The sequence below is a fragment of the Lepisma saccharinum genome, chromosome 8, assembly GCF_977018435.1.
Source record: "Lepisma saccharinum chromosome 8, izLepSacc3.1, whole genome shotgun sequence".
NCBI lineage: Eukaryota > Metazoa > Arthropoda > Insecta > Zygentoma > Lepismatidae > Lepisma > Lepisma saccharinum.
The window spans coordinates 91,941,929-92,014,017 of NC_139236.1; the positions used below are offsets into that span (position 1 = coordinate 91,941,929).

The 72,089-nt window shown below is 39.0% G+C and overlaps 2 protein-coding genes across 3 annotated transcripts; both read left to right on the forward strand.

The window, feature by feature from the left end:
* Positions 1 to 5,732: 5,732 nt before the first annotated feature.
* Positions 5,733 to 13,554, forward strand: LOC145991300 (uncharacterized). Its single transcript, XM_083127290.1, has 4 exons — positions 5,733 to 5,905; positions 6,999 to 10,144; positions 11,252 to 11,344; positions 12,915 to 13,554. The coding sequence occupies exons 1-4, from the start codon at positions 5,869 to 5,871 to the stop codon at positions 13,320 to 13,322; spliced, it is 3,684 nt and encodes a 1,227-aa protein (XP_082983416.1). The 5' UTR covers positions 5,733 to 5,868; the 3' UTR covers positions 13,323 to 13,554.
* A 2,189-nt stretch (positions 13,555 to 15,743) lies between these two features.
* Positions 15,744 to 56,562, forward strand: LOC145991650 (uncharacterized). 2 transcript variants are annotated; one of them, XM_083127710.1, is made up of 9 exons: positions 15,744 to 15,859; positions 19,265 to 20,223; positions 28,076 to 28,168; positions 32,481 to 33,519; positions 37,985 to 38,120; positions 49,867 to 50,009; positions 53,444 to 53,555; positions 54,768 to 54,959; positions 56,073 to 56,562. In XM_083127710.1, the coding sequence occupies exons 1-9, from the start codon at positions 15,754 to 15,756 to the stop codon at positions 56,266 to 56,268; spliced, it is 2,976 nt and encodes a 991-aa protein (XP_082983836.1). In that variant the 5' UTR covers positions 15,744 to 15,753; the 3' UTR covers positions 56,269 to 56,562. The 2 variants fall into 2 exon arrangements, with proteins under 2 accessions (XP_082983836.1, XP_082983837.1); XM_083127711.1 differs by lacking the exon at positions 15,744 to 15,859 and adding an exon at positions 17,448 to 17,576.
* The last annotated feature ends 15,527 nt before the right edge of the window (positions 56,563 to 72,089 follow it).

Genomic DNA, 72,089 nt, shown 5'->3' on the forward strand with positions numbered 1-72,089 from the left:
ATTTTTAGAGCCTATTTTTGGAACCTAAAAATCCGAGGTGTACTGATAACAAATATCAATTTATACTACCTGATGACTTGTCATTTCTTAATATTTGTTTGCACCACATGAGCCTACTTATGAAAAAACACGTACTCTATGTGATCAAAAGTATCTGGACACACCGCGAAACGTGTGTTTATCATAGAGGGCAACACAGTACTGCCATCTACCACGTGGAACACATAGTCATGGAACTCAGTAGCTGCAGACAGTGTGAGACAACAGTATGGGAAGGTCTGAGGAACTCACAGACTTACAATGTGGTCAGTTAGTTGGATGCCACATGTGTAGGAAGTCTGTGTGTGAGATTTCCACCCTCCTAAACATCCCTCTGTCCACTGTTTCTGATGTTATAGTGAAGGGATGTGTACAACCCAAAAGCGTGCAGGCCAATCTCCAATTTGATCTCCAGAGACCATCGAGTTTTGAAGAGGGTCGTACAGCATTATCGTCAATCATCCATCGCCACCATCACACAGGAATTCCAAACTGCATCAGGATCTACTCCAAGCACCATTACTGTTTGGTGCAAGGTGCGGCAACTTGGTTTCCATGGCCGAGCAGCTGGCCATAAGTCAAACATCACACAGACAAATGCCAAACGCTGCCTTGTGTGGTGCAAGGAGCGCCGAAACTGGACCATAGAACAGTGGAAATCTGTTGTCTTCAGTGATGAATCACAGTACACAATGTGGCGATCCGATGGTAGGGTGTGGCGAATGCATGGTGAACAACATCTACCAGCCTGTATAGTGCCGACAGTAAAATTCGGAGGTGGCGGGGTTACAGTGTGGTCATGTTTCTCCTGGAGGGGGCTTGGCTCCCTTTTAACAGCTTTCATGCTGCCTACCATCGAAGACCAGTTCGGGGATGACCATTGTGTCTTTCAACACAACCGAGCACCCATCCATACTGCAAGGCTTGTGGGGGAGTGGTTTGACGACAACAACGTCCACCAATGGACTGGCCTGCGTGCAGTCCTGATTTGAATCCCATAGAACATCTCTGGGATGTTTTGGAATGCCGACTTCGTGCTAGACCAACCGATCCACATCAATACCTCTTCTCATTTTAGTGCTCTGTGAGGAATAGGCTGCCATTCCTCAGGAAACCTTCCAGCACCTGATTGAAAGTATGCCTGTGAGAGTCAACGCTGTCATCAAGGCTAAGGGTGGGCCAACACTGTATTGACTGCCAGTGTTCCCGACGGAGGGTTGCCCAAACTTGTACTTTATTTTCAGGTGGGTGTCAACACTGTAAAATGGATTACATTTTTATGGCATTATCAAATCTATTTGTTTCATTGTTCCATTATACATTCAGTAATGAAAGTATACATTAAAAATAAGCCCTTTATTTAGCAGATAATATTCAGTTATGGGCAGCTCCACTGCCTAACACTTGCCATGAGCTAGCTACATATAAGCAGAGGTAATATGAGAACATATGAATCCAGATCAAAATAAACCACTACACAAAAATTAAAGAATTTTACATGCAATACATTCATACCACAATGGAAGTGTGGTTTGATCACATTTCTCATTTTAAATTGTGAGTTACTCCTGCATCCCCTCTAGTGGAAACAAATGGACTTTGAGAGATAGCGAATGAAAAATGGGTATGCTAGGTGGTAGCTATACAATCATTATCTCATGCATGCAGTATCTATAATTTCACCCCATGCAAATTTCTTAAATGCCACACTGATAAATAAGAAACATAAATATAACACAGTAAGTCTTCACATATTATTTTATAACAACTAATGACCATTGATTGTGTAAATTTGTTTGCAAGAAAATTTCAGTTACTTTTTAAAAGTAACTCCCCGAAGAAGTAAAGTAATATACAGTGACTCAAAAAAGTATTCAACTCACCATAGGCTTCACATGGAAACATGTACAACAAGCAGAAAAGGAACGAAGATGGAAGTACATAAACACAGAAGTTTAGTGCATATTATTGAGGTACAAACTACACAGAAATGAAGCACATTTAATAGATGACAGAATCAGTACAGAAAAACAAAAGACAAGATGCGTAATTGGAGCTCAGAAAGTATTCAACTGAAATACTTGTGACATCCTTAATACCTGCTTGGACCCCCCCCGATGATTTCCTGCAACCGTTATGGGACTGATTTCAACAAGGTATCTGTTGTTTGTAATCTGTCCCCATTCGTCCAACAAGACGCGCTTGGGGTAGTTTTTGTTGAAAATGTGGTGTTCTTGGATTCTTTCTTGGAAAATATGCCATACATTCTCGATAGGATTAATGTCTTGTGATTGGGGAGCTGTTTGCATCCAGTGTGGAGAGTTGTACAATAACCAGAGCTTGGTGTTGAGGGCTGAAAATTTCGGGTTATTGTCCAGGGTGAACATGTAGACACCAGTAAGCCCGATAATCTTCACTGAGTTGGATAGGTACACCTTCAAAATGTTGATGTAACGTGTGTGGTACATTGTACAACAACTGTCAAATTAATTAGAAAAATTGAGGTATTAAATAAAATATATTTATTAAAATTCCCTGCTTTAAGAATCCCATCAATGAATTACAAATTACCAACATGATTGGCACTCTTACAGTCCCACTCTTACCATCCCCACCGTATTTTGTTGTAGCTGTGAGATTTTTCTCATCTAGTTCACAGATCTTATATAGCCAAGCAATCATGCGCCCATCTGACGCCCCTAGGTTTAAATTTAATTACATTACATAACATTACAAGAAATAATTACAAATGGGCGTCTGATGGGCGCATGATTGGTGGCTACATGTTGACCCTGGACAATGACCCGAAACTTTCAGCCCTCAACACCAAGCTCTGGTTATTGTACAACTCCCCACGCTGGATGCAAACTGCTCCCCAATCGCAAGACATTAATCCTATCGAGAATGTATGGCACATTTTCCAAGAAAGAATCCAAGAATACCACATTTTCAACAAAAACTACCTCAATTCTAGCCTGATTTGATTTTAGCCAGATTGCCACGCGGGAGACACAGGGTGGGTGATCTAAGGTCGGAATTTTTCCGGCTTTGTCCCCGCATAAAGCGGCTACAGGGCCCACCCAGCCTCAAATCACATAGTACCCGGTGGGGGTAAAGGCGGCCGGAGCGAGGTGCTGATCACATCACCTCCAAGATGTCCTACATCGAAAATATGTGGGACCCTCTCCCCACATACCTTAAATGTGCATTCATGGCACGGTGCTAAATGCACAGTTAACTTTAAGTTATTTTTTACCATATACGAACCCTCTACCATGTCAATAGCTGAGCCCCCCCCCCCCCCGCACTGCGGGGTTTTGCGATTTGTAGATCCGGCACTGCACCAATGACACATCGAACGACAGAACTTTTCTACTAGAATCTCGTGACAGAACATGAAGAGTAAAGAGGAAACTGTGTAAATAAAAACAGCATTTATACACTTACACTTACCTGGCTTACATATGAGACGTATTCTCAACATTTCTGTCTTCAGTTCAATGAAAATTGATAGTTGTTTCTGTTACTGTACGTCGAAACCTGGACCCATTTTCCCACTGCATTCATAGTTCCGCGGTATTCCTTGCTCCCAAGCAGCAGCTTGCAGCTGAGAACAGATTAGGCAGCTGGGGTTCTCGTTCCTGCCAGCATGATGCACACATCACAACTACGAGTGCTGCCACCTATCCCACCTACGATCTCCGCTTGCTTACAGCTGAGCCCCTCGTCACCAACGCCTGTCTCATCAAGTCCCTTTTTATTCTATTTACATGTCTTCCTTTTCTCCAGCTTCTCCTTTTTAATTTTTATTCTTTCTCTTTTCGTTCTTCGTTCTGACTTAATCCTGTTCATGGTCTTTATTTCCTTCTAAATTTGTTTTCACTTTCATATTCCGTTTTTATCATTTTCTCTTTTCCACTTGTTCTCTTCTGTCTCTCTCACTTGTTGGACTAGGTTTGATTGATTTAGATTGATTTAGTTTATTTTAATTCGCTTTTGTGCTTCTTTTGGCTAATTGCGAAGATGTGGATGAGTGATGATATGATGATTGATTGATTTATTTGTTGCTTTAAGTCCACTTTATGCACAGTAAGGCTAATCAGGACTGGACCTACAGTTTAAAGTGGGGTCCGAAGCACTATGTGCCTCCGTCGGGTATCGAACTCGGGATCCCTTGATTACAATTGCGAAGATGAAAAATGGTTGGTTGGTTGATTTGGTGTTTTAAGTCCACTTTATGCACAGTAAGGCTAATTGGGACTGGACCTACAGTTTAAAGTGGGATCCGAACCACTTGTGCCTCCACCGGGTATCGAACCCGGGACCCCTTGATTACAAGGCAACCGCGAAGATGAAAAATATATGATGAAATTGATATGGGGACATTCATTAAGAACACCCATGCCTAAGCCGGGATTGGAACCCTGAATGTCAACATGTCCATGTACCACCCTGAACTGCATTTTGCAGACTAACGAAGCTCTGACGTCTGAACTCACAGCCAGTATCAACCTCTGTGGGGCTTGGGGTGGGTGTGTCCTGTATATTTGTGTTTGTGATTGTCCTTTCATCAGTTTCTTGTTATCGCCATTCATCCTCATCTTCGGATTAGCCAAAAGTGGATGAATAGCGAAGTAAAATAAAGCAAATCAGTCAATCAATCAGAAAGTTGATAATACTTGTGTTAAATGGTTTAATCATTTATTGTCGAGAATAATGCTTTTAAAAAGCCACACTAAGCCCCGCGACAGGTCAAGTTTGCAGCAACTTTTCGCATGTATAGACACAAACGTGCGCGCAGAAAATAGTTCCGCTGCAATACTGTCGATTTTCTCACTGTCTACGATATGAACTTCTCTGCGGTTGAGGCAAGACTGGTACGGAAGATTCTTAGCACCGTTCTCGTGTGGTTTAATACATTAAACCTGCTGCAAACTTAACTTGTCGCGGGGCTTAGTCGCCAGTAACATGGGACAAAGTATATCTCACAGACCCTGATTTGTGCAAGGGGAGATTGCCCCCATCGCCCTCCTCGTGGATGCGCCTGAGTTTATGCAGAATAAAGGAAAAATCTAATTATTGGTATTTTAATCCACTGGATTATCGTGAAGGTATAATGAGGAAGGAATTAACTTTCCAAAAAGCCTAATGCTTGTAAAAAATTAGTCCTGGATTCGATTCTAATGAAAGAATGGGAGATAGAGGGGGCGGGGGGTCCTTAGTTCGTGGCTTTTCATTCCCGATTAGCTTTCATGCGTAAATTAGCCAATGATACAAACCAGGAATAACTTACTTTGTTTGCTTGTACATTTTTATGGGCAAATAAATGACATTTATAGAGCATGACAAAATGAAAAAGTTTATCTTGAAACTACTGTAGAACTGTAATCCAGATTTAAATAGGGCCTGAACTCATGGAATGTTCTACTATTGAAAAAGGGACTTGAAACCGTTAAACATAAGTTAAGAAGTGTAAACTTTAAGAAAGTATAAAGGAAGAGCAATTCAAATATATTAATAACAACAAGAACATTATTACCAAGATTAATTTATAATTTGTTCCTCCCTATGGATTTATTTTCCATTAGTTTGTTCTCGAACATTCATTACATAGACGATGACAATGCCACCTGGTAGCAAGAGTGAAATACAAAATACTTTTAGAACTAGTCCAGGTGAAGTAACACGCCAATATTGCACCAAGTGACGTTTTTTTCTGGCAACCAATGAAGATATTTCTACGATATATGTAAAATGATCCTGTAATTAACTTAAATGAAGAACTTGTTCAATTAAAGACACACATATTGTTTATTGTTTTATGGAAAGATGGAAGCTGATGAAGTTTACAGTTCTTCGGGCCTTGGTAAGCAATTTCACAACTCAGTTATTTGACGGATAATGATATGTGTCGATGTTACATAATACTCAAATTTTTCCTCGAGTATATATATTTATTTTCTTATGTCTTATTTCCAATTCATACAGTATAGGAGACATTCACGTTATTGTATATATATCGAGCAGAATATGTCCTTGTTATGTTTTATTTGGATGAATTGTTACAGGTTCTGTTAGATTCAAATATAGTTAGGTTAGGCCTAGATAGTTGTTTGATTAATTTTTGTTAGGCTATAGGATATTATGTTTGTTCAGGATATGCTTTAGGAGAAGATTCGTTGCTTGAGGAAGCGTTATTTTTGGTGGAATTCATTGAGATTGCGATAAATGTCCATAGAAAATAGCAGAGGTGAAGTTACAACCTCCATTTGGAAGAACGTCCCTAAGAAATAGACTGATTGATTTAGTTTACTTTACTTCGCGTTGTGTGCCTCTTGGCTAATTTGCGAGGATGGGTATGGGTGATGAAATTGATGAATGGACATTCACAAACAACCAAACCCGAGCGGGATTCGAGCCACAGGGTCCGGCTTAAGAAATAGACGCCAGATACATGAAAATAATGTAAGATACTTCATTCCCTACTAAAAAAGATAAGCCATAAATAGCCGCCTTGTAAACACGCTCCTGGTAAATGTCACTTTATATATGCTGTGAATGAGTATTGCACTCTTCTTGTTATCTATTCATGTCCCCGATTCTAAGTTTTTTGCAACTGTTTACCATCTGTAGTACAATATCATGTACAAAATTATATCATGATTTACTTGCTTAAAGCTCTCGCTCAGAGAGTTCTTTTATAATGCCTTAAGCTGTTTTGTTACAAACTAGATAAAAAAAATAGAATTTTAATATTTTTAAAAGATAGGAGATCGTACTTCAACTTATCGTACACTATTATCATATAACATTTAATTATACTCATGTTTTAATTCAAATATTGGCTTGCTAAGTTGCTGTACTTGAAACATCTTAAACACACACACACACACACACCCACAATTACACACACACAAACACACACATATTAATAATTTGTTCAAATTATTTCATTTCAGAAGTTAAAAGTTCCGATGCTAGAGAAGAGATTAGTATAAAACCAAAAGTTCATCAAAACAAAAGAAAAACATCCATCACTTTGCCTACTGTGATAGAGGAATACGAAAATGAAGGAGATGACATAAAATCTATGGGAGAAGGACCAAAGGAGCACGAAAATAAAGAAGATGAATACGATATGAAGCAATTCTCGAATACAGAAAAGGTGGAGAGTGGTGATGCACGAAATGAACAGGAAAAGAGAAGTGGTGCAAAGAAAAAGTCGGATACAGAAGTAGTAGGAAATAGTGAAGTGCCAAAGAAACACAAAAAAAGACGGAGTGCCGAGAAGTTGACAAGGAAGGAGATTTCAAGTGATGATACGCCAAAGAAAGAGAAGAAAAGAAAGGATGAGAAGAAGAAGAAAAAGTTGGCAACGAAGGACATTTCAGATGATGATGATGCACCAAAGAAAGAGAAGAAAAGTAAGGATGAGAAGAAGAAAAAGTTGACAACGGATGAGGCACCAAAAAAAGAGAAGATAAGAAAGGATGAGAAGAAGAAGTTGGCAATGGAAAAAAATTCAAGTGATGATGCACCAAAGAAAAAGGAGAAAAGAAAGGATGAGAAGAAGTTGACACACGAGAAGGTTTCGAGTGATGATGTACCAAAGAAAAAGAAGAAAGGAAAGGATGAAAAGAAGTTGAAAACGGAAAAGATTTCAAGTGATGATGTACCAAAGAAAAATAAGAAAGAAAAGAGTGAGAAGAAGTTAATGGATGAGGATTCAAGTGATGATGTACGAAAGAAAAAGAAGAAAAGAACGGGTGAGAAGAAGAAAAAGTTGTCAACGGAGGAGGTTTCACGTGATGATGTAACAAAGAAAAAGAAGAAAGAAAAGGTGGAGAAGAAGTTAACTGAGAAGGATTCAAAGGATGCTGTACTAAAGAAAGAAAAGATACAAAAAGATGAGAAGAAGAAGGTTTCAAGTGATGATGCACCAAAGAAAAAGAAGAAGAAGAAGTTGACAACGCAGAAGGTTTCAAGTGATGATGTACCAAAGAAAAAGGAGAAAGGCACGGGCGAGAAGAAGACGTTGACAACGGACGAGGCGGTAACAAAGAAACAGAAAAGAGAGAGTGTTCCCAAGAAGGAATTGAGTGCAGGAACAGAGAAATATGATGTAGCAAAGAAACCGAAAAAAAGAAACGGGGATGCGAAGAAGAATTTGTCTGGAAAACAAGATAAACTTGATGTGACAGAAGATCTGAAAGCTAGACGAGTCAATGTAAAGAAGTTGATCAAAAGAAAAGTGGAAAAAGTTGTAAATTATCTCAGAGAAACGAATAGCTCATTTTTGAGACAGGCGTGGGAGGAAATTAGACATATTGGTGAGAAAACGGACACGCTGAAGATAAAGGAGAAGGGGGAAACTCCCTTACGCGTACCCTGGAGGAAAGGTAGACCAATTCGCCCGCTAACTAGAAAAGAGAAAATGGGATGGACAGCTGAGACAGTGCCTCAGAGGAAGATCAGTCTCGAGAATGAGCGGAAACTGATAAAGCAAACATTGGAGGACATAATGATAACTTTGCATGAAAGAAGAGCATGGATGACGGTCAGTGTGGAGGATCTGCTCTTGATTGAGGAGGAAAAGCCGTTTCAAGACACAGAGGATGATGAAGTCCAGGCGCACGGATTCGAGCTGGACCAAAGCTTCTTTCGGAGATTGGAAATCATTGTGTCAGACTTCGTGTCAAAGGTTCGGGGCTCGCAGGAGTGCACAGAGGAAATTCCTTTTGAGGTGGACGTTGAGGAAGAGATTAGTAAGGAGCTGAAGCAGTTCGGTATGCCTGATGTGGTCCTTGGGCACAGGGGCGTTCGTTATCTACGTCAACATGACTCTTCCTTTGATCTAAAGGAGATCAATGTTGCTAAAACTTTGAACGAAGAAGGAGAAGACTCTTCCCCTGAACCTGAAGAGAAACCCGTCGACCTTGAACCTATTTCTATCCCTCAAGAGAGTTCTATTTCCGACATACCGGAAGAAGACTCTTCCCTCGAGCCTGAGGAGAAATCTTTCGACCTTGGATCCGTCGACATTGAACCCGTTTCTGTCCCTCCGGTTAGTCGCACTCCCTATATACCGAAATTCCTAGAGGAAATTCCGTCATCCAGTACTTCAGATCCAGTAGAAGAGTTGAAAAGTCTGTATAAGCTTTCCGAAGACCTAGCTTTCGAATATGCTCTCGAAGCACCATCAAATGCACCAAAGACTCTCGATAAGAAATGGTGCCACGAAAGTGACTGGCAAGAGGCTTCGGTAATATTTGAACCTCTGAAAGATTTCGAACACCAGGATGAATCATCGGAAGAGTATGAACCGTTCGAAGAGTGTGATTCAGACGAGGTGATCAATTGCAGCATAATTCCTGATGAAGATGCCAAAAAAGAAGTTCTCAAAAAACTCACTAAGAGATATGCCAAGGACGTCCGCCAACGGTGGGCATTCGAACTGTTGAGGAAAGAGAGACGGCTGGCTGAAGATGCAAAGACACAAGAAGAAGCTGAAGCCGAGGAGTCAATCTTCACCAATACTTCCCGCGACTTGCTCATCAGAATCCTAGCATTGTTCCTCTACACAAGTGGATTCCGTAGAGAAGAGCACCACATGTACGTCAGGAGATTCCAGCAAAATTACATTTTGGTTGAAGGCGATGATAATTTATTCGAAGAACCAGTGTCTCCTCTCTTAGAGGAACCCATGCGAAGAACCAGAGCACTTTGCGAGAGGGGCTTCATCAGTATCTCAGAAGCTTTGGAGATGGGAGATTTCGTCTCTGAGGAGAATCTACCGCTGCTCGGTCACCCGTACGTTCCACTAAACGAGACAGCCTACTTAACATGTGGGAGTGTTGATGAAGACGGTGAAGATCCAAGATGTATTTGTGCTGCAGCTGATGAGGAGGAGGAACGCAAGTTAAACTCCATAAGACAAGAACTCCTGACCGACGCCATGTGGGGAAAGATAGTCAACATCGTGAAACTCGTGGCTCATTTGATTCGCCAGTATGGCTTCAAAGATAATCCTGAATCCCGGACAAAGCCGCGTTTCCCTGATGCTTGCCGGTTTTGTTCTACCGTTTGCAGGAGACCCTTCGTTAAGGTAAGGTATTTCTACATTCTTGTACCGCAATGTTTTCAGATATTGCTTGCTCTCTCTCTCACACACACACACACGAACAAGTAAAGCAAATAAGACCATAGCAGGAGAGTATGAGTCTTTTTTCACCCTTTCTTTTTCCATGTTACTACTCTACTCCCAGTTCTAGTATTTATCACCCCTTCCTTTTGGCTACATTTTTCCATTGTCCAGGCCGTCTTATTTCACCCCTTCTTTTTGGTTGAATTACATTTCTATTTCCCAGTCCAAGTTTTATTTCATCCCTTCTTCTTGGTTGTATGACTTTTCTCTTCACTACTCCTGAAACAGTGTTTTAATTTGTGTTAGTGAAAAAAATGTTTTTACGAACAGTTAAAAACAATGTAAACAAAACGAGCACATAGAAAGAATATCTTATTTAAAAATGTCAGTTTAAACTTTCCTTTTAAGAAAGAAGCCATCCCAAAAAGCAACGAATAATATAAACAGACAGTTAAATGTTCATATTTTAGCATTATGGAATAAACATTTATCAATATGTTTAGTCTCTTAGTTGTTTTATAAAAGCAATTGTGCATGTACCGAAGTTTGGTGTATTTTTAGAAATTAGCACCTAGTAAATAACGTTGTCATTCTAGGGTAATAGTTTTCCACACATAACCTTAGTAATTCCTCATTAAATTAGTAACTGTTGAAAATTTTAAAAAGGATCATTGCAAGTCAATGTTTATTTCATTGACCTGCTATCGCCAAGATTTTTTGAAACCTCGTCTTGATTTATTTAATTTAGTTTATTTTACTTCGCGTTTTGTGCCTGTTGGCTAATTTGCGAAGATGGGGATGAGTGATGAAATGATGAAATTGATGAATGGACATTCACAAACAACCAAGCCCGACCGGGATTCGAACCCGGGACCCTTGGCGTCGCAGCGCGAAGTGCTAACCACTTGGCCACAGGGTCGGGCGAAACCTCGTCTTGATCGTAACTTAAACTAGTGCCATAGTGGTGGATCTGTAAAATATCACAGTTTACAACCCTGTACTTAAGTATCAGTAGGCTACTCTCAGTGAAGGTATGACTATTTCAATTTTTCTCATTGTTTATTTCAGAGAGACATATGCTGTGAGGAGACTCGTATGCTGGAAGAACTTCGCGATTGTTGGTTGATGACTTGCAAGGGGAAGTGTGTACCAGCAACATGGGTGTGTATTGTTTATTTTAGGGCAATGTTTCTCAAGTGTTTTTCTTACTCGGCTAACGACAGTCACATTTAGTACCGTAGATTTCCCTAGCATTTTCGAGTTACGCTTTAGCCTTGTAGCAGGCAGGAAATACTAAAGAATGTGTTAACTTCAGCATAATGCATTTTCCAGTTACTGCAGAGGTAAAGTGGAGTGAGACGGAGAAACGTAGGAGGAGCCTAGGTTGAGAGCAGGCAAGTTGAATCTTGACTAAGACAGTCGGTCGTGAGTTTGAAAGAGAGTGGGTCGGAAGTCTGAAAGATAGTCAGTCTTTATTTTGAAAAGTGAACGTTGGTTCGATAGGTTGTTTGGGAGAGAAGTACAGAGAAGTTTAGATACAGTTTTTAAGAGACTAACAACAGTGTGTGTGTGAGAGTTTGTCTTGGAAACTCTCATTGATCATCTCTTCAATAACGAGACAGGTACTCGTAATATCCTTTTCTATCATGCGCCAACATTGCCAATGCAGTCTTTAGGTCATTTTAACCATAAAATGTGTGAGTTGCCATCCATTTAAAAGGTTGAGTAGATGAAGTTTTATCTAGGTCCCTCCGCAGATGAAGGATGCAGCATAAGCGAGTGCTTATGAGCTAACATAACCCCAATGGTAAGATCCCGAACACACCTAAATACAATTTAAGATGCATAATTGAGCTAAAGGAGCGTTGCATGGGGGCACTGGTCGACCGGGTAGGCTTCCCCCCCCCGTACCCTTCTCTGTCGCCGTCCCTGTAAGGTGAGTGGGGGTAGGCCCTGCCAAGCTTATCAGTAAGGAATATAAATATATTTTAAAATTCGAAATACACTGAATAAGCTAAAAGTTGTGCTGTCAATCAGTGGCGCACACTCCTGTCTAGGGGGTGGGTCGCATGGGTGTCGGCAGAGGTGGTCAAACGGGGTTGTCGTTTCAAGTTACATAAAAGCAGAAAGCTTGCTATTTTTATTATTATTAACAGAGATAAAGTCCATTTAGGTAGTACTCGAACATAATGTCCTAAGTAAAAACTGCAATATACAGAAAAAAATTACTGTAAATACAGGATAATATATAATAATAGATTATATAATAATAATATATATAAAATTATATAATAATAATCAGTGGCGTGTCCAAGGGGGTAGGGGTGGGGGTCTTTGGCACAGTATTCCTGAAAAAAAAAAGAACGTCAAAGGTGGGAAAAGATGGCAAAATGAGGACTGATTTTCAAGAAAGTACACGTAACCCCCTCCTCCCCTTTTGAAAATATTGTGCAAGTCACTGATAATAATAATAACAATATATTTGGAATAAAATGTTTATTTTTTATTCGTTTATAATAATCTGATGACGCTGATGGGTGAGCAGTAATAATATTTTTTAAAAAACAACAGATGCTGTATATTGGACATTAGGGCGTTGGTAGGCAAAACGTAGGAGTGTAGGAATTAACTATCACACAATGTTACTGTGGTTAGTTTGTGTGTGTTTGTTATTGTTCTTCCTTTCCGCTTTGTTTACTACTCAGTTTTTTGTTTCTCTTTTTGTGCCCAGGATCTTGATTTCCTGATTGCAGTTCATTCGCGCATACAAAGAGACGTGTGGCAGCTGGACGTAATTGCAAAGAGTGATGTTGTGGAGCGGAAGCTGGGTACCGAGGCTGCTGTGAAATATGAAGAAACGGCGTCCCTCGTTATGCCAGAAATCGAAGTGCAAACAGTGGAACTGGACGAAGTGCAAGCAGCGGAGCCAGACGAAGTGCAAGCAGAGGAGGTGGACGACGAAGTGCAAGCAGAGGAGTCAGACGAAATGCAAGCAGAGGAGGTCGACGACGAAGTGGAAACAGCGGAGTCAGACGAAGAGCAAGCAGCGGAACCGGGCGAAGTGCCAACAGCGGAACTGGGGGAAGTGCCAACAGCTGAGTCGGTCGAGAATGCCCTGAGCGAAAGTGAAGAGGCTTAAAATTTGCCCCACCTCAAAAAGTATGCTAGAAACTTGTTCATCTTATCATCACCCAATGTGAGAGATTTGGCGCTTTAGAATTGAAGGATTTATGTAATGTTTAGTAACCCATGCACACACCTATGTCTTCCCTATTATTATTTTGTATGTTTTGATGTATCTACTTCATGCGTGTAATTTTTGTGGTTCGTGATTAGTCCAAATTTATATTAGAATAAAAATTTATTGACGACTAATTTTTGCATTTGCCAAATACACGATAAGACATCCATCGTGAGTCCACTTATACTATATTTGTGTGTGTGTGTGTGTGTTATTTAATCTCACTGTTGGCTAAACGAGACGAATTGGATGAGTGGTGATTAGACCACACCTATACCTAGGTCAGGAATCGAACCCGAAACTTTCTGTCCTATGATCGTGGGTCGACAGCTCAATATGTACAAGTTTTAAGCTATTTATGTTAGGATTGACAACGCTGATTTATTGTGCAGATTCTATGGACGACATCCACGTCTCCGCTGCGTGCTTTTGTCAAGACGGCGGATTCCGCAGTTGTGCGTAGCTGAAGAGAGGAGACAACCAGTTACTTTGCCTCTCCTCAGTCCCGTAGCCAGGCAGGGGCCAGGGGGTCTAAGCCCCCCCTGGAACTACCGTCAGCCCTCCCCTGGTACTGAGGTCAGCCACCTTGACATTAGGTAAAGCTATTTTGTGTAATTTGTTTGCAGTGAAAAGTGAAAATGTAGACAGCAGATATTATTTCCCTCACAACTTTGATGAAGGATAAATTCAGGGAGCATAAACAGCAGCTATTACATTTGTTCATCTTATTTATAAGAAGAAGTCTTAAGTAGCGGCAAGTATTTAGGAGATTTCCCTTCTCTAGACTTCAGAAAGTTTCTTCACAGGGAAGCTTCTTTATCTGTACCTTCGTTGCCCCTGTTGCGACCTCACATTTATACAGAAACCTGTGACATTGATGTTATTATGCAAATTCCCTCCGCATCTGCGTCAAAGGTTAACAGCTCCCAAGTTTTGGGAACGAAGGGGAGTTTTATTGTTTCGGCCGGGGAGTGAAATGTACAGTAGACCCTATGATCGAATACTGTCCATCTTTTTCTGTGTAATATAAATACCTGTATCATCAAACGTATGGAATGTATAGTAAGGCATGATTTCAGTATCAGCCAATTAACACTTCAAGCGATATTTTAAATGATGTAGAAAAATGTAGTATTTGTGTCATATTTCTAAACTTTATGTAACTTAATGACCCCCTCTTCCCCACACACACACCTAATTTACCCTCATTTAACATTGTTAAACTTTTGAAAAATGGACTTGATTTACAAAGCCCCCTGATAACCCGTGAGCCCCCCCCCCCCCTTGGAGATCAATTCTGGCTACGGGCCTGCCTCTCCTGCAGAAATAGAGAGCCATTGCTGCAAACTATACTGTTTTTGTCGTATTCCAAGAGCTACATGTATTACGTATTGGTACTGTAGTGATTAGATCGATCGATTGATTTCCTTTATTTTTACTTCGCTTTTTGTGCCACTTTTGGATAATTTGCGAAGATGGGGATGAGTGATGTCATGATGAACTTAATGAATGGACACTCCCAAACACCTATGTAAAGGCCGGGATTCGAACCTGGAACCCCTGTATAGTGATTCATTCAAATAATTAACATGCATTTATGCTGCTTATGTGGCTGCGTAGTCGACTCATGATACAGTCATCAAAGGTTCAGAGTTCGAGTCCTGGTATGGGTATTCCTTTCGGAGTGTTGAGTTGAGTAAATGTACTAACTAACTCTCTAGCCTTCTTAAACCCGAAGGTTTATGACTGCAGCAACACAAGCCTTCCATCTGTCCATATCCTGGGCAAGATGAATCCAATCTTTTCCATCCTTACCGATTTCCTTTAGGTCCATCTCACCGTTATCCTCCATCTTCATCTTGGTCTTCCTACTGGTCTCTTACCATCAGGTTTCCCAACAAGAATCCTGTAAACTCTTCTTTCCTCCCCATTCGTGCCACATGGCCTGACCACCTACGTATTTAATTATGCTAATGATATCTGGACATGAATACAAACTTTACGTTAATGGTTTTAGATAAATCATTCTTCTCTCGTACACATTGAAGGGTGTCCCACTTTAAACTATAAGTCCAGTCTCGATTAGCCTTACTGTGCATAAAGTGGACTTAAAACACCAAATCAACCAACCAACCAACATTGAAGGGTGCAAATTTGCCACATGTGTCGACGCACCAAAAGGTTTTAATTCATTCATTCATTCATTCAAATGCACAAGTGATAGCTGTACATTTTGTTCTTTTAATTTTTGTTCAGCAACAATTGGCGCTTGGCATGTTATCGCCCGAGTAACATTACAAGCAAGAAGCAACAATTTGTATCTCCAGCCATGAAGGAAGGAACAGGAACGAAATTTCCAGATTCCAAAGTTTTGGGTGGAAAAATGTCATCGCGTCGAAGCACCATGTCACCTTCGAGACGAGTAACCAGACGAGGTACGCATGCTGCGTAATTGTACATTAGGAACCAAGTAGGCTCAATAACGTACGAGCTAATAACGGATAGTGAACGCTTATTGGCCGACGAGCAACAGTGTCAAAGGAAGCGCAAGCAAGGAGGAGAATTTCGAAAAATTCGGCACGTGGACTTTATAGTCCAATAGGCTTATTCTAGTAGAGTTTCGGCCACTTACTGGTCTGTCTGAGCCCGTTGTTGCCACAAATAAGGTACCAGACCCCAATATGGCCTTCCTAAGGTTTACGATTATTTCTAATGGTGCAAAGTCAGAAAAAAAAAGCTAGTTGAAAGATTAAAAATAGAGAACATTTCTGGACATTTACTGAAAATTGGAGCCAGTTCCAAATAATAGCATGGATGCAGTGAAGACTTAATTTAAAAATAACGTTTAGGCCACGTTGGGTTCAATGTACCCAAAATGGCCTAGTGATATATCTTATTTCGTTCCATAAAATGCAACAGAAATAGTAAACAAAGTAGCACAATGTTACTTTTATAGGTAGATAAGTATATTGACACACTGACATTTTATTTACATAATGGCATGTGAGATTACACAAAGAAATAACATTGTATACAAACCAATAAACAAGGAAGTGGCGTGTCACAATTTGTCACCAGAAGACTATGGTTGATTGATTTGCTTTATTTTACTTCGCTTTTTGTGCCACTTTTGGCTAATTTGCGAAGAAGGGGATGAGTGGTGATATGATGAAATTGATGAATGGACACTCACAAACATCCATGCCCAGGCCGGGATTCGAACCCAGAACCCCTGGCGCCGTAGCGCGATGTGCTAACCACTTCGCCACGGGGACCGGCAGAAGATTATGGAATACAAATCACAGTCTGAGCAAATGAAAGGTTCTCTATTATCCTTAGCGAGTCCCACACCTTTTATGTGAACGTAAGAGTAACAAATGTTACATTTGTATATGCCTTTCACGATTTCTGCAGGCCATATTGATTTTACCTTACATACCTGACATAGTGTTCGTTAGTCTAAACTAAGTACATTGTTGTACAGTACAAAATGATGAGCTGTACCAAAGTATGGACTAGATATAAATTCACATCACTTGTAAGATATAGGAAGTAATAACTTGACTATGCAATATTAGATGACACAGAACACAAGCACGAGGTCCAGTTATTTCGTCTATTTGTCCACAAGTTACTATGAAACAACAAATAGGCCATATTGGGTTCAGGGACCTTATGTTTGGGGTGAAAACGTGGTAACCACACTCTTGTACAAGCGTTCGAAGGGGCAACCAATTAATATTAATGAGTTATTCAGATCCTTAGAGGTCAAATTCTATTCCACTCCCCATTCCTAGACGTTGGTAGCCCCCTCCCCCCCTTTTCCTCGCTGTGAATGTGATAATCAAGTGTACAGGGTGTTATAAATGTACCACTCAGTTGGCTTAGATATTGTATCTGCTTCCATTCATTCGCATCAGGTGTGAAATAAAATTTCGTTCTAAATATTGACTTTGCATATAGCTCAATAATTGTTTGAAATAATTATTAACTTCTTGTTGCCATAGTTGTACTTGACTACATATTGTTTCATATTCTAAAAAAAATTGCACGATACTTTTTTTAAATTTCATTTTCATGTGAAACTTCACATTTTTTGTGTTTACATGGTTTCTTGACTGAACTTTGGAACTAAATGGATTAGACGAATGGGTATTTTTGGATAGCTATAACAAAACACAGTTTATATGGGTTGAAACCAAGTTTCATTAGTAATGAAAAATAAATTAACAAAGAAATGGAAAAGTATTATTACTTTCCTTCACTTCAGATCCAAGAAATGTAATATAAGCTTGAGCGCTCTCGTGTAAAATAAATACTTCTCCTATATGAAGAAATTAATCCGGCTCTGGTCGGAATTTATTCGGCCTACGTATAGGGCCGGTGGCAACCCACCATCGTGAGGAAATTGGGGAGCTCCCAGTGAGTGAGCGTAATCCGGTCACGGAGACCTACTATAACGGCTGGGGATACGTCGGGCTGACCCCCCGACTATTCCAATACTGGTTGAAGATCTCCACGCTTAGAGGTGAGGAAGGAAAGCGTGGGAGGGAGACCGTCAGTCGGTAGGTAAGCCAAGGCCCTTCATGGGCTGTTGCGCGACGGATTATTATTATTATATGAAGAAATTAGAATGTAGAAATGCTCATTAATGTCGTCGCAGAGCAAGCTGTCCTTTTTCCCACAATTGACGCATGCGTTCAGGAGATGCCTCTGTTCATTACACGTCTCGTAGTGAAAAGTTTGACTTGCAATACGATGTCACAGAACTTTAGGATGCATATTCTTATACTTACTGCCGGCCCCCGTGGCGGAGTGGTTAGCACATCGCGCTAGGGGTCCCGGGCTCGAATCCATGCCTGGTCATGGATGTTTGTGAGTGTCCATTCATCAATCTCATCATGTCATCACTCATCTCAATCTTCGCAAATTAGCCAAAAGTGGCACAAAAAGTAAAATGAAGCAAATCAAAATCTTATACTTACTGAAGATTGATAAACATCTAGCAAGATTTTTCGATCATACATAAGAGAGGGTAGTACTAAGCTTTTTAAATTCGCGTAGAAGTATATCAGCTGGAATCTTAAACTTTCATGGCATATTTTCTCATGTACGTATTTTTATCTTATGTTCCATTGAGTGTTTGTCTATTCAGGTTGAAACAACTGTGAATTAGATCTGCTTGGTCAGAACCAAGTGTCCCAGAAAATAATAATTATAATAGTAATAATAATATAAATGTTCATGATTAATACGTTAAAAATGTGGTTATGGAGACGAATGGAACGGGTGAAATGAACAGGAAAACTGAGAAATGAAACAGTGCTAGAAAGAGTTGGGGAAAAGAGCAATGCTGGAGATCAAGATATTGGTTGGGCCACTGGATGAGAAGAAACTGTATCCTAAGGGATGCTATTGAAGGGATGGTCGAGGGAAAGATCATCCGGGGGAGAAGAAGATACCAAATGCTTGGCATCAAAATAAATGGGTCCGATGCTGCTACAAAGCGAAGGACTCAAAATCATGCAGCATGGAGGTTGGAAAGAAAGATCTGCCACTGGGCAGAAAACAATGAATGAATGAATGAGGTCTATCCATAATAATATGTAAATTAATTAATATGTTATTGTTATTATTACACGAATAGTAAGGAAATACTAGAAGGATATAGGGTTTTGTGGTTTTTGGTATATGATATACGCCTTGGGTAGGTTTTTTAAAGTAGAAATTGAAAATTACAGAAACCTCCCTCTAATTGTTAGCGAAATTCTTACCGTTCCGTTGTACTGAGATGTCATCTAAGGTAACAAAAGCATACTGTAAACGTTTTGTGTGTTTAGGTACCAGCTTAAAATCGCATCCTCCCAGACCGTCCATTCGCCCCACAGTAGAAGGAAGCATTGCAGCTGAACACAGGAGCAAAACACCGAAGAAAAGCGTGGTCATCGATGCAGAAAAACATCCGAGTATGCTCGACAAGGCGTCGCACGAACTTTCGAAAACGCGCAGGATGGACCGACGTAAGACTTCTTTGTTTCCCGAGGCGAAACTATCCCTGAACTACGTCGAGGCTTTGAAGAGCGTCCGCTATCTTGTGAGTGGCAAGGAGAAGAAGATGATGGTGAAGGTACTGAAGGAACGCGAGGAGAGGAAGGTGATGGAATTTAAGAGCAATGTTTTCGAGATCGATCCGGACTTCTTCGAGAAAATGCTGAGAGTGCTTCGACGTTTTCTCGCTGCCGAACGCCAAAGCGTTCAGGTGGAAAGGGCAACCGACGGTGCAGAGAGTCAGGATTTTATGTTCCGTCTGATGTCCGGTTTAGAGACGGAGAAGTTCATGAAGTTCCCAGCTTTCGAGGATCCTGCGCAGGATCAGACCAGGAAAGACAGAAAGACAATCGTTCCTATCTTGCCTCCAGTCCCTGCGATGAGTTTTCCAGGGGCTGGTCCTAGTTCGCCGGTGGTGGACGAAGCCACGAAACGTCTGAAGCAGCTAGTCAAGAGGGGCTTTGTCAGCGTCGCCCAAGCCTTGCCGTATCAGAATTTCGCCTCCGTGTGGAAGCTGCCGCCGATTCAGTTCCCGAAAGAGGGCGTCGACGGCTCGAAGGAGTTGAGGGACGACCTGCTGAAGAAGTTCTCCCTCATGGTGCGAGTGTTCAGCCACATGTTCAACGTGAAGGATTTTGTCGCTGAGGCCATCAGGCAGTTTGGGCTGGCGGCGGCTCAGAAGGAAGCTACGGGTATGGTTGCTAGATGTAAATTCTGCAATGTACCTTTGAAGGTGGAGCTGCGGGAAAAGGTAGGTTGAAGACTACTTGATTTCGCTCGCTAGTATTCGTTCCAGTCTCCCATTCATTCTTTATAGGATTAAGTTGTTCTATACCAAGTGTCCCACAGAATTAAGTCATACGTGGTATTGTTACATCAAATACAAATTTTGAACATATATAGTTTTTATATGTCTACATTAATGTCATGAAAAATTCTAAAAAATATAAATAAACTTGTTATATCTGATGCCGATATTAATGAGGATGAAAAAGTTGGGAGAGCGTATACAATGGAATATTACCTTAATGTGACAATAATCGTAGACACGTGTATGTAAAATATCCGCCTTGGCAGTTTCAGCCCACAGTCGTGTGTTTTATTTCAATGTATCACTGCCTATATTCACTTGAGTTTCAATTTCACTTCGTCTTTCGCTTCACGATTCATTTTTGAGGGCCCACTACCAGTTGGTTTCAGTTGGTGTTTGAAGTCCACTTTATGCACAGTAAAGCTAAACGGGACTGGACCTACAGTTTAAACTGGGATCCGAACCACTATGTACACTTCTCCAAATGTTACCTGACCACCCTGAAAGATTTCTAGTCCATAAATCGTTAATTTGGCAACATGGCTCTTGAGAACCAGCAGAGAGTAGCCAACTTTACTGCAGGTCCCTCTACTAGGCGAGAATTCCTGTGGTGAAAGATTTACATTCTTGTTTATAACATGAAGTCAGAAACTATATTCGCCCAACATGTTAATAGAGAAGAAAACGAAAAATTCAAGTATTAGGAATAATTTAAGAGAATACTTGCGATTCGGCATGTTAAAATTGGAATCAGAGAAACTGTTGTGAGGTTGGATACACTGCTCTCGCTTGTGCTCCACGTGGAGGAAATCTCTGTCTGTGTTCGTCGCATAGAAAAGTGGTAGCTTGCGCAATCATCAACACGTTTCAAGGCATTTGATGCAAACGATGTTACATCGCGTCACAGATATCTTTTTCTCCTAGAAATTAAGGATCGCGGGTTCAAATCCAAAAACCCTTCACAATTTTGTTTTTTCTTTTCATTTTGCGTCATTTGAGAAATACGGATATGAGATGTTGTTAAACTAAAGGACCTAAATAGTGGACTGTAATTTTTCAAACTATATGTTTAGTACTAGTGGCACCTGTGGTGTAGTGGTAGTGTGCTTGGCAAGTGTGACAGGGGTCGTAAGATAGATCCCCAACCATAGCAGATACTTTTTCAGAAGGAGAGAAGCGTTTCACGAAATATTTCTTCAGGTTCATGGAAATAACGTTGATTTCTTCCAAGAGTTGGAAACCTTAAATTCCAGACAGCTATCTAAATTGAAGCAGAGAGCAGATAGGAAGCATAAATTAGTCATCGCTGGGCTCAGATGTTGATGACCTGTAGATTAGTCTTAAATGTTTTTAAAAAAATGGCCTGAAATGCTTGTCGCGCTCAAAATGAAAGCTTATTTTTTTTAATATATTAAAACAGGGTCATTGAATAATTCGATAAAACCCACTGTTTGGAGGTTTAAACTACTAACTACTGAAGCAAAGAAATAAAAGCAGTTAAGTGCTAATTTAGTTTTCATTATTTTAACTTCAAGTTTACATAGCTGTACCTTTTTGTAGAAATCATTCACCTCGTTTGAGAATGGATCTTCCAAGATACAGTAGACGGCCAGCTTATGAAAATGCATTTGTGTTTGGCGAACATAAGATTATGCATACATGTTTTTAATATTGTGACTAATTTTATTTTAAAGTACACAATAAAGCGATATCAGAGGCTAGCAAGGGAATCTCAAAGTAGACTCCACACAAAGCATTTTAAGTTTGCTGCAGGAAAAATAAATTTATCACAATTAATTATTTAATACATTTCCAAATATTTCACTTGAAAATAATAGTCGTGATTTTTCATTACCATATATTCGTTTAATGGCGAACTTGCTAAAACCACTATGTCAGGAAATTTAAATCTATAAGTTATTATTATAATCTATTATCTATAAAATATACAAAACAGTAATATTGCCTGTAGTATTATATGGGTGTGAAACTTGGTCCCTTACATTGAAAGAGGAACATAAATTGAGAGTATTTGAAAATAAGATCCTTAGGAAAATATTTGGACCTAAAAGGGATGAGGAGACAGCTGAGTGGAGAAGGTTACATAATTTAGAACTACATAATTTGTATTCATGTCCAGACATTATTAGAATAATTAAATCAAGAAGACTTAGGTGGGCAGGCCATGTGGCACGAATGGGAGAGGAAAGAGGAGTTTACAGGATTCTTGTTGGGAAACCTGATGGTAAGAGACCAGTAGGAAGGCCAAGACGAAGATGGAGGGACAACGTCGAGATGGACCTAAGGCAAATCGGTAGGGATGGAAGAGAGTATATAGATCTTGCTCAAGATAGGGACAGATGGAAGGCCTGTGTTGCTGCAGCCATGAACCTTCGGGTTTAAGAAGGCTAGAGAGTTAGTTAGTTAGTTAGTTATAAGTTATGCTAGCAAATGCATTTAAAATTCACTAAACAACAAGGAAGGAGAAAAATAAGCTTTAAAATTAAGAAACTTTAACAAAAGAGCAAAAAATACTGAAAATGACCTGAAAGCAAGAAAAGTGACGTCAAACGCAAAATAATAACGTTTTGTGGTTCTAGCTGCAGGGAAACGAACTGATATCAGGTTATGGATTGTTCTGAAGGCTCAGAATTCATCAGCTTCCAAGCCCTAGTCAGCACATTCATTGAATGACCAAATACTCTCTGTTGGAATACGACAACAATTTAGGTATTGTCCGATCCAAATTGATGAATGTTCCTATTGCTTTTCAAAGAATAATAAAAAGAATTACTTAGAGTGAACGGTAATAATCAGGGAAATATTGTGTAAATTAGTTTCAAAATAATTGCAAACTTTTCACATGTAGCATTGAGTGGAAAGTTAGAGCTTTGAAGTAATTCTCACCTATGAATTGTATATCTTACTGCCAGAAAGAAATAAGCAAATACATTGAGCTGCTGGAAACATTCGTCGAATTCCACACCGAATTACTTTTTGCGAACATTCTGAAACAAAATTATTCAACTTAATTACTAAACTCCATACTCAATGTATCTGAAAGAGCAGGAAAAGAATTATAGTGTTTCGGATTTGAACCTGCGACCCTTAATTCCTAGGAAAGAAATATATGTGACTCGAGTACTTTACCAGTACTCTTCAACATCGTTTGTAACAAATTCCTTGAAACGTGTTGAGGACTTTTTCTTGCGCGACGAACACGTATTCAATGCAAATTGCGAGAATTATTACTTTTCGCTCATTACACAATACTTTGCAAGGTGTTGTTATATTTTATTTGCATAAACTATTCGGGCCTCCCCGATGGCGCAGTGGTATCGTCGTCGCCTTGTAATCAAGGGGTCCCGGGTTCGATACCCGGTGGAGGCACATAGTGTTTCGGATTCCACTTTAAACTGTAGGTCCAGTCCCGATTAGCCTTACAGTGCATAAAGTGGACTTAAAACACCAAAATAACCAATTTCTATAAACTATTCGTAATTATGCCCTTTTGTGTTCAAACGTGACAGCGATTTCCTCCAGGTGCACCACGAGGGAGAGCAGTGTATCCAACCTCACAACAGTTTCTCTGATTCCAATTTTAACATGCCGAATCGCAAGTATTATTTAAATTATTCCTCATACTTGAATTTTCCGTTTTGTTATCTATTAACATGTTGGGCGAATATAGTTTGCGACTTCATGTTATAAACAAGAATGTAAATCTTTCACCACAGGGTTTCTCGCCTAGTAGAGGGACCTGCAGTAAAGTTGGCTACTCTCTGCTGGTTCTCAAGAGCCATGTTGCCAAATTAACGATTTCTGTACTTAGAAATCTTTCAGGGTCCCGGACAGGGATGTTTTTGTGAGCGTTCCTTTATCAATTCCATTATCACTCATTCTCACCTTCGCAATTAATAATAATAATAATAATAATAATAATATCGTCTTTATTGAGAAGGCGTGTTTCGGCCTCGCGGGCCGTTCTTACAACAAGCCCTTAAATATATATATATATATATATATATATATATATATATATATATATATATATATATATATATATATATATATATATATATATATATATATATATATATATATTACAATTAACACTTTACACTTCTTGAAAAATCATTGTTGCAGTAGAAAGAATAAAAATAAAAATGAAACATTCATACTTATAATGTAAACAATTAATGTACCGAAGGTACAGAGTTAAATCTAAAACCACAATTAGAATACAATTATTACAGCTAAAACTAAAACCAACACCTCATTCCGATTCATTACAGAAAAGACAAATCCAGACACTATTGTTTGGACAGCAGATGCTTCTTTAGATTTATTTTGTGTGTTGCAGGGTGGAGCTCCCCTGAGGTCAGTGGTGGGGGGAGGTCATTCCATTCTTTTATTGTTTATTATTCCATTGTTCAGGATCCTGTACAATAACGACAATGCCAAAAATGTTCTCCTATTCTTAACGTTTAACCAAATAAGTTCCTGTAAGTACGAGGAAATATGTTCTCTTCTTTTGACATTCAGTATAAATCTTATGCAAATGTCTTGAAGTTTTTGTAGCTTGTAATTTAGGGTACTGTTGATGTTTATAAATACTAGGGAAGCATAATCAATTTTTGGCATTACAAGTGTGTTGACTAGGTGAGTTTTCGTTTCTTTGTTTAGCATATGTTTGATGGAAAAAGTGATTTCAGTTTGGCTATCGAGTTTTTAATTATGTGTGCGACATGAGAACCCGAATGTAGATTCTCGTCTAATATTATGCCGAGGTTGCGTGCTGTTTCTACTTTCTGTATTTTGGAATTATTCAGTGTAGGGAGGGGGAGTTTTAATTGTTCTAACTTTTTTAGGTTACTCGTTGTGCCTAGAGTTAAAATGTAAGACTTAGATTAATTCAATTTGAGTGCATTACATTCAGACCATTTGGATATTGCATTGAGGTCCTGTTGCAATGCTTCTCGGGCCATTGCACTGTTTCTTAATGGTGTTTGTATATATATTTGTGTGTCATCCGCATACTGGTGGTATTTGCAGTGTTTTAGTGCATCATTAAAATCTTTGATGTATATGGAAAATAGGATAGGTCCTAGAATACTTCCTTGTGGTACTCCTTGTTTGATATCAATCCATTTAGACATGCACGATTTATTCTTGTAATGTACGCTACTGACAATGTACGACGACGTGCCATTACTTGCCAAGGACGACGTGACTTCCAGTCGGACGTAAAGTTGTATGTCCAAATATACTGTAGACAAATGAGGCACAGGCGAAGAAAAACGTACAACCACTGATCGCTCGCACGGCAGCTGCTAAACTGGACGCGACGAACGTCTCGACGCTACTGTCAACTCAACCTCTTTCACAGCGAGCGCGGCTCTGCTCGTCTTACCTACCTGCGAGACTTACTACGGCCGTTACGCGCGCTTATTCACGCATGAGGGTTGACCTTAGCTTAATGTAAGACGCAATTCATCTGCGTAACATATATATATGTATGTTCATATAACTATAACTGTGTGTTATTTCACTCTCCACTATAGATAACCTTTCAGTAACACACACACAGAGAGCTGCAAGTTATGGTAATCCTAGCCTGCCTCAATCTTCCAAATACCTTATGTTCTAATTTCACCTCGGCTAAAACTCAGGCGGCTAAATGGGATACTCTGACCCCTCTCAGGTACGGGCTTGGTGAATAAAGCATTGAGAACTTAAGGGTGTTGTTGGTGAATCATGAAATAAATGAACGACTCTTCTCAAATTTTAAGATTGGCAACTGCATCTTCTGGGAGGTTACTTTGACCTTTCTTTTCATTCATTTTTATCCAGGAGATGGTTTATTTCCAATACATACGAAAGCTTACATTACACTCAAGTTACAATTTACAGTCCATGAATATCCTTAGATTTAAAAGAAATACAGAATCCCCTGTTCGTTGATATTCGATTCGATGAATCCAGAATTCTAATTTGCTGCATGTCTCCACGGGGAAAATCCAAATATGTATATGTGTAGGGAATAGTCACTTGTGTATGTGCGTCGCTAGGAGGAAGCCGTACCAGGGAAGAGAACCCTGTCGTTTTTGCAACCGTAGACGAAGCTTACGGCCTACCATTCAGTAGCAGACAAAAACTTTCGTACATGCCCCTTCCTACAGTATTGCGACCAAAATGTGTCACGAGTGTCGATGTTAATACGGGCAGGATTTTAAGCAGAGTAGAATCTACGGGCTCCACTGAGTACTTGGGATCGAGAAACGTTAATAGGCAGAGCTTGCATCAAGATACACGCCAATGATGACATTTCCATTGAAAAACGAGACATATTGCATTGCATGTCTAGTTTTGCTTCCTTGCCCAAATAAGTCTACGTTGAATAAATTTTGAATAAGGCCAAAATAAAGTTCGGAGATCTGAAATTCTATCATTTATCCGTAAGAATGAGAATATATGGGTCAACAGTGACAAATACATGTCCAATAGGCAGGCGTCATTAACCTCAAAGGATTTCGGCCTATCCTAACCTGTCGTCCCATAACATTATAAATTTCGAAGTATAAATTGTGCTTGGCGAAATACAGGTATATTTATTCCCAAGTGTCATTAGATGTTTATATCGTAGAGCCGACGCTGATGGAATGCGTGCAAACTAAGCTCCGTATTTACTTATATACTTTTCCAATCGATGCTCACTTGTTAAGCATTACGTAATTTGCACACCGCGACTTGCGACATTTCCAAAAACTAAATACTCATCAATGTCTATATTCACAATCTCAATATCAAAGCTTAACTAATTTCCACGTTGCAGCAAAACCAAATAAAATTGTATAAGGGGATCGATTCATCTCTGTTAATAAAGACTAAACTAGAATCATTCCTCGTTGCAACTTGAACCTTATTGAATACATTAAACTTAAAAGAACAGATTCGATCTTCCCATTGTTGCTAAACGAAATCTATGTCAATCTAAATCATAAACATTTTCTGCCGTGAAAGAACACAGATTTTCATATCCAATATGAAAGATTCGGTCAGAAAATTAACATATAGATTATTACATTAGGCCGCGTTTACACTTATTGTTACAATAAAGGAAATATTAGTGGATTATATAAGTCTAGTAATAATCTTTAAATTTATCAAAAATTATGAAATATGAAATATTAATAATCAAATAATAAGAACCAACTAATATAAAATAACCAAGAATAATTAACGGCACATGGATATGAGCCGTGAGGTTCATATCATTCTCATGTACTAATTTTACACATTGTTGCCTGTTCGTTAGATAAGACCAAAACCATAACAATTCTTAATTTTTTATGCCAATAGATTTCAATTTCTCTGCCAAGAGGTTGTGGTTTATGGAGTCAAATGCCTTGGTGTAATCAAGGAGTACCAGGAACGAAATTTTACCATTATCCATCTCCTTGACTATGTCATCAACAACGCTAATTAACCAAAAATGGAAGATAAGAGAAGTAACAAAGTAAAAATAAACCAAATAAACAGGGCTCTTAACGGATTTTCATTTTAAAATTTTGATTTTCTAAAACATTTTTGGAGTGGCTGTATCCTTCCTGCGTACGCCAGTAATCCTAACCCAAATGTTTTAAATAGGAACAACTGGCTTAAACCAGCCATATCAAACTATATTTTATTATTTATCAGATTAATGTTACCAATTTCAATATTATTTAATTTTATTTCCGCCATTACTTTTTTGTCCTTTTCGGAAACATTATACAAGTTTCTATTGCAGGATCAGTATTGTTGCGAAAACACCTCTCGCTTGGAAATTCTACGTAGGAGATGGCTAGATGGAATGGCCGAAGATACTGGCATTGCAAAATGGGTAAGCGATCTAGAATTCTAACGCTGGTGTTCTTTCCTGCCTTGTTTGGGCAACAAGCGGTAAGCTTAGAATCCCTACTCCCTGAAGCGGCCAGCAGGAAAACAGCTTCAAAATAACCTTTCTGCTCTGTCAATGGGAATCGGGAGGTAGCGTGGCCGGAGCATATAATCGACATTCATCCTCATCTTTGCAATTAGCCAATAGTGGCTGAAAAACCAACTAAAATAAAGCACGTCAATGAAATCAACCTCTGAAGATATGTGCAAGGTTATTACAAATATAGAGAGGTTGGGTATATGTATTGTTTTCTAGTGATGACCAGTGGCGACATATGGTGTCGCTAGGAGGGTAGGCACAAACGTGTGAGTTCTTGTTGTTATAGCTGTGATTCTTTTAGACGCAGTAATGTTTTGTATGTTAAAAAAAATCTTTCACACAGTGTCACGCATAAATTACTTCGCTGAGTTGGTGTTTTAAGTCCACTTTATGCACAGTAAGGCTAATCGGGACTGAACCTACAGTTTAAAGTGGGAACCGAACCACTATGTGCATCCACCGGGTATCGTACCCGGGACCCCTTGATTTTACACGAAAACGAGTACACAAATGAGTATTTCCTGAAGTTAGGCACTTCCTTCTTGGTAAGCAATATAGCCCTTTACAGTTACTCGCTTCAGATAAATTGGAAATACTGCGGGGTACTTATTACGTATCTAACTAACTAACTAAACTAACTCCCTAGCCTTCTTAAACCCGAAAGTTCATGGCTGCAGCAACACAGGCCTTCCATCTGTCCCTCTTGAGCAAGATCTATATACTCTTTTCCATCTCTACCAATTTCCTTTAGGTCCATCTCAACGTTGTCCCTCCATCTTCGTCTCGAGTTGTTATCAATAATTAGATTTTGATTATTACCTAACACTTGGTTTCGGCCTGTAAGCATATATTTAGTTTTCTCTTTGTTAACTTCCAAACCTATCTCTTTAGCAGTTTTGAAAAATATTTTAGCATTATTCTTAATTGTATTTAAATCATCCCCTAATAAGTCTATATCATCTGCATATGCTAACAACTGAGTCATACCATTTAATTTTAGTCCTTCTTTAGTTTCTTTTACCTTCCTAACAGCATATTCTAAGGCAAAATTAAAGAGCAATGGAGATAATGCATCTCCTTGTTTAAACCCATCATGAATTGCAAACTTGTCAGACACATTAATACCCACACGAATTTTACTTTCTGTTTCACTGGTGCATAGTTTTATCATAGTAACAAGCTTCTTAGGTATTCCAAACTCTACTAATATATTATATAATTTATCTCTTTTGACCGAATCATATGCTTTTTTGAAATCAATGAATAGCTGATGGACATTTTGATTATATTCCCACTTTTTTTCAAGTGTCTGTCTGATGTGAAAAATTTGATCTGTAGTTGATCTGTTACGTTTAAATCCACATGAATAATCAATCACCTATAATTTCATTAGCATATGGAGTTAGTCTTGTTAGAAGAATGTTAGATAATATTTTATATGTTGTTGAGAGTAGAGAAATTCCACGGTAATTATTGCAGTTCATTTTATCACCTTTTTTAAACACAGGAACAATTATGGATTCTTTCCACTGTTGAGGGATTTCTTCTTTATTCCATATTAAACAAATTAATTTATGAATTTGACATATTAACGAATTCCCACCATATTTAATTAACTCACCTGGTATTAAATCAATGCCAGGTGCTTTGTTATTCTTTAGCCTTTTAATAGCATCTTTAACTTCATTGAAGTTAGGTTCTGGAACTAAAGGTTCTGCTGTGTGTACTTCATTTACTTCTGATTTATCTCCTACATGAACATTTAAAAGGTCATTAAAAGGTCATCTATTTAGAATATCGCTTGGGTCAGCTAGAAAATCACCGTCTTTATCTTTTATTAGGTTTACTTTAGGTTGCCACCCCTTTCTAAACTCATTTCCACCTTTATATAAATCTCTGATATTTTTATTTTTGCTGTTTGTTTCAATTTCGTTAATTTTGCTTTTCAAGTAATCTCTTTTTTTACTTCTAAACGTGCTGTTAACTTCTTGCTTTATTCTATTATAATTGCTAGATTTGTATCATCAGAGTTATGTAACAACCTAAGTCTAGCCTCATTTCTTATTTCTATTAGATTGTGACAGTCATTATCGAACCATGGCTCATCTTGGTTTATGGTATCCTATACTTTCTTTAGCTCCTGATTCTATTGCATTACGTATGTGCTCCCAATTCTTATTTACGTCTGTTTCATTTATAATTTCATCATCATTTAAATCCTGCAAAACATCAAATCTATTTGACAGTTTAATTTGTTAATCTTTGTTAATTCTTTCATCAGCAAAATTTTCCTGTATAAAATTTTATAACGTTTATATTTTGTTGTTTATGATTTATCACTGCGAGTCTTTCTCTTAATTTAGCAATTACTAAATAATGGTCACTGGCACAGTCAGCACCTCTATGTGTATACGAACGTCAATTATACCAGTATGCTCTTATCAAGGAGAATACCAGATATATATTTATGAATATCTTTATGTTTAAAAGTGGTATTTTTCACAATTAAATTCTTTGAGGTTGCAAAAGTAATCAATCTTATACCATTATCATTACTTAATTCATAAAGACTTTTTTTTTACCAATTGTGGGTTTAAATGTCTCTTCTTTGCCAATCTGTGCATTACAGTCACCTAACAGAATTTTCGTATCATATTGGGAAAATTTATCAAAGATCTGTTCTAACTCTGCATAAAAATCATCTTTAGTAGTATTATCATCTTTATCTTCCGTTGGTGCATGTATGTTTATTAAAATAATTTTACACCACCTACCCTGTAAAACTGCATATGATATCCTATCATTAATAAATTCTACTGTTTTAAGAGCCGAGATAATTCTATTATTTATGAAAAAGCCTGTTCCAAAATTATGATTTTCAGTACCACCATAGAAAAAAGTATAATTTTTAGTTTTACAATTCCCTTCTCCTGGCCACCTAACTTCCTGGACAGCTACTACATCTAATTTATACTTCCCTATCTCATTAACTGTACACTGAAATGCCCCAGGCCGGTAAAGGCTCAGAACATTCCAGGTGCCTAATTTAATATCCTTATTCCTAATGTAGATCTTATCCTTAGTCCAGGGACCTCCCAAAGTAGTCCCCACTCGGAGATCCGAACGGGGGACTATTTTACCTCCGGAATATTTTACCTTGGGAACATCCATGGCTTCATATTGCTGTTTCTTGACATGTCTTTTTACAGTGCAGAGTTGTCAGGTCTACGCCTAACCCCCAATATGAATGGAGGACCGCACCTGTCGTTGGTCAGCGGATCCTTCGGATCTAGCTGGGAGGATCACATTGTAGTCCACCAACTATACCCCACTTCTGCTGATTGTGGGACGCTCTCTGATGTTCAAAATTACCAAAATGGCAATTCTTGTTTCAACATTTTTACAATGCAAACACAAAAAGACACGAACTATTTATTAAAACCGAGTTGCGTATCTGCGAAGCAAATATCCGTAATTAAATAATAAATAAATAACGACACCATTGAGTAGTTGGTTAGCACATCGGATTTGTAGTAAAATCAGAGGTCCGACGTAGGTTGGATTTCCACCATCGGTAATAATAAATTTGTTCAGCTGAAGACGAGAGAGAGGTTCTATGTCGAAACGTAGTTAGTGTTAGAATGAATATAGTTTAAAGCACTAGACAATGGATAATGCCCAATTAGCATCGCATGTCAAATGAGACCTAATGCTCTTTTCGGAGAAAAGATTGAACTAAAATACATAGTAATACAAAAATATAATATCAATAATAAACTATACAATATAAAGTGATAACAATTTAGTAAATTATTATTTATGAGTTGCAGGTGGGCAGCGAAGCAAACGCAGACATAATCAGGCCAGGGCTTATTACTTGTTCATAGTTTGTGACGTAAAGTTTGCATCCAACCGTTTGATGGCGCTAGTGACTATCTTCCCATATGCTAGACATCCTTACCTAGAGATAAAGGAAGGGGTAAAAGAAAATGGATGAAAAATAGCGTTGGAGAATTTGCCTAGACATTTATGCGCCCCACCCACAAAAATACACATTACTATGTAAGTGAAGATCCATCTTCGTGAAGACGAGAACTGAACAAGTCTCCGAAACGTAAGAATAAAAACAATTGCATGGACGTCAAACCTGAATATCTTATAGTGTTGTTGATCTGTAGCGTTTTTTTAGAACTAAATGAAAAGTATCTCTCTTCAGGAGCCTGTAGCAATGCACAAGTTCGCTGACGAAATACAGAAGACCATTTGGACTCATGAAATTGCCAAGACGAAGAAGGTTGTTGAAGAGAATTTCGGACCAGAATGGGCCAAGAGATACGAGGAAAGCGCTTGGAAAGCATTGCTGCAAGCGTACGAAGAGAAGGCACAGAAGAAGATGATCGCAGGTGAAAAATTTCAAATGACGAAAGGAGAAGAACATCCAAGCGAAGAGCAAAAAGAGAAAGGCCACGAAAAAGGAGAATCAGAAAAACAGAAAGAAGAAGCTGAAAAGCTGGAGAAAGAATTAGCAGATGAAAAGGATGCTGCAAAGAAGAAGATGGTACAAGGGGAATCACCCGATGCACTGAACAAACAACTCAAGATGAAAGACGACGATAAGAAATGGGGGAAAGGCGACCGTTCTAAGATGGAAGAAAACAGGAGAAGAAAGGGACGCGGAAGTGATGATGAGGGATGGGGCAAGGGTGGTAAGAAGGGTGAAGGAAAGAAAAGAGAGAGGGAAGAGGAGGAGGAAAGAAGAAGAAGAGAGAGAGATGAGAAAGCAGCAAGGAAAGGTGACAGAAAAGGAGAAGGTGAAGGCATAGATATCTTGGGAAAAGAAAGTAAGGCAGAAAGTAAAGGAAAAGCAGGAAAGGAAGATCAGGATAAAGGAAAACGCACTCCTTTGGTAATCATACTTGAAGATGATCAGGACGTTGTTAGGAAAGTCAAGAAGCCCAAGAATGTGAATATGAACCAAAGAATAAAGTTAGACCAGAAAAACTTCTTGGCTTTGAAGAAGGAGCTGCAGCGACAGCTGGAGGAATGGAGGAAAGCGCAACTGGGCAATCGCCCTGGCGGAGATGAAGCGAAGGATGAGTTTGAGAGGAATATTTTTGGTGATGATGTAGCGGGGAGAAAGACTGCTAAGCAATTGGCGATGAAGCTCGGAGCAGAGGAAGACATGACTGTGGAGAAGACTGAGTTAGGAATTCCCAATTTGGGAAAACTCTTCCTTGTCCAGAGAATCGTGGAAGGTAAGTGCCTATGTTTGCGGGATGAGAGGTAGCGTTGAGCAGCCTTCACGTGTTTATTTGATAGCGCAATGTTGTTGAGTGTTTTTCAATGTCGGCAGTCGCTTTCACAGAATGCTAAACTAGCACATTCCAATTAAAAGTATGGGATCAAATTTGATCCGAAATATGAACATAGACGTACGTAAACAAAGTTTATGAAGTAAAATGTTCCTTCGTGCCTCCAATGTCATATTTCATTAAGAAATGCCGTCCAATACTCCTGATTAATCCACATATATGAATCTGTATTAGCGCTAGGCTACATATACAGGGTGTTTCTAAAGGTCGTTTACAACGCTTGGGAGGTGATTCCTCTCACGAAAACAAGCAAAAAGTGTGAGTTCCATTTTTACGACTGAGGCTTCGTTTCCGAGATAGGAGCCTCGCAAAAGGTGACAAAGTGAACGTCACACCTAACTGGGACGAATACTATCACAGATAGAGAGGCGGTTCCAAGGGAATCATAAAGGAATCGTATGTGCTCAGTCCGGAAGTCACTATGAAAAGTTCACTGCACGCATGCGCAATAGAGTCCTCAAAGGAATTGGGGATTTCCAGCAAGAACAATGCATGGAAAGGGTATGTAACGCAGCAAGAGGGACCGTGACAATGAGAAATGCTTTAAAGACAACACATCCCGACCTCAAACATCAAAACATGAGCACGGAACACAAAATCCGAAAAGTTGAGCACGGTTGCATACCTCAGTTACACGCGAGGAATAAACGGATCATGTCATGTGGCATACGAGAGACACATTACTCCACCAGGAGGAGGCAAAGAAAAACACATTATCAGATGATTGCGACAACGTGTATTTTTACACGCGACAACTACGTAATATCCCCTCCCCCCACACACAACAAACAACAAATGCTACAATGTCTTACGCACAGACAGTGCGTGTCACTGTACACCAACTGAAGATGTCACTTTCACCAACTGAAGATGTCACTTTCACCACACAAAGGGGGTGGGGAGCAATACCAAGAGTGTTCTCACTGGTTCGGGATGTGTTGTCTTTAACGCATTTCTCATTGTCACGGTCCCTCTTGCTGCGTTACATACCCTTTCCATGCATTGTTCTTGCTGGAAATCCCCAATTCCTTTGAGGACTCCATTGCGCATGCGTGCAGAGAACTTTTCATAGTGACTTCCGGACTGAGCACATACGATTCCTTTATGATTCCCTTGGAACCGCCTCTCTATCTGTGATAGTATTCGTCCCAGTTAGGTGTGACGTTCACTTTGTCACCTTTTGCGAGGCTCCTATCTCGGAAACGAAGCCTCAGTCGTAAAAATGGAACTCACACGTTTTGCTTGTTTTCGTGAGAGGAATCTCCTCCCAAGCGTTGTAAACGACCTTTAGAAACACCCTGTATAAAGCTATAATCCCAACAAATAAGAATATTAATAATACTTTCAATTCCGTCTCACACATGGTCACTTGCTGCAAGGGCTGGACCCTCCAATGTGCCGTGTCTGTATTGTCATTTTAAGTGTTCGGCATATTCTTATTGAATGCTTTTGCTTTCCTCGGGCAGACTTTTCATCTTCCCAGCTGTTTATCATCCCTGTTGGGAGAACACAACAATGTTTTAACCTTTTTTTTTTACTTTTTGAGAAAAGCTGATCTCTTCCACTGTCTATGATGAAGTTATTAGTGTATTCTTACCTTTTCAATGCGTTGTTTTTGTCCTGTGCATGTTCTTTTACAACCTTACACTTTTAACTTTTCCCAAGGGGCATTTTATACCCCTATAAGAGGCTATTTCTCCGTGTACGCTGAAGGGTGCAAAATGGCCATACGCACCCAAAAATTTTAAATGAAACAATCAAATCCATCATGATTTTTAGGCTTGTAGCCACTCCCGTTGAGACACATCCCGTGAAGTACTTTTAAAAACCTACATAGTGACGTCATATCTCTCAACTAATGCTAGCTTTCTAACCTTTATTGCCTCGCCTATATTTTCCGCCTTGTGGATCCTCTTTCATTCCCTCATTTGTGACTCGTAGCAAAAAATTAACTTTTAGTAAAATGAAGCAGCTGTTTGAGTCTTTGAACTTCGTGAAAAGACAATCAGCTAAAAGCGTTGTGTATAAGTATTTTACGACTTAGAAGGAAAATTAGAACAAGAAAGATAGGAAGTGGCGGTTTCCATTGTACTTTGGTTTGGCCTGCTTCTAGCAATCTGCACGTCAACACATTTTATATTTGTGTTGGGATGCTCGAATCTGTATTAGTTTACATTGCTAAAACTAAGTGTATAATTTTGTTTCTATGAACGTAGAAATCCAAACGTTCTAAAGACAATGTCAGGCAAAAGTAAGAGACAAGCGAAGTCAAAGAAAACTTCTCGAGGATCAACGGCTGAAGAAATTCGTGTAGAGAGTCCAGGTAATACCAATATATAAAACAAATATATGAGGTATTGGGATTACATTCTTTAAAGTTAATATGATATTGTTATTTCATCATCTAACATATTCGGGGGGCCTCCCCGATGGCGCAGAGGTAGCGTCGTCGCCTTGTAATCAAGGGGCCCCGGGTTCGATACCCGGTGGAGGCACAAGTGGTTCGGATCCTACTTTAAACTGTAGGTCCAGTCCCAATTAGCCTTACTGTGCATAAAGTGGACTTAAAACAACAAATCAACCAACCAACATATTCGGGGTGATTTTCCACGTAGTACACCCAACTGCCAACCTCACTTCCACGTAGTACACCCTGGACTGCATTTTGCAGACAAACGAGGCTCTGGCGACTGGCCCTATGGCACCTATAAGGCTAGACTCTACTTTACGTCCTTATTGCCTTTTGGTGGTAACCGATGGGAGTTAACAACACTGCAGGCTCGTCTTTGTGTCCGCGTTGTGAATGCGTGTGCTTTGCTCGTTTGCGTTCTGCGTGGTGATTGCTTCTTTGCGTTCTCGGTGTGTTGTGCGTGTGTATGGTGCATGAAAAAGAACAGGTTCCAAAAACTTGTAGATAGTGTAAAATACGTTTATCCCCAGTAATAATTTAGTGCATCGTTCAAAACCGTGCTTCCAGACAGCCGGCATCTCTTCGGGTAAGTACCTTTCTCTTTTTATACTTTCTGTTCACGATAGCCCCACTAACCATTCACGGGTAACCCCACGAACCAATCACGGGTAGCCCCATGAACCATTCACGGGTAGCCCCATGAACCATTCACGGGTAACCCCACGAACCATTCACGGGAACGATGTATGCCTACGAGGTTAGGTTAGGCCTGTTAGGTTCCATTGGCACTCATTTCACCCCTAAATATGTGCTTCATCATCGAAAAATTTCCTCTGTACGTTCAATTACGCATATCCGGACAACGTCGGTTTTTATCTATTTCCTCCTCCATGTAATTTTTCCTCGCTTTGGGATTTACGTTGTTGAATTCCTTATACAATAACCTTTCCAACGATATATGACACGTATTCCTTAGGAAAGGACGTAAAGTAGAGTCTTACCCAGTATAATTCTGTGTGTTGTCCTGTTTTTTTGTCCTTATGTGTGCTGAGTGCCCGTTTACAGCCTCAGCTTTTAACGGAAGTCAGTAAATTTTTAAAATTTACTTATGCAACGTTAGAGTTGTTATTTGAAACGGTAAGGGGCTGGATCTCGTATAATGTAACGGGTGCAAAATAGCCTAAGTGCTGGCGCACCCAAAATTTTATAATCAAATTCAAATTGTAACGTATTCAAAATAACGAAGTTGGAATGAAACTACAATATTTTCGCCTTAGATCAGTTTTGCCCTTGCACATGTAGAATATGAGTCATGTGTATGTGAAAGGGCAAAAACAACTTCCGTTTTATCATTTTATTCCATTTGCAAGAATATAACACGTTAAATTGTGGATCAATTTATTCTGGAGACAATTTCAAATAATATCTAATACAGCTAACCACCAAGTTCTGTTCTGTATGTGGAAGTTTACGTCAGTTCTAAAATATACCGATGTCATGAGAATGGTAGTTAGATCATGAATCGAAATTCCGTCTTTGGAATTCCATCTAAATACTTAGCCAAGAAAAAGAACACTTTCTGTAGGAAGTGTAGTAGCCTCTCCATTGGAGGATAAATTAAAGCAGAAAAATGAGAATGTTGAACATAACGGTTTCAATATTACTTCCAATATTCGCAATTATGTGCGTGTAAAACTAAAAGAATACACTAACTTTCAAATGCAATTACATGTATAAAACTTCACAAAGTAGCAAAATGTAATGAAATGAACCAATTTATATATTTAGAGCGTGCGATTTCCCAGAAGTTTAATAAAAATATGAATTTATGCAAACTTTTCCATTCATCTCTCGTTATAACAATTTATTAGTTGTAAATATGGCCGATATATTGTAATCTGATTTGCTGACTGAAATATTTTCCTTTGATACACATAGGTGATGAAAACACGATAAAGTATCGCCTCTCGGAACCTTTCTTCATAGATATTGGATGGACCATCCTTCCCGAAACGAAAGTGACGAAAGTTTTAAAAGTGTTTGAAACGAAGCCAGGAAAGGAGGCTGCCGTTTGGTGAGAACAATTATATTCTAAACCTGTATGTTCGTATTTGATCTGAGACATATAAGTGCCTATTTTTAGCCCTCCCCCTAATATTTACTATTAACCATGTTTTGTATGTGTGTGTGCGCTAATGCGCATTTAATCGTATTCATATTCTAATAATTGAATTAATATATTATAATTGTATTATTTTCGAAAAGTCAAAAGCATAAACTTTCACAATAGCATAACATATTGTTTAATATTACATACTTAGGCCTCCCTGATGGCGCAGTGGTATCGTCGTTACCTTGTAATCAAGGGGTCCCGGGTTCGATACCCGTCCAGGCACATAGTGGTTCGGATCCCACTTTAAACTGTAGGTCCAGCCTTACTGTGCATAAAGTGGATTAAAAAACCAACTCAAGTATTACATACTTAAGTGCAGGACATATTTTAACATATTTTCTTATTATGTACAGTCACCGACAATAAAAATGGCACACCTAGATTCTGAAGTACTCGCTTCCCTGCAAGGCGTTATGTGTGTGTTACCCAGAGGCAGGCACGTATCCAGAAATTCTTTTCGGGGGGGGGGGGGGGCTAAACATTTTTTTAACATCATTATAGATAGAACCTCGCAAGTTTTAAGGTCGATGGTGGCGATTCAGTTACAAAACGGGGGGGGGGGGCAAGAAAAGTTTATTTTCTCTTGGTAGACAAAGGTTAGCATTAAAAAGCCATAGTGCGGGGCCAAAAATGAAGAGCAACTGTCTCCTAAATTTGCCACTGTTTAAGCTGCTGTTTTTTTTTTCTCTCAGGACGTGATATCGGGACATTTTTTATCACTCGACTCCTCTGTTGCAATGTGCGAACGTTGTGTTTCTGCCGAAACGATCTTAGTATGTGTATGTGTCCGTTTCACGAAGCTGTTATGCAATGGACAATCCATTCAAATGTTTTGATTTGATTTATTTTATTTTACTTCGCGTTTTGTGCCTCTTGGCTAATTTGCGAAGATGGGGATGAGTGATGAAATGGATGAATGGACATTCACAAACAACTATGCCCGAGCGGGATTCGAACCCGAGAACCTTGGCTTCGCAGCGCGATGTGCTAACCACTCAGCCACAGGGTCCGGCCCATTCGAATGTGTTCTCCCAGGTTTGGATATGATCCTTTACGATGCTGTCGCCTGCCTTCGAAACGAAAAATTAACAAAAATCCTAATTTTCCATCCTTGTGACTTGGATCTTCAAGATTTAGGAAGAATTCAGACCGAAGGCACACACACGTCGTTTGCAATGAGTGGCCCAATCAACAGAAACTTTTCACACCGTAGCGGCACGACAGGCTGCACAAGCCTGTGTTCGATTTGTGGAATCCTCAAGCGACACGTATAGCTTGTAGCTTCGGCGTGAAACCTGGTAGGTCAATCTCATTGTCATCTTGAAACGGCAGCCCGTGTTAACCACAGAAGAAAAATATCTTGTCAACCGGTGGGAATGTCCCTTAGTTTTATTCTATCTCCTTTTTCTGTGCTTGTTAATTAAACAGGCAACATCTTACGGTTGGACATTCACAAGAGATGCACTATGCAAAAATTTTAGCGGAAAATGCAGGCTCCACCAGGCATAACGTGCCACTGCTCTACAGCGACAGCAAAAGATCAAGCGAAGCCAAGGGAGACTCGGTAGCTCACTTGGTAGAACAAAGAATGGCACGGTATATGCCACAGACCCTGGTTTTGGAGTCATGGTCCAGCTTGCTTTTTCCGCTAAAATTTCCACATATGAAACATCTTCTTGCTTTCTCTTCTCGACATTCATAAAATGTTCGGCCTTCATGGCTACCCCTTTGTGGTAGGGTTTGAGTGTTTTTCCAAAACAGTTGACATAAGAGACCTTTTTTAACCCACAAAACTCTCGGACTGCATACAGGAACTTGGTCCGGTCACTAATAAATCGTCACTCAAAACTTAGATGTTCTGTCGATCTGTGCAGCTTATTTCCTTTTTTTAAAAAAAAAAAAAAAAAATGATGCTCCAATGCCTATTACTGCTGAAATATTAACTTAAGCCTCGGCTGGATGTTTCTCTCAACAGCTGAAAACTGCTTCTCCTTCTATTGACAAAATCTTCTAACATATGCTTCCAATTTCGATGATACTCTGCAAGGCTTTTCTAGAAGGATACACGGAGGGATGTAATGATACAAAAATCAATTTGGGATTCTAGTTTAGCGTACAAAAAATTGGAAATTCAGCATTAATTGGATCTGAAACCAGCTTTAAATGGGGCGTTTGAAGAGTTTAAAACCATTTTAGCATTTAAGTTCAATATTGTGCATCTTAGTGTCGTGAATTTATATAGATAATTCTAAGCGTTTGCACAATATCTTCAACAGAAATTACATAATTTTATTAAAAAAAAGACAAGTATTTAGTTCCCACGCCTTCTGCAAGTTCGAGGATTTTCCGCTTATGTCACTGCTGTCGCTTCTGGGCAAGCAACCCTCTGAATGTGTATTCTCCCATCTGCGGCACCGGTCATGTGCCGCTCGGAGCGGAGGAGGGGGAGGGGGATGGTTTCACACCGCAATTTGTAAACTTATCTTGCTTTGACATCTGGTTTATGTTTTGTCCGCGCAAAGACCTTGGAAACTCAGGGAAGTGCATTCATTCCTTCAGTGGGTGGCTACTTTCAAAATACAAGACAGACAGTCTTGGAAGTCGAGGAAGTGAATCGCCTTCACTTAGTTTACACAAATTACGTCGGTTCGTACAAGTCTGATCCGAAACAAGAAAGCCAGTTACTTCGTTGACTTACTCTGTGATTCTATCCGATTTTTTTTACATATCTAGGTTATATGCATCATTATGAGAATTGAAGAAAATGTAGGATGGAAGAGGGTGGTTCAGAGATTCCCATTTTCGCATTTTGACTTTTGTTTTTACCTAATACAATAATTATACTTATACTAAATCATTTGCGCCGCGCTGAGACCCAAGAACTGACATTTTAATTTATTGAGGCTCAAAATAAATAACAAAATAAACATTTAAATTAACGTTCATTATCATATTATTATTATTATAAAACGTAAAGCGCAAAATTTAATAGGACGACAATGCTCTGTGTGAGTTTGGTGTGGAGTAACAAAATTTTAATAAATTTATTTCCAAATCATGAATTTCATTTGAAATTAATTATCTCCCTGATCGCATAGTGGTAACGTTATCACCTTGTAATCAAGGGTTCCCGGGTTAGGGTCCCACTTTAAACTGTAGGTCCAATCCCAATTAGCCTATCTGTGCATAAAATAGGACTTAATACAAAAATTAATGTAAGATTATGTAAAAATTGACAATTTTGACTGACGTGTCGGCGTTAAATGAACCTAAAAATTAAATGACAAATTACACAAAAATAACAGAAAAATTACGAGGGGGAAAATTTATGTTACTGGTTGGAAGATGTAGAGGCTGGGGAAAATGAGACAGGAGACACTTACCTGGAATCCCCTTTAATTTGAACAGTGACTTGACATTGGTAACATTAACTAAGGAAGCATTCATTCATTAACTGACATTCGAGCCTATAGGACTTATGACATTACGGTGCATCACAGTCAGAAATCTGGAGAAATCTTAATATTTAGTTACAAGTGGGATCCAAACCACTCCTTCGGAAGAGACGTGTCTTCACCGGCTATTAAACCCGGGGCCCTCTGATTACAAGGTGTTACCTTTAAGCTACCTGGGAAGCCCCCCTTAGTAATGCATAATATTTGAATACAATTGAATTGTGTTCCTTTTCCAGCAGTTTAGCGAGTAAAATTTTAAAATTTCACTTACACTCGAAACTAGGGCGACTTTTTTTTTTCGCCTCATTTGAGCTGGAATGATACTTGGGAGAGTCTAGAACTTGTAATACAGAAAACTAACTTTTATTTATAACTCTTTTATCTCTGTGTGTGTAAAACCATAGTATCTTTTTCACGATTAGGTCTCTTCAGATATAGAGCTTCCTTCATTTCTTGCCCTTCTCTTTCTCTCTCCACTTGCTCGTTCTCTATTTCGCTTTCTACCTTTTGCTTCTGTTTCTCATTCTCTCATTCTATAGTTTTTTCTGTATGCCTATCTTTTTGTTTCTCTTCCTTCCTTTATCTCTTTGTCGTTCTGTACTGTTTCTTTTCTTTGTTCCTTTTCTCACTCCACCGTGAGAAATGTTTATCTTCATTTCTCTCAATCGACCCCTTCCTCTGTTATTATAGTCTGTTTTGGTTGGTTTTCCTCTTCCTTTTCCTCTCTTTTAGTCTGTTTTGCCTCTTTATTCCCACTGGAGGCACATGGCACAGTGGTTCGGATCCCACTTTAAACTGTAGGTCCACTCCCGATTAGCCTTTCTGTGCATAAAGTGGACTTAAAACCACAAATCAATCAATCAATCAATCTTTATTTTCACTTTCATTCTCTATCCTTTGGTTTTTAAGCATCACGCTCCAGCCTCCTTTAGCCTACCCCGCCCCTTGGGGTGTCGTCCTTCAATGGTACCTGTTTATTTGAGAATGGGTGAACCCCAGAGCCGCTTTATGAAGAGAGAAGGCCGCAAAAATCCGACCTCACAAAACACGCCCAGGAACCTAATCTTAGTTTCCAGCAGGCCAGTGAGACGCCCAGCCGACTTTACAAAGGGAAAACGGGTCGGGTACCCTATTCTACACCCTCGAATTTTGAATTTTTTTTTTTTTCATTATGAACATTATTTGATCCTATTTGTGAATAAAAAAAAATTGGAGCGCGGAAAGAAGTATTTACGACTGTACAGCCGTTTAAAGTTGAAATTTTGTAGTTTGAAATGGTTCGCAATTATTTCCAATTTCTAGATCGTGATACTAACACGACACCAAATTTTAACTATCGATCTCAACCTAACTGAACTAACCTATCCACGCGCCAATGGTTCGTGGGGCTAGCGCCAATGGTTCGTGGGGCTAGCGCCAATGGTTCGTGGGGCTAGCGCCAATGGTTCGTGAGGCTAGCGCCAATGGTTCGTGGGCCTAGCGCCAATGGTTCGTGGGGCTAGCGCCAATGGTTCGTGGGGCTAGCGCCAATGGTTCGTGAGGCTAGCGCCAATGGTTCGTGGGCCTAGCGCCAATGGTTCGTGGGGCAGCAGACCATCTCCCTGTAATGAAGGCTAAAATTAAACCAAAGAAGGTAACTTACCTCTTTTTACCAAGGCCAGGTATTGAATTGTGGGTCGAATTTCAATTTGTAAGTCCAAAAATGAAGTAACACCTACGTTGAAACTCCTTGTTGGCCTTTTCCACAGAATACCAACCTCCACTCCCTTCCCATCATAAAAATTAGAAGTCGCAAATTATCCCATCCCACAAGTCATTTAGAAAAAACAACCCTCCCCTTTACGGCATGCAGTTGCGAAAAAAATATTATTATTTCCAATTTCTGAAGTCGCATAAATGAAATCGAATGTCTGAAATGTCCAATGTACCATTATATCGCACAGAGAACATATCGCAATCGCAAATGTTCCTATTGCACAAGTCAATCATAAGAAGAAAAAGAAAAAAATCAGACGTGCGCCTGTGACATAAATCGATCATCCGAAATCTTCAGACTTGCGCCTGTGACATGAATGCATCATTCGCCATCATAAAGTTGTGAAAAACCTTTTTGACGTTACGCAAGGAATTTTAATTTCATAAAAAACGTAAGTTTCGTAGCACGTAGATCTAAAAAATTACTTTCCGCGCTATTTAGAAACATCGTTTATTATGAAGAACTAATTTTTGTAACGAGAATGTTTGAAATGTGCGAAAATTCGAGGGTGTAGAAAAGGGTACCCGAGCCGGGAAAACTTCCCTGTTATTGTCCTTCAATACTTCTTCTTCTTCTTCTTCTTCTTTTTTTTTTTTTTTTTGGAAATCAACTTTAATCTCTATTTTTTCATTCCAAAATGAATAATTTCGGAGAATTAGAGATTATAAAATGGAGTTCACCTTGGCTTTTCTGTCACTTTTGAGCCGAGGACTATTTAGGGGAGGGAGATCCAGAGGGCATTGCCATACGCAGAGGGGGTGCTAAAGGAGCTACAGCCCCCCCCGAAATTTTTAGAAAATAAAAAAATTCAAATGAAGGTAGTAATAAAGTCGAAAAAACTCAAAATGAACCCCAATAACCATTTTTGTGTTTGAATTACTTTTAAAACGAAGGATTAAAATGGTAATTTGAGCTCATACGAAATGAAAATAAAACACCAACACTGAAATGGATTACGGCAATGTATTCTATGATTCAACCAAATATTTAATCTGCCTCTGTTCAGTAAAGGTTAGATTCATGACACGGAACCCGCATTCACATTCAATTGTAGATATTGGTACAATTTCAATTGAATTCATATAATCCTTGACCTTGAGTGAGGTGAAAATGTGTCTTGGCTGACATGATTCCATAAATAACACGTTCTTAATCGTCTAAATGCCATGTGTGTGTATTTAATAGGACCATATTCATATTCAATAAATATTCGATCCTTGATCTATTTGACATCCATTTCTCATTTCATTTTTTTGCGATATTAACTACACCTAAGCTAGATAAAGAATATGTGTTGTTATATCCCTGTACTTACACCGTCTTTTTGCCTATTCAAGTAATAATAATAATACATTATTAATTAATTTACATATTTAATTAATGTCATTAATCTAATGTGAATACTTTAATTTCATCATTTATATTATTATTATTTCTGAGACTTGGTTCGGACTCTCCCCCCCGAAATATATTTCTTGATACGTGCCTGCTTTTGACTAATCTTGATTGATTGATTGATTTGTTGTTTGAAGTCCACTTTATGCACAGGAAGTCTAATCGGGACTGGACCTACAGTTGAAAGTGGGATCCGAACCACTGTGCCATTTGCCTCCACCGGGTATCGGACAGACTAATCTTGAGTAATAAAGGTCCCGAGTTCGGCGGTTATGTACAGAATGGTATTTGAAAGTGAAGGGGAAGTGCTCCATCTGCTTGCTAATGTTTGGTTATTGTGGGGAGACTATATATGTACAATTTATAATATATCGATGCTTCAAGAGTAGTTGCCGGAAATTTTGCAAATACCTCACTCTTTACGTGCATCTATCAATATCTCCAACTATTAGAGCAGAGCCAATTATGATTGTGAACTGATAGCAAAACGTTTGTTTGTTAAACTTGTTTTAAGACCAATTTATGCACAGAAAGGCAAATCGGGACTGGACGTATAGTTTAAAGTGGGATCCCATCCACTCAGTGGGGTAGCGCAGATCTTTGCCCCCCCCCCCCCGCAAGTAAAATATTGAGGGGCCCCCTTAGTGTCACAAAAAAAATATGATGCCAGAGTGGGACGGAGGTACAATAGTTAGATAGTTATCTGTTCTCCCCCCTTCGTTGTACAAGAAATGAACTTTTGCCTCAAATATTATGCCTTCCCATTTTTTTGTTATCGACTTATATCACTGTAGTACCTTCTTGAAACTAAATCAGGATGGTCTGAAGCTCTGAAAAATAACTGGAAGAAGAATCTGGAAATATTTTCTCTAATTCAACGCAGGGACACAGCCAGGAATCACTTTTGGAGGAGGGGGAAGCTTCCCGCTGCCATATATTTTGTTCCTGATGCTTTGTATTTTTGCTTGAAATATTTTTTTTTAATGAAGTTACATATATTACACAGATATTAAAAAAATACTGTTTTGGTGGAATTGTAAAAAGATAGTAAACACTCCTCTTTTGGACTTTGAGGTGGACGTGCCTTCAGTCCCTAAACCATCTCCTGGTTCCTCCAGGCCAAGATTCAACGTAAGAGTCGCTCATATTAGCCTTCTAATACTGAGTGAGTAATATACTCAAGCAACAAACTTATCCTTCAGTAAAGGGGGTTGAACCGGATATCTAGATTGTCGGTAGTAACCTATCACAAGGTAAATTTCAATCTGCTACGAAGAAATAACTGCAGACTCTAGTCTTGAGTGATAGATAATAAAGCTGCGAAGGAACTCTATTCACTAAAAATTTGTCACTCCATGAAATGCAGCTTGGAAGGACTGAAACCTCCCCCCCCCCCCAACAAAATAAAAGAAGGTTGCCACAGGTTAGTAGACCTCAACATCATTATTCATAATTTTAATGCTGCCATTCTTTTTTCGATAGACCAGTGATCATACTTTCTTAAATACTTTTTCATGAAACAAGAACCTTTTTATTAATAGACCATCAGTGCTCGAATTTTCCTTTTTTCTATCCCCAACGCGAACAAGGAAATTTGCAGCGAGGAATTTTCCCTTCGAACACTGCAGATCAAAAAATCGTAACACGTTGGAAAAGAAGAACTAGTTCGACAGAAATGTCCACAAAATGCCAAATTGTAAGAAAAATGAACTTACAAAATTACACAAAATAATGGTCACATTTAACTCATACGTTGTATACCCTGCGTGGCAGAGGATGGGATAATGGTCTTTACAGCAAAGGGATAATTTACTATGGGTTTACTGAGGTTTTCGGTCCCTTTGAAGTAAAACGTAACAAGTGTAGACAATATGGAAAATTCATTTCAGCTCTTATTTCAATATGAAAAGAATTGGGACCCCCTTGAAAATATTAGGTGGGAAGTTACATTTTAAATATCACGTGTAAAACTAAAAGGTTACGAATTAACAATTTTGATGTTTATTGTAAAATAAGGATAGACTGGTTGAGCAACTGAATATTTCTACTGGATTCATAACTGTAGACAATTGACACGCTACACTACGTTTACGACAAACTGCGTAGATACAAAGGTATGAGATGAGGGATATTTTCCTATCGATGGACATCTGCGAGCAAGTAAGTTAATTCTGCATTTCGGAGGGGGACCCATATGACAAGTTACTGGGGCCCCTCTGGCTGAGATAATACGTCACTGCTTGTTATCGCAGACGTCGTATATGATGTTACTGGGAACCAGATTTCTGTTTCGTAAATCGATTTTTTTATAAGCGACACTATATGTGGAATTTCTGCGATTATATAAAAAATTCAAGAACGCATTGTGGGGCTCCTACACCTCGCCCCCCCCCGCGTTGCGGGGATTGCGGGGGTGGCTGCTACGCCACTGGAGCCACTACGTCTCCACCGAGTATTGAATCCTGGGTCCCTTGATTACAAGGCGACGACGTCACCACTACGCCATCGGAGAGGCCCTGATAACACAAAGTGTGTAGCTTCTTGTACGAGAACAGTAACAACAGAATCCTGATTCCAAAGCTGAGAATTTATATTTTAGGTATTTTACTACATAATCTATGTTAGTTGGCCATTTTACTGTAACAAAAGGAATGTACCGACGGAAACAAGAAGAAACATGCAGCTTCACAGTGCATAGGCTGGTAATCTCAAAGGACGATGTGTAAGGTTTTTTTCAACTAAGGAAAGGAAAACAGTTATTCTTCAGGGTTTCGGCACATCTGTCAATGGCCAGTGGGAATGACCATTCATTCTCCCCCTCTCCCTGCCAGATCGTAAAAGCAGCGAGGTCGGGTTGCTGAAACTGGGTAACGATGGTAAGAATATGGGAAATTTGTGACTGGGAAAAAGAAGAATTTCTTGAAAGCGACGTCAGCGCCTCCCTCGTGTTCCCTTGATACTGTTGTTAGAACGGAACTAACGACACTCGCGAAATTTGGATTTCTTTCAACATCCAGCCGAGGCTTAAGAGACCTTCGATCTCATCGGCTCATGACCCGAAACTAGCACTACACTGTCGGCAATGTCTTCAGCTTTGGACCCGAACTTGTAATAGTGGTAGACTTCAGCACTTTCCAGCAAATTGTGTCACTAGTTCTCCCCCCTCCCGCCCCCCCAATCTCTACATCTTATAAAACTGTCAATGGACACTGACTGATCACTAAACGACTGTCACACTTACTCCTGAAGTCTTATTGAATGATTCTGTTGTACAGACCAACCGTGAAATTGAATCCGCGTATTGATATCCATATTATATTCTGGAATGTTCCGCACATAAAATGTTTTGTAGTTCGACTCCACCTCCTATTCAACAACGTTCCCTCTCGAGTTTTTCAGAGAATTAGTAATCCCACGAATCGCCCGACTCATGGTGCCGCCTTCAACAGTGCTTTGTTGTGCAACTTCCAAATGCTGACAAATCTTTAAATAATGCTCAAGTTCGTTGCGACAAAACCGAAAGAGTAAGAAAAGTTTACATACAATATTATCAACAACAGGGTTTTCCCTCAGGGTTCTAGAACATTCTCCGCTTTTCCTCGATAATTATATATCTCTTTAAATTATAATCACAATATTTTATTTCACACACACAAATCAAAAACCTCATTTTATCTAGTGTAAATCGAAAAATTTCGGAGGGGGCTCGAGCCCCCTGAGCCCCCCTCTGGATACGTGCCAGCCCAGAGGTGTAACCGGTGTTACCGCAGGTAACAGAAAAATGTAAAAAAATTAAAATGTTTTTCTCAATAAAATAACAACATTGTTAAATACGTTAACCGACAGCGTTGCAGTTGAGTGTATATTGCAGAGGACATTTTTTTTCTGCAGGCCATAAAAGCGAAGAGGCAGGCCGTCCCGGTACCCTCAAGAGGTAACAAGAGGAAAGGGCGCCGATGCAAGGGAACAGCGGGGAAAGACTTGGAGGCAAGTGTGCTAGGGGGTTATTCATATGCCTGTTTAGGGGACCAGTTACCGGTGCGGCCTACCGGATCAGCAAGTGTTGTCACATTGGATTTCCAGAAAAGAGCTAAATCCCGCCTAAAACGGGGATACTATTTCTCTGAAGCAACAAGAGCTAGACTGCAAAGCCAAAGCTGGATCTAACTACAACTGAGACAGTTTATGTAATAACGAAACGATAAGTACTTGATGCGATTCGTGATTTGGACAAACCTTGCTCCAAAAAACTAAGTTGGCAACAGTAGTACGTACATCTGATCTGGACTTCCCTTCCACCGCTGGAGGAGGGGAATTCTGTCGTCTGCTCACCGCAGAAACGTCAAAGTGACCCGAGAAATATTCCTCTTCCCCTTTCACCTCTTTGCAAAGAAACAGAGGTGGTTGACAAGGCTCGACCACTATTCACTGGATTTTGGCGGTAACTCTCTCATGAGTAGTAGTTCTTTCTAGGAGTTATTGTGGCTAAATCATTGAGCGGATTGTAAAAAGAAAACAAAACGAAATGAACAAAAATCTAGATCAAAGGCATGTTTCTTTTTTGGGGGGGAGGGGCGGGGTAGGGTGGAGATGATAACGTCTGATGACCGGTAACACTTTTGAAAAAGTCACGCCACGCCAATGGTTAAAAATTTTCCTTGGAGTGGTTAGCACAGCGCACTACGACTCCAGAGTTTCTGGGTTTGAATCCCGGTCTGGGCATGGGTGTTCTTTGTGAATGTTCCTTTATCACTTTCATTATATCATCATTCGTCTTCATCTTTGCAATTAGCCAAAAGTGACACAAGAGCGAAGTAAAACAAGCAAAATCAATCAATATTTCTTCTTGGTGAAAGTGAAGACTTTTCTAATTAATTTTACAAAACGTTAAAATCAGCGCATCAGAATTGTGCTGTGTAATTTACACTGTATTACTAAATTCGTTGACTGTACAATACAGAATCAGGATTATATTTATCGATATGATGCAAACTTGAAACTTGCCATTTTCTAGAAATGTGGATCCTTCCTTCTATTTCAGGAACCGAGGAGGCAGACATACTGCAATTGAAAAGAAGTTTTATCCAGATGGTAAAATCCTAGGGAATTTCAATCCAGACGGAACGTGCTCGATATTTTACCCGAACAAAAAGCCAGCCATATTAGTTACCAGGACAACTAAAAGTAAGCCTTTATTCATATTTTCGTTTGCTAGTGAATTTGAAATCCCAGTAAACTGTAATAAGAAAAAGTTATAGAATAAATGGATTGGTTATATCGCACAAAACAATCAAAATTTAGTTGCTCTGCTGTAATAGTTCAAGACTCTGTGTTCAGATGTCGGAAGAGAAGCATCGATATCGTGCTGCCATCTAACAGGCAAATTGAAAAGTACATGGAGAATGCACTGTACCTGCAGCTGTGAAACTTTTATTTCCACTTCAACCATCCTACAATAACGAATTTCATAATAGTAACTCTGTAGCTAATTATTTGTAAAAATATAATAATAATAATAATAACCCATAGCTCTACAGCCCGTGAGGGCCTTGGCTTACCTACCGACTGCTGGTCTCCCTCCCACACTGTTCCTCCGTCACCTGTTGTAGCGTGGAGATCTTAGACCAGTATTGGAGTGTCGGGGGATCAGCCCGACGAGCCCCCAGCCGTTGCAGGTCTTCTCGATCGGGTTACGCTCACTCACTCGGAGCTTCCCAATTTCCTCACGATGGTAGGTTGCCACCGACCCTATACGTAGGCCGAATAAATTCCGACCAGAGCCGGATTCGAACCTACGCCGTCCCGCAGCGAACGATCTCAAGACGAGTGAACGCCTTAACCCGCTCGACTACGGAGGAGGACATTTGTAAAAAAGAAATACAAAACATTTCAAGAAGGTTCTTAGAACAGTTATACGTTTGTTTTGTATGCAACTGAAATTTGCAACGCCCTTATAATAATTCACATAAATTGCAATGAGTATAGTGGAAATCATAACAATATTTGTTATTATTATTGTCATAATTATTACATTGATTTAATACCAGCTGAGTTAATTAAATATGGTGGAAATTCTTTAATATGTCAAATTCATAAATTAATTTGTTTAATATGGAATAAAGAAGAAATCCCTCAACAGTAGAAAGAATCCATAATTGTTCCTGTGTATAAAAAAGGTGATAAAATGAACTGCAATAATTACCGTGGAATTTCTTTACTCTCAACAACATATAAAATATTATCTAACATTCTTTTAACAAGACTAACCCCGTATGCTAATGAAATTATAGGTGAATCAATGTGGATTTAAACGTAACAGATCAACTACAGATCAAATTTTTCACATTAGACAGACACTTGAAAAAAAGTGGGAATATAATCAAAATGTCCATCAGCTATTCATTGATTTATAATATATTAGTAGAGTTTGGAATACCTAAGAAGCTTGTTAATATGATAAAAGTATGCACCAGTGAAACAGAAAGTAAAATTCGTGTGGGTATTAATGCGTCTGACAAATTTACAATTCATGATGGGTTAAAACAAGGAGATGCATTTTCTCCATTGCTCTTTAATTGTGCCTTAGAATATACTGTTAGGAAGGTAAAAGAAACTAACGAGGGACTAAAATTAAACGGTGTGACTCAGTTGTTAGCACATGCAGATGATGTATACTTATTAGGGGATGATATAAATACAATTAAGAATAATGCTAAAATATTTTTCAAAGCAGCTAAAGAGATAGGTTTGGAAGTTAGCAAAGAGAAAACTAAATATATGCTTACAGGCCGAAACCAAGTGTTAGGTAATAATCAAAATCTAATTAGTGATAACAACTAGTTTGAACCAGTCTCCAAATTCAAGTACTTAGGAGTAATACTAACAAATGAAAATGATATTAAAGAGGAAATAAAAATCAGGCTTAATTCAGGAAATGCATGTTACTTTTCTCTTCATAAACTTTTGTCTTCTCGTTTAATATTTAAGAAACTAAAGGTTAAAATATACAAAACAGTATTTTTGCCTGTATTATTATATGGATGCGAAACTTGGTCCCTTACATTGAAAGAGGAACATAAATTGAGAGTATTTGAAAATAAGATCCTTAGGAAAATATTTGGACCTAAAAGGGATGAGGAGACAGGTGAGTGGAGAAGGTTACATAATTTAGAACTACATAATTTGTATTCATGTGCAGATATTATTAGAATGATTAAATCAAGAAGACTTAGGTGGTCAGGCCATGTGGCACGAATGGGAGAGGAAAGAAGAGTTTACAGGATTCTTGTTGGGAAACCTGATGGTAAGAGACCTGTAGGTAGACCAAGACGAAGATGGAGGCATAACGTTGAGATGGACCTAAAGGAAATCGGTAGGGATGTAAAAAAGTATATAGATCTTGCTCAGGATAGGGACAGATGGAAGGCCTGTGTTGCTGCAGCCATGAACCTTCGGGTTTAAGAAGGCTACAGAGTTAGTTAGTTAGTTAGTCATAATTATTATATATAAAATAATAATTATTATAAACAAAAAATAGCCGATGTTATTACACATTTATTATGATTTTATCCTTGGGGTGACTTTCACTCGATCCACCAAATTAGTGTATATCCAACACAACTGTTTTTCATTTTTTTTTTAACATTTCCTACAGTTAGTGCCAGGGGCGGCTCTGCAATAAGAACTGCAGAGCTGCAGAACCACCATATCTTTTTATCAAAATAATGTACTTAGGATTAGGAAATTAGTTATTTTGCATTTTAGGAAGCAAGAGATTTTCCTCTTTAGATATTCGATCATTGGTTGTACTCACCAGGCTACCCAGCTGACTCCCTTGCTTTGTTTTCGTCTTTGAGTGCTGGAACCGCGGGATCGTTATCCTCTCCGTGTATATGAGGTTTTCCCGCGCTTTAGCCTGTTCCCATTGCTTTGCATAGAGTTGCATGGCTTGCAGAACGAAGAAGGGTTGCCAACCACTGGTAAAGGAAAATTTCTATTTTAGGTGCGAAATAAAATAATTTTAAAATTTTTATTTTTTCTTAATGAAAATGCCTGCTTTCTTCCTCTGACTGCATGATCACGTACTTCTGATGTGCATATAACTTACAACCAAAATTCGTACTTTCATTTCTTTTGTGCAGAACCAGTAAATATTTTTCTCACGAGCCGCCACTGGTTAGTGCACCGAAATAATATTCTATTTTGTTATAAAGTTTTACACGCCTCGTTCAAGAAAGATCTTCAAAAGTTGTGGAATAAAAATTCTAATCTTTCAAAACTGTTGGATTATTTTTTTAAAAAAGATGAAGTGGTTTCTCTAATTTACCTTAATTATTTTCAATCTAACGGATTGTTATTCTGTTCGAATACTAACTGATCTTTATTCCTATTATTAACGATAAAACTAACAAGCTTTTCTACTCTTTTGCAACCTAAAATGAACGATGTTAATTACCAGGGGGAGTTAGGCCGATGGATCTGTTCGCCACCCATTGTAGAGAGAAATTTCATCAATTTTCAAGTTAACATAAGTAGTGTGTGCTTTGTGGGATTGTGGGCTAAAACTTTACAGCATTAAGGATGATAAAGGCTGTATATTTTTAATTCTCCTTTGCTAGGAATTCAACTGTCAGTCATGACCGACGATCCAGCGGAGAGTGTTTGTCGAACCTTGGCGACGTTCGATTCCCTAGGGAATGGGACTGTGCATAGCCCAGAGGGTTCCATTCGGTAAGTTGCTTTCTAGTATTAAGAACATGCAGGACCAGTGCAAGTCAGACTAGATACTGATAATGATAAATCCTTTGTGGAAATCGTAGCTGTGCATATGGGTAGTGGCAACAGCCAATAATATACCGAGCATGGGGTCGCCAGAAATTCTTTGGGCAAGCCTTGATATAAATATTGAATATCATTATTATTGTAATATAACAATAACCGTAAATAATTTCGCCAAATTATTACTATTATTGTTATTATTATGTCAAACTCTTCTACTTGATCCACCGGAAGTTAATAGCCCTTCTTGTTTTGGTTTGATTTGATTTGGTTTATTTTACTTCACTTTTCTGCCAATTTTGGATAATCGCAAAGATGAGGATGAGAGATGATGTGATGAAGGGACACTCATAAAGATCCCCCATGTGCCCAGGCCCAGATTCGAACCCTGACGTTACTTCTTCCATAACTCAATGTTTAAGTGTTTATAATTAAAAAATATTATTTTTCCTTTGATAAGCAATAACTATAAGTATGTAAATGACAACAAACAATTCAATTATGTGACATATGTGTATAATTTGTACAATAGTTATAAACATTCTAATGGTTTAAAGGATTATGAGAGAATTTTCTCCTGCACTGCATATCTTCTGGTTGCAAATTTTTATTCCCTTCGGAAATGTTTTGTAAATAATATTCCGATACTGTAAAAAAAAAGTTATTGGAATTTCCCACCCATTGGAAATTATTCAAATATCATTCCTATTGCACGTCTTCCTTTTCTAGTAGTCAGTCCTATATTTTGCTATCTTTCCTATATTTGACGTTTATTTTTCTACAAGATGAGATATGGCCCCTACAACCCCTGCTTTGAGTACGCAACTGGGAACATAATAGAGCACGTCACCGGAATGTGATTGTTCACAAAAAGACACTTCGTAATTGTATGCTCACTTTTTAACCACTGCAAACAAGTGCTGCCATCTTGTGGCTGAGAAATGCGGATATGACAAACTGCACCGTGCAACTCAAGAAAAGACATGTAGATAAGGTGGAAAATATGCATAACTTAAAGTTTAAATGTTGTTGTGTTTGTCCCTTCATTAATTTCATCAGTTCATCATTCAGCCTCATCGTCGCGATTAACCTAACAGGTAGAAAAGCAACTTAATAGAGAGAATATCGAATCAAATGTAAGCATATTGCTGCTTTGTATTGCAGACTAACATACGGTCAGTCCGATGGAATAGATTTCGACACTCACCGAAGTCATCCGCTGGCTTGGAACTGGTACACAGGAGGGGTCACGATGTGCTACCCTGTAATCATGAAAATTAACAAGTACACCTGCCTCCACGTCATCGACCAGAAGTGGATGTATCTGACCTTCTACGCTGAGAAGAAAATGATAAGGTCAGTATTTATTAAATTCTGTATGCAAGGGCGTATTTAGAGATGGGTTCGGAGCCTCCCGAAAGACTGACCAAGTCCATAATTAATTAAGCAAAACATTTGTTTACTGTTGTATAATATAAAATTGGGTCATTTCAGCAGAACAGGCATAAAGAAGAGTAAATTGTGGTTATACAACATGGCGTTGACAATGCGTACCACTCACCACTAGTAATAATATGTATAAAAATAATGATCAGTAGGCACTGATTGGGGGGGGGCTATGCTACTACCCCTGCACTATGGCCTCTTAATGCTAAGCCTTGATTATCAAGAAAAATTAAACTGTCCTTGCCCCTCCCCCCACCAAATAAATAATCCGTTTAAAATAGTTCTTGACATTAATTTCTTTGTTGGGACAGCTGTTTTTATACAAATTGCACTGATCTTAAGTAGACATAAGCCTGTTAATGAATACTTGCTGTAATATCTCTAATCTTGTATCATGTTTGTACCCGTTCATGCAATAACAACAATTATTAATTGACAAATAACAATAATAATCTTATTAGCCTACTAATTATAAACTTTATTATTATTATTACATGCGAGACACTTGGAATCTTTCTAGATACGTGTGTGTTTGTATATTACTTAAATTTCTGTAAACTGTCTATGCAGCCACGTTCGTAGTAGGACTGATAATACATTTTTCAGGTAATTAGCATACCTTTTTTACTACTCAATATTTCGTCACATTTGACACGTGTCTTTTCCAAGAGTTGCATATTATCTGTGCATGAAGTTGACTTCAAAACGCAAACTCCAAGAATTATATAAGGAATGGAAATTTGATATCAGTTAAAACAAATGATCAATATCGAATGATTAAACAATTACTAATGATTGCAATTTGAAGCTCCCAATTAACAATAAATGCTGGTAAAATCATAAAATTTTAAAGATCGAAATTATATTAGGCCTACACCCTAACACAATCTGAAATTAAACAAAAGTTAATTATTGTGTGTAGAACTGTACATAAAACGCCAAAACAGAGTTATGTAATTTAAGAAAAACGTACATACGACAAAGATTTTTCACTTGGAGTTACAGTGATCTGATTTTTTGCAGGTTCGAGCTGGGAGTGATCGTAAATCGAAAGAAATTAGAAGAGAAAGAAAAATTCGAGGAACCCAGCTGTGGTCAACGAATACCCAGATCCACGGTTCAGCACATAACGAATTTGTTACGAAACCTCACAGTCGAGGTAGAGAAGTTAAAGAGGCGGCAAATTCTCAAAAGCAGAAACTTCGACGGCAGAACGTAAGAAGTGCAAGCCCTTTGCACTTGAAATTACTGACCAAAACTCTAGGTACCTTCAGATTAAGTTATTTCCCCAGGCAACGATGAACATACGTACAGTACATTGATAAATATTTTACTACTTCAGAGGTATAATCAAGCAGTATGATAAGGATTTCGTTGCACTGCTGTAGTAGTACAAGATTTCACGTACAGATGTCGGGGTGGTTGTAAGTATATTGTGGTGCTGCCATCTGGCGAACTAATAGGGAAATACGTGTAAATAGTTTGAGATTGAGTGCAAAATAAAAACAAATCTTTATCCAAGGACTTAGTAAACAGTAATTCAATAAACGGCTCTGATATCCTGATCGACAAATGCCATACCATAATAATGCGTTGCCATAGATTATTCTACTTGCCCCACGACGTTGTTTCGGCACATACCTTACAAGTCAGAGCACTGTAATCAAGTGTCTATCCAGAATTTTCAATTTGGGGAGTGCAAGTTCAAATTAGGGGTGTAAGGGGAAATTTCGAGCAAAAATTACCATAAATTGGGCCTTTGTGAAAAACGTTTAGGGGGTGTTGAGGAAATTTGGATATATCACTGACTGTATGTAATCACCATGTTCCAAACACAAAGTATTTTATTTTCGATATTGTCATTGTTTCTATCCAGCTAAAATATGTTCATTGGGTTCTTCCAGCATTCAAGCAGATATTCAGTTTTCGCCACATTGCTTTGGTTGAGGCTTTGACTATATCCAATCACGAATGTGTTAACTAATGCGTATAATTGTTATTATTTGTTTCATTCTTAACCAGTAGTGTGCAAATAATTTTAAGAATTACACAGTGCTTTGTCCAGCAAATTTTCTTTGGGTGGAAGGGCAGATGAAATATCAGGCAGTGTCCGTTTCTGCGGACAAGGTAGTCTTGAATTAGAAATTGCGAGGTTTCTGAAAGAAATGTGTTTGCTGGTACTGACTAGGGATGGCCACACAAAATTCGGATAACGGATATTTCCGGATCTCAAATTATCCGATATCCGATAATCCGAATATCCGGATAGTACAGATTTGATGAAGGATTTGTAGAAAATCCGTGCAGTGAAACACGAACATGACTAATAAAAGAATATGTGTATAGCCCGTAAAACGGATAAACGATAAAACTATCCGGATAATGCACACATTCTGATATCTGGACATTACGGATAATACGAATATCCGTATAATTAGGATAATCTGAACAGTTCTGATGTCCCGATAAACCGTATATCCGCATTTCAGATCTAATATCTGCATATTTGAAATCCGGAGAGAAAATTATCCGATATCCGGATAATATTTTATCCGGATGTGGCCGTCCCTAGTATTGACACCAGATGAGACTTAAAACGTCACGAGACGTTTCCTGAACGACGTAACTTGTGTTCCCGGTCTCGTCTCGACAAGTCTCGTCTCGATTTTTGCAAGGCCAGAACCCGGTACAAACACCATAAGGCAACCAAAAAAAAGAAAAAATGTTGGCCAAACTTTGTTTGAAGTCCATTTTATGCTCAGATGGGACATGGACGTGCAGTTTAAAGTGCGATACGATACGAACTACTGTGCAATGTGCCTCCGCCCGGGATCGAACCCAGGGCCCCTTGCCTCAAAGTAAGGAAGTGCCGTTGTGGTACTCTCGTCGTGTGTAATGTGTGACACTTTCTGGAAACACCCAAATGTCAACCTCGCTTCGACGTAGTACACCCTGGACTGCATTTTCAAGACTAACGAGGCTCTGACGTCTGCACTCACAGCAAATACCGGGTGGTCGAAAAGTCCCGGAACGGTCACTTATAGTGAGAAATACACATCGAATCGGAAAACGAAAATATACGTGTTTAATAAGTGAAAGAAAGCTATTCAATGATTTCACACTTGATTCCACACCTCCGCCCCCTGGGGGTGGGGCGGGGGCAACTGTGAAATTTTAAATGGAAACCCCCATTTTGTATTGTAGAATCGGAAAGAGGACTTCATTCCGAGTCCAACGAGCTGTCAACCATCCTCCTAGCTCAATTAGGAACGGAGATTCTCTGAGGGGCTCGTGTGTTGTCATCCAGCATTGTCACCATACGAGCGCTGGCTATAGCAATGTGGCAAGGAGCTTGTATAGTGGGATGCATAAGTAATAATACGTATTACCAAGCAAATTAATCACCATCGTATTTTTACTCCTTGTTTTAGCCAATGAGAGAGCTTCAAGAATTGAAACAAAACGCCAGACAAGCAGCTGGCAACCTCTGTGCCCAGTGGCGTGCCAATTTTCGAAAGGCAGTAGTCAGCCCTCATTTTGGTCTTTGGCATTCTCGTTTTAGAAATGCTGAGCCAAGGTGGGGGTTTATGACCTCCACCAACCCCCCTCCCTCCTTGTGCACGCCACTGTAGAGGACGTAATGGTGAATTTCTTGAAAAGAAAAAAACATGCTGGATGCAAGGGGAAATTAACGTGCAGAACAATACTTATGCATCTCACTTTACAAGCTCCTTGCCACATTGTTATAGCGAATGGATGGAACAAAAGACGATGACCTGTTTTCTGGGACACACTAACTCCCTCTGGGGACAGGTGGAAGAAGTAACGGTATCGAGGGTGAGCTCTGTTATTTTTTTTTCAACCCGATTTAATTTACGAAACGCCTGCCGGCCTTGAGGTATGTTTGGAATGGAAGTCCGTCGACACCGAGATCCATGTCCCTCAAAATATCCGGTATACCTGCGCAACAGTTGAAGGGTATTTACTTCCGGTCCGGCAGCGTGTTACGTGGAGGCACTGGCGTACGCAGTGGGGCGGGGGCGCTGAGGGGGCTACAGCTTCAAGTGAAAACAGTAAAGAACTCGGGAGAAACCAAACTAGTAAATGCAAACTCCCATTAAACTGGTCCCCCAATATTATTTTAATCTTTGAACAACATTTAAAACGAAGGTTAGGAACTTCAATTCTAAAATATTGTGTAGTTTTCCCTTCCCTACCTAGAAATCAGTCATGTGATATGTACTATTACAATTCCAGCCTCCTCCGAAAAAAATACCGCGTACGCCCTTATATCCTTCGATCCGAATTGTACCTCCATCAAATAATTTGACAGACGCAAGAAATTGCTGTTGAAAAATCTCAACTTCGCACCTTCCTTCCCAAGAAAATTCAAACCACGAGAATCTATTATACTACATAGTGGTACTAGTGCATTGTACACTCCTGTTAAGTTAAAGTGGCACATACGTCAACCATCCAACCTTATAAACTGTGCCACTTTATGTGAACAGGGGTGTACCGAGACGAATAGAATGCAATAGAATGTGTTGTCACAGATACACTGAATTAATAAAAACAAAGAAAAATAGATAAAGTAATAATACAATAAAGATAATAAAGATAATAAATATTATACAATAATAAAATTGATTAGTATTACTGTGAAGCAAAAATATGTAATAAATCATTAATAGTCAATAGTAGGGGGTCTGATAGGTATGCGTTATGTGATGGGTAAGTGCAGGTGCATTATTAAAATTGATGTAGGTCAATACTGTTTGTAGGACAATAGTAAGTTGTAATTATAGTTTTTCGTCCTGAAATTCGAAACAAGAACGAGACCGATATTTCCTGGAAATCTTGTAAACTTCACTGTGCAGTGAGATGGACAAGTATTGCTAGGCAAATTGTCCATGACTATTTTAATTATTTTTCACTCATTTAAAACGTGGTTTTAAGGGTTGAACTTTTACATGATGGATCTGTTGTCTGCTGCTTGGTTTACGTTTTGTTTGTATTCTTCAATTCCTGAAGCTCTGTCAGTAAAAAAACGAGAGCAAACATCGTGATGGACAATTTGTTTGGTAATATTTCTGCCTGCAGCCCACTGTACAGTGGGATCCATGAGTATTGCCGTGCAAATTGTGCATGACTATTTTCATTAACTTTTCTCTTGCATCCTATATGTTTTTAAGCGATGAATTTTTATGTATGCTGGTGCAGAAGTTGTCAACAGCTTGTTTTGAGTTTTCTTTTAATTCTTGAGGCTCTTATTGGGTCAAATAAAGTGCACGAACATGGTGATGGACAATTTGCACGGTAATACTCATCGATCCCACTGTACCATCCACAGAAACAAGAGATAATTTTGTAAAGAGAAAATAAATGTTTAAAGCCTTCAGCAATATATATTGACGGAAATACAATACTACAAACAGTAATATTTGCAGACGATCAGATAGTGATGGCAGCAAGTGAAGATGATCTACAAAGGCCTTTTTTCAAACTTCAATCAATTCTTACAAATTCTAACATGAAAATTTCAGAAGATAAAACAAAGTCAATGGCAATAAATGGCAAAGAAAAAACCCCTTCCAGAGTGAAAATAGTGGTAATCTATAAAATAATTGAATTTATATATTTGGGAAGCCATATTTGACAGTTCGACCATCCAAACAGATGTTGAGAAAAAAATAATAAAATGTATTAGATTAAATGGAATTTTAAAAAGAAATTTTGGAAACAAATGAAATAAGAAATTTCACATTAGATACCATAACATAATTTCAAAACGGGCTCCTCTACATTGTTGCGAATGTTTGACTCTTCGTCAACATGATTGGTTGATTTGGTGTTTTAAGTCCACTTTATGCACAGTAAAGCTAATCGGGACTAGACCTACAGTTTAAAGTAAGATCCGAACCACTATGAGCCTCCACTGGGTATCGAACCCGGGACCCCTTGATTGCAAGGCGACGATGCTACCACTGCGCCATCGGGGAGGCTTTCGTCAACATGATAAAACTTGTTCACAAATAAGACTTGGAGTAGAGTAACCTTACGAGACAAAATTAGAAGTGAAGAAATACGAAATAAATGGAAGATCGAAACAATGGTGGAAGGAATTTAAGAATATCAGTTAAAGTAGAATCAAATGTTCTGGGGAGGCCAGAGAGCCGTTTGTCTGAAAAATTATTAAATTACAGGCCAAAAGGAAATCTAGGAAGATCATATCGCCAATGGAGTGATCATTTTTTTTTTTTTTTTTGTCGCAGAACAGGCTTTGGTTACCCAGACCATCAAGAAGAAGAAGAAGAAATAAAATGGCTGGTGAGATAATTACAAGTATACAATTTACTGGAAGATCTGACATACCTTACGTTCTATTTACGTTAGTATCAATTAGTTGATCTTCCGCTTACATCCAGATATTTATTTAACCTGATAAAATTAATTCACGCTGTCTTCTTGTGCACTAATCCAATTCTGAAATAACACGCGAGGAATCACGTATTCTTGCAACATGTAGACAGATTTCCATCTGTGAGGCCGACAAGCCGAAGCGAAACCTTCGAAAAACATTTATCATCTCTAACCTCGTGTGTTGCTCTTATTTTTACCTGCTCGGCGAGTTTTTTTTCATCCAATGAAACTTGTCCACAGCAGTGATAGCATTCTTAATCGCTTGCGTGGTTAATTCGTAAAATGACCAGCCCTTGCCTTGGACTTCGGCCAAGCGGATATTCTGTGATCGCTGTTTATACAACAAATAGTCCATGCCCACAGTTGTTATCCTGGCTTCGGGGCCCTCGTGTCAGAGCTCCCAAATCACATACAAAATAAACACAGTTGAAGTGCGGTGTGTGATTCAACTTAAAATTTTGATATTCTTACAACTTGTTTTTAGAATTGAAATTAGAATGTTGATTTGTGTTCTATTTGATATAAATTTGATCTTAAGCAATTAACGTCCAACCATAAGCATGCACTGCCACTTTTGGTTAACCGGGAAGATCAAATTGATGAAGGGACACTCACAAAGAACAGGTATACCCAGTCCGGGATTTGACCCTTGGCGTTGTGGTGCACTGAGCTATCAACTCCGCTACGGAGATCCGCTATAAACATGCATAATAATATATAAGTAAAATATACTGCATACGAGGTTTAAAATAATGAAAACGTGTTACTAAGTGGCCGCGGTGGCTCAGTCGGTAACGCGTCTGACTACCATGCTCAAGGTCCCGGGTTCGATCCCCGGCCGGTTCAAATCCGGGAACTTTTCTAACGGTGGAAGCGGCCCCGGCGCCCACCCAGCGTCAAATAACATGGGTACCTGGGGGCAACCCTGGGGGGTAAAGGCGGTCAGGGGCGTGATGCTGATCACATCACCCCCACTCACGACCGGATCAAGAAAGTGTGGGGCGTTACCCCCACACCCCCTATACGCCTTCATGGCGTGGTGCTATGCACAGGGGAACACTTTACCTTTACCTTTTTGTTACTAAATAGTTTTATCGGAGGGGGACTATTGGCAAACATGTACACCCAACGGTGAAAGAAACAGTAGACGAGTTGTCCACCTCCATTCGGTCTGTATTACACAATGTGATGACAATGAATTGATATAATGTCAATTGTCATTTGTCAATAAACAGAGAAGAATGCCTGCTTCGAATCAACATAATAGTTTCATTCCTTAAAACAACACAGGACGTAGAATAAAAAAAAAGTAATGAAAATAGTGATGGACAATTTGCCTATCATTATCTTTGCCGTTGACTGCAAATAACATGTACAAGGTTATTAACAGCGAACGGATTTATAGGCTATGTAAATTCATATTTTCATGTGATGCTAAAATCAATAGTGTTTTGTATTATCTTTGTATTGTATCTGCGAATCGTGGTATGTATGCTCAAGAAATGATATTTCTATTTACCATATTTTTCAGGAACATCAGCTTTTAGCACACATTTTAGTTATTTTTAAATATTTTAAAACATTTTCCGACGTGTATTCCATATTCATGCTCTACTACATTTTCAAAGGTATTCATTTGTATTCTGATCGTTTTGTACCCTCTGTTTGCTTGACAATAGGCGTCATTATCTAACATTCTTGTCAATAACAGACAAGTTCAAGCTTACACGATGAATGAAATGCATTGCATATTTTAAATATATTCTCCTTAAGCCGTTTCACTCAATATAAATAAATGCCTTTCGGGACAACAGAAGGAGATTCACGTTTCATCACTTAAAATAAAGTTCAGTTATCTATTGTTTTAATAACAGAAAATAAAGCACATCTCGTATTTGAATTTTTGCATCACAATTAACGTCGTGTAACCCAAATGCCTTTTATTTGTCTAGGTGAGCCGCTTGCTTAATGAAATTGCTATTTTTCCACAATAGTAAGTCCATATTTTGATTAATTGATTGATTAATTGATATTGTCTATTCTACTTCGCTTGTATGACACTTTGGGTTAAGCGCAAAGATAAGGATGAGTGATGATACAGGGGAATTGATGAAGGAGAACTCACACAACCCATGCTCAGGCTGGATTCTCTCTCACCCAGGAACCCTGGCGTCCTAGCGCGTGGTGTTAACTACTACACCATATTTTCATTAATATATATATATATATATATATATATATATATATATATATATATATATATATATACTCTGTCAAAGAAGTACCGGGAATTGTTAAATAAAATGCACAATTTTCATTTATTCATCAATATTTATTTTGTCACCTTCAAAGTAGGCTCCATTTGATGCAACACACATATGCCAGCGCTTTTTCCAGTCTTGGAAACACTTTTTATAAGCACTTTCCTGTATGGCCTTCAGCTCCTTCCACGAATTTTGCTTTATGACTTCAATCGAGTCAAAACAGGTACCCCGGAGCGGCAATTTTAGTTTTGGGAACATAAAGAAGTCACACGGGGCAAGATCTGGTGAATACGGTGGTTGATCGATGGTATTTATTTTGTTTTTGGCCTTAAATTCGGTCACAACTGTCGCTCTATGCGATGGCGCATTATCGTCGTGTAAAATCCACGAATTGTTCTTCCACAAATCTGGCCGTTTCTGACGGATTTTCTCACGCAAACGCTTCAATACGGCCAAATAGTATTCTTTATTGACCGTCTGTCCCTCTGGAACGAATTCATGATGCACCAAACCACGAATATCGAAAAAAAACAATGAGCATCACCTTGACTTTTGAGCGACTTTGACGTGTTTTTATCGGTTTCGGCTCGTCTTTTGTCCTCCATTCTGATGACGGTTGACTTGTTTGCATGTGAAACTCGTAGACCCATGTCTCGTCACCAGTTATGATGCGTTCCATGAATGTGGGATCAGAATTGGCGCGATCCAGCATGTCTAAAGAGACCTGCTCACCGTACTGTTTTTGAAGAAAATTCAGCTCTTTTGGAACAAGCCGTGCGGCGACGCGTCTCCTGCCCAAAATATCCACCAAAATCGAACGAACAGACTCGTGAGAGATGTTAAGGTCACTAGATATCTCTCTTAAGCCGGAATGGCGATTATCGAGCACAATTTCCTTCACTTTTTCGATGTTTTCATCGGTTGAAGAGGTCGAAGGTCGCCCAGAACGAGACATGTCTTCGACGATCTCTCGGCCCTCCTTGAACGCTTTGTACCACTCGTAAGCCCGTGTTTTTGATAAAACTGTTTCACCATAGCAAGTCAGCACACGAAATTCCGTTCGCAACACAAAATGTAAGGCAAACTCTTTGTTCAATAATTTCGTTCATTGTAAAAATCGTGATGCACTACTGAAGTGGACTGATTCAACTAGCTGCTGTAAACAAACTGGTTGACAGATCACGCTCATGTTTGGCTTAGTAATTGAGTACAGTGCTACTAACTTACGGAAAAAATATTTTTAAAAAATCATTAGCGACGGCCTTTTAAATTACAAATTCCCGGTACTTTTTTGACAGAATATATATTGTATATATTTACATATGTAACATCTTTTAGTGCATGTAAATCCGTTCTGTGGTTATTAAGATAGTAAATCCACATAGTTCACCTGAGCACTCCACTATGTCATATGTGTATTGACATTTTTATATCATTACACGTTGTTAGCGAAATTGGTTTGTTGTTAAATTTGGGGGAAATATCATTACAAAAGCTTGAAGATGTTGCTTTAATTCTGGGGGGCCATATCTCCCTCTTGCGTCGTCCCTGCTGGCGTGGTCACGAACCATCCTCAACGTTAGAACCTAACCAGTCATCATCTCAAAAGCAAATCAAGCATGTGGGACGCACAGAATAGCCCCAACTGTTCCATGCATGTGCGAGTATATGCATACGAGCGATACGTGTGTTCGAAAAACAGTAAACAGGAAGACACGAAGAGGAGCTCCGTCGCAAGTGTGTTAATGATAATCCACAAAGCGCTCTTTTCTCCAAGGACCATCCCGCCCTACCAACCAACGTAGGAAGTATCTGGAGCGGCGGTTCCCATTGGATGGCTGTTTCGTTTGATTCCAGCCAGTGGGAATTTTAAATTTCCCTCTACAGAGAGGAAATTCCCTCTGTTTTCCTGTTGAGGAAACTTTCGAAAAATGAACTTGTTTTGACTCCACTTTATGCTCAGATAGGCCAATGGGAACAGGACCTACAGTTTACTGTTTCCACCTGAAATCGAACCCAGGACCCCTTGATTACATTACAACGCTTTCTTTAAGTGTTTTTATGCTCAGATAGGCTAATTGGGACTGGATCTACTGTTTAAAGTGGGATCCAAACCACTATGTGCCCCCTCCGGGGATCGAACTGGCGACCTGATGATTGGTGTTGGCAACGGTACCATTGTATAAAAGTCCTGAAGGAATCTAATTTATTGAGATGATTTTATGTTTGGAATTATGATAGTCTTTTGATTACGATTTTATATCATTAGTTTTTAGTTCTATTCGAAAATGTGGTTATGTAGTGTTCACAATCGCCTCTGTAGCCAAGGACGTTCAGTGTTGGACTCGCCACCGGGAGTCCTAGGTTCGAGTCCTGGCTTTGGCATGAGTGTCCCATTGTGATGATGTCCCTGCAGCAATTTCATCCAATCGCCACATTATCATCGTCGCGATTAGCCCAAGGAGACAGAAAACTGATGCAAAATAATGAATACAAATATGAAACGGAACTATTTTCTTAAAGAGAGCAATTGGCGTTGCATAAGGGAAAACTCCGATGAAAGGGAATTTTTTAATACATGAGGGGAAGTTTTGTGGGAGGTGAGGATTAATTTGTGTTATGTTAAAAATTATGAAATTGTTTCTAGAATATACAAGATGAAAGATTTATTTTATTTTAATTCGCATTTCTGCCACTTTTGGCTAATTACGAAGGCTCAAGGGGAAAAAAATGATAACTGATTTGACAGTCCCAATGTAGTCTCTTATTAAAGTGGACTTAAAACAGCAAATCTATGAATCACTCATGTAGTTTCTTATCGCAGAAATTCCGAAACTATCAGGAAATTGCAGACATTTGGTCTGCAGTTCCATCTGGTGTGTGGAATTACCTAATTTCCTTCACATTCAAATCTCGTCCTATACGTCTCGAATTTAGGAAAATAAAATAAGTCCGGAGAAATTTTTATGAACAAGAGGATAGAACAGGTAATCTGGTAATTTTACTGAACCAAAATGTTGAGGGACGGTTGGACCCGTTGAACCCCCCCTTAAATACTCCCATGAGTGCAGTCCAATGTGTACACTGGCCTCAACAAGTACTCCGGCAGATTGTTTCTTTATACAGCATATTTGTGGGTGTCTTCGAGAGGATCACCCCCTTACACCCCGTTCCTAGAATTATTCCTAAAGAAGAAAGATTTTTATTCACAAAATTTATGTTTGTTGTAGAACTGGTATTTTTGTTACAAAGGAGGAATTTCACTTACAATAGAAAACTCGGATTTCTTTTAGAAAGGAGATCTTTTCGCAAAAAGAGAAAAGTGTGTTTTAGGAAATTTATATTTGTAGCAAAGGGATTTCTTGAATGGTTAAATGGTTGACAGGTTATTTTACGTCACTTTTATTCCACTTTTGGCTAGTTGCGGCGATGAGGATGAATGTTGATATGATAAAATTGATGAAGGGACACTGGGGATTTGAATCCGTGACCCCTGGCGTCGTAACATTGTGCCCTCACCACTCCGCCACAGAGAGACAGGATATTTTAAATGAAATTGTTGCTTTAAAAGGGTTACTTTTGTTAAGAGGCGAACGCTATTTAAGTGGAATTTTTTGTTATGAAAGGGATTTTTGTAAGTGGGAAATTTATCTTTTAATAAGGGAAATTTATCGAAAGGAGGTTACCGTCACTGTTGCCAGAACTCCCAACGTGATCCGCATGCACATACTATTCTTCCACCGCCGGCGGTGAGCGCCACACAGCGATTATTTTTGACATTTTTCTATATAAGGAAGGCAGGGGAGAAACCTGTTATTAAAGGTAATTTGGTTTTCCTCCTGCATCGATCCTGTTTATTTTGAAAGAGAAAAAAAGTAAGGCATGGAAATAAGAGAGGCTTTTGAATTCGTAACTCAGTTCCGGACCGAATGTGCTGCTTTGGGAGACTGGTAAGCCACGACACCTGGCGGCAACGACGGGAAACTGATCCCATCTCTTCTGATTGACGGTGGATGTGTTCGTTTGTCGGTCAGTTGTGCCTCGCTCACTCGTGCACACACGCACGCTCACAGGCGCAGACTTTGAGGGGGCCAAGGCACCTTCTGCCCCCTCCCGACCCGAGGTACTTCATTTTCTAAGACTGCTCTGGAAACATAGGCGCTCGGAGGAAATTTTCCTGGGGGAGGGGGCAAATCAGAAGGTTGTGCTGTGAAGTGGGGCATATGCTGAAAATTGCATGTTGTCGTTGTTTACATGTCATTGTCATGGACGTCCGGAAGGGGGAGGGGAGGCACTGTTCCCCATGGAAAATGAATGTCAACCTAAAAGTATATGTTTCACACACGTAATTTAATTTCAGTCACAGTAATTTATGTCATTTATTGTAAGAGTGTTGCAGGAGCATGATAATTTTAAACTCAAAAAGCGTTTTTCGAGCGGCCAACATTATTATGAGGGAAAAGTACCCTCCTTTCGCCACACCACCTTGAAAAAATATATCTAACTTGATCCTCCCTGCGAGAAATTCTGCGCGACGTCCATGGTAATTGCAAAAAAATCTGTGTTTTAAGAAGGGGGAAGAGAAAATGAGAGAAGCAACAGAGAGGGAAAGGAAAGAGACGAAAATACAGCGAGAGACAGGGAGGGAAAGATGGAGTAACAGAGAGAGAGAGAAAGGAGTAATGAAAAACGACAGAGGAAAAGAAGAGACGAAGAGATAGAAACTGAAATACAGTGAGAAAAGTGGAGTGAGAAAGCGAGAAAAAAGAGGGAAGCAAGAGAAGAAGAAACGGTAGAGGGAGAGATAGAAAGACAATGGAGTCAGAACAAAGAGAACATAACAAATTGTAGACAGAGAAAAAAGAAAATTTAAAATAAAATTGTGCATACCCTTGTCATGCTAATAAAAAAAGCAATATTTGCAAAATAATTTTGAACTTTTACAAAATATAGTTTTTAACAGGTTTAAAAATATGTACAATTTCGGAACATAATTCCACCGTCTTGCAGTCATTTTAGACAGTTTTTTCTTCCTGTATTCCAAGACCACAGGCCAAGTGAGGTGACAGTACCATAATTGTACGTTAGATTCACTGTGATTGTGATTTCTTTGTGTATAGATATTAAAGACAAAACGAACTTTTTGTATTTACCTAAATACGAGATTATTTGAAAGGTAGTATCATGAATCTGCCAAATTAGTTGAGGATAGGGTGCCAGGGGTGCAATTCGGATGGAAGGATTCAATCAGAGGGCATTGTACCCCTCCTCAAAACTTCATTTATTTGATTTTTTAAAGACCACTTTATGGATATATAGGCTAATCGGGAGTGGACCTACAGTTTAAAGTGGGATCCGAACTACGTGCCTCCACCGGGTATGGAACCCGAGCCACATTCATTACAATGGAACCATGTTACTAACGTTACCGTTAGCCCTCCCCAAACATAGTGGGGTACAATCATGGACGTCCGCAGAATTTTTTACAGGGAGGGGCAAGGAAGGTATTTTTTTCCAGGGGGGCAAACAAGTCACATTTTTCCCAATAATAGTGTTGTTCCCCCCCAAAAAAAACATTTGCTTAAATTCGAATTTATCATATTCATGCAATAATTAACACACATTATTGTGCCTGAAATGAATTATATGTGTGAAATATATAATTTTTGGTAGACTTTCATTTTCCAGGGGGGGGGGGCAAGGCTCCCCTTGCCTACCCTTTCGGACGCCCATGGGTACAATGTACCCCTGTACTTCCTGTTCCTCTCCATGGTGGTTCCTGCCCCACTGCCAGGAAGTTCCCTTTCCCCATCCCCCAACCAACTCCAAAATTGACGGCTATGACACAGTGTTTGTTTTTGTAAGGTAGCCACGTGAAAAATGACTGAAAAGTGAAATAAGGCGGGCACAGAAAAGACCGTAAACGAGGGGAAAGTCAAGGAAAAACGGTACATCGGCTGAAAACGTTAAGAAAATCGAAACCGTTCTGTTTTGGATCGACGAATCCTTTTGTAGTGAATATCCTCTACGCGCCCTGGATAGAGCATGAAAATGATGCTAGCAAAACCAGCTTTTGCAAAACTCGTACGATTTACAGCCCGGGACTTTTGTGTGTCTACGTGACCACTTAACGCACCAGTAAATCCCAAAGCAATTGAAAGAATCTTCGTCCAGTGGCCCACATAACAGCGGCAGCTGGACAGGTTACTTATGTATACCCCCTCCTCTCTCTCTTTCTGTGTAAATTGGGTTTCGGGCTGTTACAACAACCTGTTCCTCTTCTCGTCGTCACAACGTAACACTAACCTACCCACTGCTCCATGTAGCGATGTGTATGGTCCTTCTGCCTGCGAGCTACTCTGCGTTATCAACAATGCTTTGGTAAACAAGTTCAACACATCTTATCACTGCCTGAGTGTGCCTGGGCTGTATGGCTCTTCAATGGTCATGCATTGGAAACCAAGTCGTTCCTAAATGAGCTAACCGTGTTGCGTGGTAATAAAGGGATCCTCTTTCGATTCCGAGTTGAGGCACTAGAAAAACCAGGACATATTTAGGGTGGTCCAGTGGGTTCGCTCCTTCCCCCGAAAACATATCAGGTACTAAAATTAAATAATGAAAGTATACGTACTTGTATAGCATTTATTGTATAATAGGTGGTTCCAATTTCCTCTGAACTTATTGGAAGTCAAGAATTATATTGGCATCATACGGCTTTGAAGGACAATAACTAAGGTTTATAATTGCACACTAATATTTATGATAATATGCACAAAATATTGCTCAGGAACTTGACTTTTCCTCAACTGGATCTAACATTCTTTTTTTGTTATTATTCTTCATCTATACGACATTTATTTCTTTGCCATGGCACTGTTTTTATACAAATTATGCCAATCTTAGCTATACGTAAGCTAGATAGGGAATACTTGCTCTTATATCTCTATTCTTATGCGCTCTATTTTAACTATTAATGTAATAATAACAATACTAACTAATTTATATATTTTAATTACTGTTAATTCAATTTAATATAATTATATAAGTTTAAACATTATTATTATTATTCCTGAGACACTTCGTTCGGACCCCCGCCGTAATATATTTCTAGATACGAGCCTAGATAAACTATCGAGACAACCCAAGAACGAGGCTACCTGTGTTGTAACATCGCCTTGTAATCAAGGGGTCACGGGTTCGATACCGGCAGGAGTGTGCGTTAAGGAAAAGTTATTCATTTTCCGAAATCTTTCGGGATTGGAAATGTTCTAAACTTCCGAATTGTCGAATTCTACACACTATTTACCCATCAAATGATTAGATTGACTAATTCATTGAATAAAATTATTTAGCATACTTTTCTGCTACTTTTTGCTAATCGCGAAGATGATGATGAGAGAAAATATGATCATATTGATGAAGAGGCACTCACAAAGAACACCGATTGACCGGGATTCGAACCCGGGACTCCAAAATACTGCCAAGAAAATGCCAAAATACTAAGTGCACTAAAATTTCTGAAATGTTCCTTAAAATTATTTCCTGTAATTTATAATGTGTGAAAAGTTAATAGGCTTGGTTTTTTATTTAAAATTTAGCTTTTGAATCATTCAATATAATCGGAAGTATGAATTTTAATATAAACAGCTAATTTTGATGTACGACAGTAATTATGTGTTAAATGAATGTGTACAATATAAATTATTTCAATGTGTTTACGTGTTCACCAGTGGAACAAATAATGCCTGACAGGAAGTGCCGTGACTGGTCTAAAAGTTGTTTATCTAGAAATCATTAGAAATTAATTATTCAATACAATTTTCCTCACTCTCCTCCAAAGCAGAGTATCCTGTAGGAAAGAAACTGACGGGCGTGGCGCCTCTAGTGGGAACCATTGGTACTAACGCGTTGCTCTATTCGAGATTTGAGTGCGGTTCACAGCTATTTAAAAATCAACAAATATCGGTTACATCGTTTACTGAAGTTCTATTTTAAGATCCTGTAAATAAGAGGTGATAAAATCATAACACGCTGCTTAGCACTGTTTTTGAATTGCAACTGAAAGAATTAATGGAGACGCGAAAGAAATCCACTCTCATAATTAGACGTGGCAGACTGGGTAATAGACCGCCATTACCATTAAAAAAAACAGGCAGATGGTAAGTACTTATCTTCATTTTTTATTCTTATTTCTGTAAGATATATAGCCTAAGGTTCTGATGAATATGTAGAATAAGGAGGACATTCGAAGCGAGGGCTCAAAATTCTACACCGTAATAGTTTAATTGCCTAAACGAGGGTCGAAGTGTAACTGCCCTTTACAATATTTTAGCATCGGTAATTTTTATTGAAA

Excerpts from the sequence above, each read along its gene's own strand:
- LOC145991650 (XM_083127710.1), top strand. The coding sequence starts at position 15,754 with ATGAAGGAAGGAACAGGAACGAAATTTCCAGATTCCAAAGTTTTGGGT. Across the intron at positions 15,860-19,264 it reads GAGACGAGTAACCAGACGAG|GTACCAGCTTAAAATCGCAT; the intron begins GTACGCATGCTG and ends TTGTGTGTTTAG. Across the intron at positions 28,169-32,480 it reads ATACTGGCATTGCAAAATGG|GAGCCTGTAGCAATGCACAA; the intron begins GTAAGCGATCTA and ends ATCTCTCTTCAG.
- LOC145991300 (XM_083127290.1), top strand. The coding sequence starts at position 5,869 with ATGGAAGCTGATGAAGTTTACAGTTCTTCGGGCCTTG. Across the intron at positions 5,906-6,998 it reads TTACAGTTCTTCGGGCCTTG|AAGTTAAAAGTTCCGATGCT; the intron begins GTAAGCAATTTC and ends ATTTCATTTCAG. Across the intron at positions 11,345-12,914 it reads AGTGTGTACCAGCAACATGG|GATCTTGATTTCCTGATTGC; the intron begins GTGTGTATTGTT and ends TTTTGTGCCCAG.